The sequence below is a fragment of the Artemia sp. Qi Xiang Cuo genome, chromosome 6 (genome assembly GCF_049724085.1).
Source record: "Artemia sp. Qi Xiang Cuo chromosome 6, ASM4972408v1, whole genome shotgun sequence".
NCBI lineage: Eukaryota > Metazoa > Arthropoda > Branchiopoda > Anostraca > Artemiidae > Artemia > Artemia sp. Qi Xiang Cuo.
In genome coordinates, this window is record NC_142799.1 from 7,564,062 (window position 1) to 7,636,150 (window position 72,089).

A 72,089-nucleotide genomic window follows, 5' to 3' on the forward strand; every position below is an offset into this window, starting at 1 on the left:
AGAGATGTGGGTGAAAGAGATAAGTACTTCAAGATGAAAAATAGGTTTAGGAGGGACATCAAGAAAATAACTTGCTCTGAAATGGTCTTTGAAAAGTATTTCTTGGTGTTGAGGTATCCTGAAAGCAGTAAATTATAGTTTTGTCTGTAAAAAAATAAGTACTTAAATTTGTTAAATGGGTTTAGGAGGGACATTAAGAAAGTAACTTGATCTAAAATTGTCTTTGAAAAGTATTTCTTCGTATTGAGGTATCCATAAAGCTGTAAAGTATAGTTTTGGATGAAAGAGAAAATTACTTAAAGTTTAAAAATGGGCATAGGAGGGACAATAATAAAGAACCTAGATATGTAATTTTCATTTAAATTTTTTTATTTGTGTTGAGTTATCAAAAAATATGTACAATACAGTTGTGGGTGAAAGAGATAAGTACTTCAAGTTGCAAAATGGGTTTAGGAGGGACAATAAGAAAGTAACTTGCTCTCAAATGGTCATTGAAAAGTATGTCATGGTGTTGAAGTATCCAAAATTCTCTAACGTATATTTGTGTGTGAAAAAGATAATTACTTCAACTTGTAAAATAGGTTTAGGAAGGACATTAATAAATTAACTTTGTCTGAAATGATCTTTGAAATGTATTTATTGGTGTTGAGGTATCCAAAAAGCTGTATAGTATAGTTGTGGGTGAAAAAGATAAGTACTTCAAGTTGGAAAATGGGTTTAGAAGGGACATTAAGAAAGTAACTTGCTCTGAAATGGTCTTTGAAAGGTATTTCTTGGTGTTGAGGTATCCAAAAAGCTGTAAATTAGAGGTTCGGGTCAAAAATCGAAGGAAGTCAAGTGGGAACACTGGTTTAGGATGGAAATTGAGAAAGGAACTTGCGCTTAAATGGTCTTTGAGATGTGTTTATTGGTTTTGAGGTAACCGAAAAGCTGTAAAGTATAGTTGTGAAGGAAAATTATAAGTACTTCAAGTTGGAAAATGGGTTTAGGAGGGACATTAAGAAAAAAAGTTGCTCTGAAATGGTCTTTGAAAAGTATTTCTTGGTGTTGAGGTATCCAAAAAGCTGTAATGTATAGTTTTGGGTGAAATATATAAGTACTTCAAGTTGGAAATTGAGTCTAAGGGGGATATTAAGAAAATAACTTGCTCTGAAATGGTGTTTGAAAGGTATTTCTTGGTTTTGAGGTATCCAAAAAGCTGTAAAGTATAGTTGTGGATGAAAAAGATAAGTACTTCAACTTGTAAAATAGGTTTAGGAGGGATATTAAGAAAGTAACTTGCTCTGAAATGGTCTTTGAAAAGTATTTCTTTGGTGTTGAAGTATCCAAAAAGCTGTAAAGTATAGTTGTGAATGAAAAAGATTAGTACTTCAAGTTGTAAAATAGGTTTAGAAGGGATATTAAGAAAGTAACTTGCTCTGAGATGGTCTTTGAAAACTATCTCTTGTTGTTGAGGTATCCAAAAAGCTGTAATGTGCAGTTTTGTATGAAAAAGAAAAGTACTTAAAGTTGAAAAATGGGTTTAGAAGGGACATTAAGAAAGTAATTTGCTCTGAAATGGACTTTGAAAAGTACTTCTTGGTGTTGAGGTCTCCAAAAAGCTGTAAAGTATATTTGTGGATGAAAAATATAATTAATTCAACTTATAAAATAGGTTTATAATGGTAATTAAGAAAGTAACTTGCTCTAGAATTTTATTTGGAAATTATTTCTTTGTTATTGAGGTATCCAAAAACCTGCAAAGTATAGTTGTGAATGAAAAAGTTTAGTTCTTCAGGTTCTAAAATAGTTTTAGTATGGAGATTAAAAGAGCAACTTGGACTTCGATGTTTTTTGAATAGTGTTACTTTGTTTAGAGGCTTCCAAAAAGCTTTAATGTACAGGTGTGGATGACAAAGATAAGTACTTCAAGTTGGAAAATGGGATTATAAGTGAAATTAAGAAAGTAAATTTATATGAATTGGTATTTGAAAAGTAATTATTGCATGTTTGTTAACCAAAAGGCTTTAAAGTATAGTTGCGAATCAAAAAGATAATTAAATCAAGTTGGAACACTGTTTTATGATTGACATTGAGATAGTATCTTGCTCTTGAATGGTATTTGAAAAGTATTTCTTGGTGTTGAGTCTACCAAAAATATGTAAAGTATAGTTGTGAATGAAAAAGATAAGTACTTCAAGTTGAAAAATGGGTTTAGGAGGGACATTAAGAAAGGAACTTGTTCCCGTCAGGACCTTCTGATCGGGTTCTACCGATTATGTAATCAATTTCTCAGAAATCCAGCTGTCCTAGTCGATTACGTCATTCTATGCACATAAATGGATTCCCGTCACGAGCTCCTGATAGGGTTCTACCGATTATGTAATCAATTTCTCGGGAATTCTCTCCCTTCGATTACGCAATCAATATATCTCTTCCCCACCTTTCCCTTAGAAACAACAAATTAATCCCCTTATCTAAATCAATCATTCTTTTTGAGAACAACAAATTAATTCCCCTTTCGTGTCAAATCAATCAATCATGACATCATCTGTAACTTGTGATCTAAACTGTGTCTCGGAAACAATTCTGGTCGAACTCAAAAGATATTAATAAACTTGACATCATCTGTCAGACATTAAATAACTTCCCCGGAAACAATTTGATTAATGACTGACAGCACAGGTGTTCTCCCTAGGGAGGCTATGCCCATATTAGGACCATAAACCACGTGGTAATGTCACGAGTATAAGATAGCTTTCTATTTACGGTATATGGTTTACCGCGCAAAAACAGAGAAACAGAATGGTATATAGTTCATGGTGCAAGAGCAGAGAAAGAAAGAGTTTATTTGTCTAAAATTTCGGGAGCTTTTCGTCATTTTTACTGGCTTAAGATTTCGTATGAAAGAACCAATTGGGATTTGCGTTGACTTTACTCGCCCAAAATATAGCCACTGAAGTTGAAATACGCCTTCTAACAGGGAAGTCTACAACAGCCTTCTGTCACTTTTATTGGCTTAGTTTTTCTAAAAAAAACTTGATTAGTTCTGGATCGATAAAAAAAAACCACATTGTTTTTATGCCCTTATTGTCTGATACACGGTCTATCAATCCAACGTCTAAAGCTATCTTTAGACATTTCTTCTGAAAAACATTTAACAAATCTTTCTCAGCTCTTCGAAGCTTATACCGCCCTTTTCCGTATTGGCTATCAACACAGATGATCTTAAATTCTGTTTTCAAATAGTTCACCCCTTTGAATATTTATTTATTGTAAGACAAAATATGAGAGGCCAAAGGTACCACTCTTTGCCGTAAGAAGGATTTTTCTATTTTTTTTTTAAATGAAAATAAAAAAATGGTATTTTTCAAAATCTAATGGGAGACAGCTTAGTTTTTTTTCTGAGTCAATGAAAATACCAAAAACTATTTTCGAAAATCTAGGGGGGGAATATTTAGCCAAATTGCTGCCCCTATGACAGGATTCAAGATTAGATAATTGTATTATAAAGAGGATCGGAAAATAATTGCTTCTTTTTACTGGTTGAAAATCGTTCCATGGTTCGCTTCATTGCTTCATTTTCACTAAAAGCCATCCACATCAATTTTTGGGCTTTGAATAAAAAATTCACCCAGTACTGTAAATTTCTACAATCTGATATTAGAGCCAGCGTCAAAATATAAATATTTTCAGGGATTCATAGTACTCTTTTTCAAAACGCTATGTTATTTTCATTTTCACCAACTTTACCTCTGCATCTCCATGAAACATGATAGCTTACGTTCTGCATTAAAGAACTAAAACTAAGGTATTAGCCTTATTTAGGTGAAACCAGGGCTGTGTGTAGCCCTATTTAGGGGTGTGAGAGGGTTGTCATTCTCAAAGACCTAATTGCTGAACCTTTCAACTACGTTGAACAAAATGTCTATATCAAATTTTTTACTGAATGTGTTTGATCGGTTGGTGGGCATGAAAGGGGGGTTACTTGCCCTCCAATCACTTTCGATTATTAAAAAGGGCACTAGCAGTTTCAAATTCCAAACGACTGATTCCTTTTTGAAGTTTCTACGACAACGTTTTCAATAAAAAAAAAAGCTTATATGCCCCCAGGGCACAACTTACAACCCTTGCAATGAGGGCTATGGGGGGAGTGTCTTCCTCAAAAGCATAGTTTTTGGTCTTTTTAACTACGTCGAACAAAATTGCTATCTCGAAATTTTGATTGTATGTGTTTGTGGAAATGGTGGGTGCGAGAGGGGTATTAGTTATCCTCCAATCACTTTCTACTATTAAAAAGGGCACAAGCCCTTCTAATTTCCAATCGAATGAGCCATTTTTGAAGTTTCTACAACATTAATATCTATATAAACATTATATGCCCCCAAGGTATAACGTAAAACCCTTGCTCCGAGGGCTCTGAGGGGGCTATCATCCTCAAAGACCTAATTTCTAAAACTTTTAACTACATTGAACAAAATAACTATCTAAAAAATTTTATTGGATGTGTTTGGGGAAGAGGTCGGCGTGACAGAGGGGTTAGTTGCCCTCCAATCACTTTTGACTATTAAAAAGGGCACTAACCCTTTGAATTTCCATTCGAATGAGCCCTTTTTCAAGTTTCTACGACAAAGCTTTCTATAATAACGTTATATGCCCCAGGGCATAACTTACAAACCATACCTTGAGGGCTGTGGGGGGAGTTTCATCCTCAACGATATAATCTCCGGACCTTTCAACTACTTTGAACAAAATGGCTATCTCTAAATTTTGATTGGATGTGTATTGATAAATGGTGGGCGTGGAAGGGGTGTTAGTTGCCTTCCAATCACTTTCGACTATTAAAAAGGGCACTAGCCATTTCAATTTCCAGTCAAATGAGCTGTTTTTGATGCTTCTACGACAACGCTTTCTATAAAAAAAAACTTATTTGCCCCAGGGCACAACTTACAACCCTTGCCCTGAAGACTGTAAGGGGGGGGGTGTCATACTCAAAGACCTAATTTCCAAAATTTTCAACTATGTTGAACAAAATAGCTATCTAAAACATTTTATTGGATGTGTTTGGGGAAAAGGTTGGTGTAAGAGGAGGGCTAGTTGCCCTCCAATCACTTTCAATTATTAAAAATGGCACTAGCCCTTTTTGGCACTAGGAGGAGGAATGTCCTCCTCAAAAACATAATTTTTATTTGATAATTAACTACGCTGAACAAAAGGGCTATCTCAAAATTTTGATTGGATGTGTTCGGGGAAATGTTGGGCATGGAAGGGTGTTAGTTGCCTTCCAATCATTTTAGACTATTAAAAAGGGCACTAGCCATTCCAATTTCCAATTGAATGAGCCCTTTTCCAAGTTCCTACGAAACTCCTTCGAATACAAAGTGCCCTTGTCTAAAGAAACAAAAAAAATATTACATTGTGCCAACATCGTTCTTTACTTAGGCAGCGCGATTGCGCTGCCTATGATTATGCTGGTAATTTCAGCATCCTAGAGGAAATTTAGGAAGTTTTACGAGTTTTGGGTGCAAGAATAGTCTTGAAAATTAATGTCAAGAAGACTAAGTCGCTTAGACTAGGATAAAGTGAAGGAGAAAAGGTAAGGATGGGTAACAAAGAAGATTGATCAAGTAGACAGCTTAAGATACCTTGGCAGTATTATTAGTAAAGATAGTGGGTACAGTGAAGATGTTAAAAATAAAATAGCCATTGCCCAGAGTGTTTTTTTATAGTTGAAAAACTTTTGGAAGAATAAGAAGATGAGTTTGCAAACCAAAATTTGAATATTCGAAGCTAGAGTGATGACAGTGGTCCAGTATGGTTCTGAAGCTTGGACACTCCAAAAAGCGGAGGAGGGCTTGCTAGATGTTTACTAGAGAAATTGCCTCCGGATTTTGTTGGGTACCCGACTGACTGACCGTATTTCAGACAGTAAGCTGTGCGAAAAATATGATTCAATCCCGCTTTTTAGGGCTATAATGAGAGAAAAGTTGAAAGGGCTAGAACACATTCTGTGGATGAAGGATGACAGATTGGTGAAGATTGTTCTTGCTGGCCAAATGTCTAGGGCTAAACGAAAAGCAGGTCGTTCCCAAAAGGGATGGGAGGATGTTGTAAAGAAAGAATTAAGAGAAATGGAAACTCCATAGGAGGGTGTAAAGAGTGTGATAATAGATTGGCATGGAGGAGGAGCCTGCGTAGCAATTCTGGCCTCAGGTGGCTTGGCGCTGTAGTGAGTTTTTAGGAGTAGTAGTGGTAGATATATCCCTTATAGCCATAGACTGCTGTTGTATCAGTGCACAGACTAGTTTACCACTGTTGAGACTGTGTTCTGCTGCAGTCGTACTATTACTGATTGTAAACTACTTTTTTTTTTGGCACCACAGAGATTAGTTTAATATTGCAGAGACAGTACTGCGTCACTGCGGTACCACTATTGGCTACAGTGTCACTGCCGAAACTGTTGTGTGACTGCATATACTGTATTGTGCCGTTATTGATCTCAGACTACTATCGTGTCACTTTACAGACTATTGCGCTACCACTACGGCTGTATGGTACCGCTTCTTCACCATTACTGACTATACACTGATAATGTACAAGTACAGAGGGTAGACTCACAAGCAGTGCTGCCAATGCTTTGAAATAAACTGTAGCAGTTTTCCAACTGAAATTGTACCACAAGAGATTAATATGTACCACCTGAATAGCAATTTAAAAATTTGTCGAAACAAAAGGAAAATTTGCGATGAACTAAAACTTGAATATATATCCAAGTCAGAAAGGAGCAAAGAAAACCAATACATGAAATGATATATTTTGCCATAAAATTTCCAAATTTACCGACTTGTACCAGGACCTTTAAGTTGTACCAAAGAACGTATGATTGTACCCCGTTGGCAACGCTGATCACAGGATGACTACATTAAATAAAAACAAAAACTGACATAAGCTAATTTAAAAGCTTTTTTTCGGAATTCATCAGCTCAGATTTCATGCAAGCTAAAAAAAAACATTCACAGGGAGCTAAACGTGATTCTTTGGGGCCCAGATCTGCTTTGGGGTATCCGTTGAAAGTTGCTATTTAAAGCAAAGTTAATAAAATTATTTATTTTTATAACTGTTCAGTATTTTCACAATTAGTTATAAATTATTTATTTGTTAGCCCTTAAAAAATTAAAACAAAGATTGCTTTATTTTTATTCCGCGCGACCTTCTTTTTCCTCTTAAATCTGCTTCTGCTCTTTTAACTTTTTAAACACCTCTGATTTATTTCGTTACTCTGCATGATGCAGGCCCCATATACTAGGGCAGTGGTTCTCAAACTTATTCAGCCGATATAACCCTTTTTACCCACAAAACATTTTAGGTACCCCTTCTTAGTTAACGGCCTTAAGTAAACTATAGCTAAAATTTAAATAAAATTGCCAGTCCTGGAGTTAAAGCGTGGTTTTATTTTTTTATTGGCCGGCCGCGTACCCCCCCCCCCCAAAAAAAAAAGATGTTGCATACCCCAGGCGGTACGCATACCACAGTTTGAAAACCACTGTACTAGGGTATTGTAAAATTAAACTATAGAAATAATGTGAGCAAAAGGCCAAGAGAAATACAAAAATTAAACAAGGTATTACAATAAAAAGGAAAAAAAGATGTTGGGGGAATTACTGTGAATTAAATTAAAAATGGGCAAAACTATCACAGGAACGGCTTTAAAGAAAAAAAAATTGTCTAATACAAGTCAGAAGTATTATTAGGAAAAAAGGAATAAATTATGAAAAACAGATTCTAAAGAACAATTTGCTTTAAAAGCAAACAAATTGAAGTCTCTATAAACTAAGAACAATAAAAGTTAGGTAATTTTCAGGTTCAGAAAGACCAACCTGAAACTACAATTAATTTCTGGGTCGAATGTACCTTTTGGCTAATTTGAAGTGTTCCCATGGTAACTGGATCATCAATTCTTAAGCCATTGCACATTGGTATTGCCGTAAACTTTTGTTAATGAGATTATAACATTCTCACTAATAAAGTCAATCATAAGGACTATTGTATAAGCACATAAGTACAATCATAAGTGATCATAAGCAAGACACTTGGGGGAGAAACTACAAGGGATAAAGGAAATAAAGGGTATAAGGATCACCATACTCGTAGTCTTTTTACCGTACACCGTACAAGGGGTACCGAACTCGCTGTCTATTTTACTTAATTAGGGTCAATTACCTATTACCACATTTTTCAATTCATATCGTCCAAAAGCAATGGTGTCGACATGAATGTTTCTAGTGGGAGGCCTAAAAAGTATATTATTAAAGTGGAAAACTCTTGAATGAACTTGAATGAATGGTTTGATTTATTGACTCAGCTCAGTGCCTCCCTCCTCACAAATATACAAATTTGAGGCCATAAATTTATTCAAGTTATTTATAAAGTTGACTTTGCATGTAATTGTGTTCTTGGTCCTACATAGGGCCACCCATCGTCAATGGGCATAGCAGTGGCCACCCTTGGTCAAAGCTATTATTTTTACTATGATTTACTATATGATAAGTGTATGTTTACTATATGAATTACTATATGATTTTTGATATTTTTACTATGACTTTTACTATGATTTTTACTATTATTTTACTGTAATTACTATTTATCGTAGTAAACATTATTTTGCTGTTGAGCTTCCTTCAGTTGCTGGAAACTAAGTTTAGAAACTGTGCTTTCTAAATATTAGAAAACACACATAATGAGAACTCAACGCCCTTCTTCGGCTTTTTTTTACAAGGGGCACCAGGACCATTCCCCTTTCTTCCCTAAGACTCGAAATTTTGTGAAATATTTGTCAAAAACTGGACATAAAATTTTTTACAATATTGGTTGTACCCCCAGCAAATACACGGTCCCTTCAAAAAAATATGGCACTTTGCACTGAGCTAATATATATCTGATGAAAACACTTGATTTAAGCAGCTAAAACTTGATTTTTCCCTTCTCGTTTAATAATATGTTAAGTTCCATTCAATAGACTCTAATTTATTCCACTTGAGCAACTCTTCAGCCTTCCAAACACGATACCATCATCCTTTAATCCTTGACAATCTTTTAAAAACAGTTTTTCAAACTTCCATTGATTCTAATTACTGGTTGAGCGAAATAATAACCCATAAAGTGGGCTCCATTGTGGAGACACAATAGTGTTTTTCTATAGCCTCAGTTATAATAGTCGTCAATTGATAGGTTTATTAAAAAAGAATTCTCAAAACCATGTGCAATGATGCAAAAAAGCTAAAGAAATATGCTTGCAAAGATCAATATCTAATGCTAATAGTTGAGATATGAACTCACAATAAACTTCGAATTATGGCAAGGATTGTAGTGAACCAACATTCTTCAAATTTATTTTGTGTTAATAATATACTTTCTTTTAAACTTAAATGTGATAGATTGCCGTCGCTTATAAATGAATACCGTACTATACTTTGAATCAGGGAAAATTTAATAGGAGCTCTGTGTGGTTCTCCAACGCTACCAATCAAAATAGCAGGCTTGACGACCTTGTTTAATGTATTCAACTAAAAACTGGATAACTGATCCATAATAGTTTTTTGTTTTAAATGAAAGAAAATGATTTGTTTGGCATTTTCGTTGAAAAAAGTAAAAAAAAAAACAGACAAAAACTTGCTTTTATCTTTTAGAGGTGCTTACGAGGTGTTTATGAGGTATTTTATGATATAAATTCAAAATGATTCTAAAATATAATATTTATCATTTATAATATCATAATATAATTTTTATTATAATATAATATAAACGATTATAAATTCAAATGATGATAATTCAAATATATTTATAATATGAATTATAAATATAAATTATATCTATCTTTTTGAGGTGCTTATGAGGTGTTTTTGGAGCTAAATTATATTTATAATTAATAAATAGCAAACTGGGTTTGCTAGTAACCCCCGAAGTAAATCGGTTTTTGCAAGGTAGCAGCATAAACAATTTTTTTTCCAAGGGCAGGGGTCGGGGTTAAAATACGAGAAATATGCTTCTAAGAATATCCATTTGTGAGGGGGGGGGGGAGGGTAAATGCTTTAGACTAATACCAGGAAGATTTCACTACCAGGACCTGCAAGTCTTTTAACTATTATCCTTATTGAAACTAAAAATTTTTCAGGTCTAATTTCAATCCCATAACAACGAATTAGGTTGTATAGAACATGATGTCTGAATCATCTCGAAAGATTCACTTGTTTGGCCTCTTAAAAAATAAAATAAATACATTTTTTGGCTTCTCTCTTATTGTTGTACATATTTTTTTAGTATTAGGTTTAGATGTTTCTATGATTGATGCAAGTCTGTTTAGTTTTTGCTGATCAATTTTAGAGTTTATCTTTTTTCTCCGAGTTAGTTTTTTAAAGGACGCTCGTCTCTTCCTCCTACTTTACAGACCATGCATCCATCGTGGGAATTTGACCCGTGTATTTGATTTTATTGCAATACAATCTTATCATAGATAACGAATAAGTCTCTTCGAAAGAGTAAGAAAATAACCTTAAGCCAATTAAAAGCAGTTCTGAAAACCTACCAACTATTTATTCCAGAGGAGCTTTTATTCCATCAACTATTCATTCCACCAACTATTTACTCCACTAACTATTTATTCCACCAACTATCTATTCCACCAACTATTTATTCCACTAACTATTTATTCCCCCAACTTTTTATTCCCCCAACTTTTTATACCACCCACCAAATATTTATTCCACTAACCATTTATTCCAGAGGAAATTTCCACTCTTATACCATTTGTGAAAAAAGTTATTTTCACTTTCGAACACGACAATTACCTTCGATCATCAGCTTTGAGAATCCTACGAAATTGATTTCTAAGAGATTTATTAGAGAATTGATACACGATAGCGAGTATCATAATATGTGAAAAATGAAAGTGAAGAACAAAAAATAGTGCTGTTAGAAGACAAGCGACAGCGAGAATCAGAACGAGTCAAAATAGAAAGTGAAGAAGAAAAAAATATTACAATGGAAGAACCACGCCGTCGTAATCTTCGAGGCCAACAAACTATGGCGCAAAAGCCAGTACAAACCTAATATAAAGATTCAGTAAACTGCATAAGTATTAATTAAAAGTCACTGGGACCTTTCACGTTTGTAAGTACGTTGTGAGAAGTCCTCAGCGTGGAGGCGCAAAACCCAGTACAAAACACAAGCTTCGCAGAGCTGCAAAAAAGAATAAAAAACAGCGATATTTCTCTTCTTAAGGACATAATGAAAATCATAACGAGGTCGTAACAACTCCACTGTTCTTCTTTACTTGGTTATAGTAATAAAGATGAAACAAAGTAAAAAAACAAAAAAAAAAAAAATACAGGTATGACACAAGATGTCAGACATATAGGTCACTTAATTATACTGATAATTTTTTAATTGCTTTATCTCCTATTCAGATTATGTTAAATAAATACTAATGTCTTCTTACGACTTTAATCCATTTAAAAAGCTGTTGCGGAAGAAATAAAACGAGTAAAAATAATGGGCATCTCTGTAACTTCATATCCCATATTAGAATCGTAGACCTCTTAATAAAACAAAAATCACAACTTTGATTCAACTTCTAATCCCTTAATAAAGCTTCGTAGTGATAAATTATTTACAAACATTGCTTTACAACAAACAGAAACTCAAAAATCATAGTAAGCCAGGAAGAGATCTTATAGGACCTTTTTCCTTATCAGCACTTAGAAACACTGAGCTCCTTTCAGGGTATGGATTCGATGAGGAGTATATCGGTGAAAAGTTCATACTATGGGATAAACTACCAGAAGCCATGGGTAGACCTGAGCCATTTACAAGCCTTTCTGGTGAAGGTCGAGCTATAGGATGAGCCATGTTTGACGGATGTCTTGAAGTTGCTGCAGTTGTATCAAAGAGCATGGGCATGCGGACAATACGCTGTGAAGCGTGAGCGATATTAGCAGCTTCTAATTCAGCAGCAAGCTGCCTTTTCCACTTGTTACGCCGATTTTGAAACCAAATCTTTACCTATAAGTGAAATTATACTTTATTGTATGAGATTTGTGTAGCATATTCTAACATTATCTAAAGTATTACGACAGTAATGAATAAAAATATGTAGAGATTTGCTTCGGAAGCTCAATTTTATACGTTGAAATAACAGTTTCATTATTTTATTAGGCTAGAAATTCGAGAGTACGTCCACTGTTTTGCTGTCCGTCCGTTTTGTTGTTTCTTGTTACTGTGTAACAACCGGAAGCTTTAAAGGAAGCTGAGATTATTCATACATATGGAAGATTATAAAATCTATTGATGTTGAAACATTACAGTACGAACACAACAGTCGAGGAAAATTCCTTCAACCCACGAACAAAGTAGGAAGAGCGCCAACATTTTGGCAAAGATCTTTTCTAAGCCATATTCTGCGATCAAGAGGGCTTGAAAATAACGAAATACTAAATTGGTTGATCCCATGACGAATTTTAAATTCGTAGGTTGTCGAATTTGTTTAATAATCCAAGTTGTTTTGTTCCTTTTAAAACGCAGATCTAATTTTCTAGCAAAAAGATTACTCTAAGTAGGAATGCTGGTAGTATTTTACTAAGCTTTATTAAGGTGATGTGGTAGCCTAGTGCTAAATTTTCAGGCTCTCTTGTCGTTGAATTTGTCAAAGGACAAAGCTTCAATTAGCAACCTCTCCAGGGGGCTTAGTTATCAAGATCAATCAAGAATTTGGGGGTTGACAAGTAAAAAAATGTTGACACTTGCTAATGAATGAGTGAAAGCACGTTTGTTTTTTACGAATGCATCACATCTTGACGGAAGAAAAAAAAGTACAAGAGAAGGAATTTTGAATGAACGGGTAATTTTATCAAATGAGCGAAATTTTAAACACAGGGATAATTTTTCGAGATGTAACCATCTAAGGAGGGAATCATCCTGAAGGGGCCTTAGCCAGAGAAGTGTTAATGCACAAACAACTACGAAGAATCATTGAAAGTCGAATTCAAAGTATTTTCTTTGGGTTGGGGAGCAGGGAATTATTTGGAAACTATAAATACTTAAACAACTTAGAGATTTTCGTTTGATGTCAAATTTGAAACCCCGTTTTTTCTCTGGCTTTACCAGTCACAATCGTTCTAAAATTTTTAATTTGAAAAGTTAAGCTTACAAAATAGTTCGTTAAGATTTTTAAGTTTGAAAAATAGAGTAGGGCATTAGCTGGAACACAATAAATCTATAAATATACCAAATGGATGGTAATTTTTGAGAAACCAGGAGCGTAGTATGCTATGGGGAAGGTGGGAACTACCCCTCCCAGACCTTGGTTCCCCAGACCCCAGTTTGCCCATCCCCCAGCTGAAATTTAGGTACTTCCAAAATCTTGCCAAAACTAAGATGAACCTGCATAATTTAAGCATCAACAGAAACAGATCAGGTTTTAGTACGTATTTTCCTTTACAGTACTATAAGTTACCTTTATATAGTACTATAAAGTACCTTCATAGTACTTTTAAAGAACTAAATAGTACCTTTATGATACCAAACGGCTTATATTTTAGTTTTTACTGTTATTTTCACTTGGCTTGGGAAACTTGGCTTCAACGTTGCCCCCTCCCCCCAGGATTTTGACGAAATTATGCCCCTGACGAAAACCCTACCATGGTCTTAGCCTAACCTTAATTTTGATGACAAGGACCGCTAAGAAATGTTTATTTGGGTACAACATAGAGTAATTTCATGCATATATATATAAATACACAATACGCAAATTGTTCGGTAAGGCTGGTCTTCCCTGGGAAAAATATTTCTCCTTCAGACCATCACGGTGGACTTGACCACTCTTCAAGTTGAGCCCCAATCTGTTCCTTTTTCTGCTCATATTTAGCACTTCAACTATCTTAGAATTTAACTAAGTAACGACTTAGCAATAACCATAAATGATTGTAAAAATCAAACAATAATATCCATTCGAGTTCAGTAAATCAAAGCCAATTTATGCTTGTGGGTTGTAATTGCTTGTGGGTTGTAATTGGAAACTTAATAGGGGTATATAAAGTGCACAATATCACAGCAACTTGTCTTTCACTTGCCGAAGTTTACTTAATACTAAGAAAAAAATAAAAATAAATGTAAAAGAAAACATACATAAAACGCCTAACTATGGTATAACTTTGACCTAATTGCTTCTAGGAGACAACAAAGAAATTCCCAAAGCGGCAAGATCAGTCAAATGATAATTCCTTTGAACTGATTTTCATTATTTTTCGAGCAGGTAGACTAAAATATTTTTAGGGACGGACCTTTCCTGTACTTAAATTAGATAATTCTGGTCCGATCAATAGAAAAAAACAAATTCATACTTCCTGATAATGTAAGTCTCATCAAAAGAGAGGCCCTCTATATCAGGCCCACATTGAAAAAATTAAATGGTTTTTCTAAGATATCCGGGAAATTTTGTGTCGGCTTTTAGTTTTCTCTCGTTTATTTAAGTCTATTATCTATGCATGTTCTACAATTTATATCAAGACCGCCAACATAATTCTAAAAATTTTGACTACACAAACTAAAAATGTTTATAATGGACGAGATAGGGCAAGTTTTTATCGTACCCCATCTCCTTAATGACAAGCTTGTGTATAATGAACAGATGATGCAAGTTCGAGTATGTCAAGTAAACCAAAATCGAATAGAGATTAACCACGGAAAGCCACAGAAAGAATCAATTTGCAATTTTGCTATGCGTATTATTCCCTCCCCACCGTCTTATCTATTTTTTTCGTCGATTATTTATTTAAACCTTTTTTTTTCAAATTGTTGCTCTGCCATTATATACGAATATATTGTGTTAACTATAAATAAATTATCTGGTTTAAGTACAGAGAGTCTAGAGGAAAATAAGATTCCCTCAAAATCAGGGAGCACTAATAGGGGGAGGGGGTAATTGCCCCCTTTAGATTTTACTACTCCTCTTGCCTAGATTTTGAAAATGCTCTTTCTTGGTATACTCATTAACAAAAACCAAATAAAAAATAAATTGCCCACCATCCCTTAGATTTTAAAAACTACTTTTTTATTTCTTAATTTAAAAAATTGTAAGTACCCCCCCCCCCTCCCCCAAAAAAATATGTGAATTGGCACCCATACTAAAGTAGGTTGGGCATCTTTTAGCAAAGTTTCAGTTCAAAGAAACAATTATACAAAAATTAAACTCCAAATGTTCCCCTCCCAGGGCACCTTCCAAGGGTCACAAGTTCCTTGTGATTTTCTAGTTGCTTTAAAAGCTAATAAGTAACTAATTATCACCTAAAGGATAGATGTCCATATTCAAACACCTTCACTTCTTGAGCTGTTTTTAGGTTATTCAAGCTGCATTGAAATTTGCTTGTTAAAAATAAGCTTACTCAGAACCATTGACCTTTATAAACGAAATTGAAGAGAATTACTGTGAAATAATTGTAAATTTACTTATAATCACTTATCAGTCATAATCCTATGATCATCTAATAATATTGTTTAACAAATATGGATTTATCATTTGAATCATATATGATTGTTTATCATTGGATGAAATATATTGTTCAATAAACATGACAACACTGTCTTCAAACATTCTCTACCATCATCATAAATAACTTCAAGGCATGCGTAATACCCAACCTATTTTTTTTGTTGCAGTATAGTCTAGGCCATTTGGATATCTGTATTAGCCTATATACCTTTTGTCCATGATTAAAATTGGTTATTTGAAAGAACTCTAAGCGCCATCGCGTTGCCTTATAAAACACAAGCTGAGTGTCCAAAAAAATTTCAACACCCATATAGATTTCTTTAGTGCATTGAAAAGATAAAAATAATATCAAAATATATCCATGCAAGTGGGTCAAAATTAGACTACAATATTTCTTATGCTCGACTTAAGTTTGTGAAAACAAATAAATCTGCCCATTGAAAAAGTCTTGAATTACCAACTTCTTTTAAAACAAGAAAACAGGTATTCGCTTCTAAAGAGTTCATTTTGTTTTTGTGTACCTTATCGTTCTTGGAACAATAGCTAAGTCATCCAATTTCTTTTCTTATCTCTAAATCTTTATTTCGCAATGTTCACAAGTCCAACATCGAGCATTTCGACGAACTATCAATTTTCCAGAATATGTGTTTGTTAAATCAATAGTAAAAATCGTTGAAAAATTATTAAACTAAGATAATGAAGAAGAAAAAAGAAATAAGCAGTAACATTAAAGCCTCCAATTTATAACTGTCCATTCGAAAGAACGTTCTAACAACAGAAGAAGTCTAATACCATTTTCTTCCAGTGTTTTAAGGGCGTGCACACGTGAACAATAAGGCTCATTTTTTAATAGAAAAAGCAACCTTCTTGCAAATATTTCACATTTGTAAGGCACGGATAAGCAACTAAACAAAAAATTGAAAGTGAGCTTGAAAAAGTGCCTTCGGATGAACTTATACGTCTATAGCAAGATTTTTCAGAAATCCACTAAATATTCACTTTTACTGAGCGGAACCATCAAATTTAAATTAGCCAGGGCATAAAAGCCTAAAATATGCGCTAGTCTATGAAGATATTAATTAAAAAAAAAAGAAAAGTTGTTTTAACTGAAAGTAACGAGCGACATTAAAACTTAAAACGAACAGAAATTATTCCGTATATGCAAGGGGCTGTCCCCTTATCAAAGCCCCGCTCTTTAAGCTAAAATTTTGTATTGTTTAATAAAGTAGAGTTGTGAGACAGAGTCAAACTTTAGCGTAAAGACCGGGGCGTTGAGGAGGCGTCAGGCCCTTTCATATACAGAATAATTTCTGTTTGTTTTAAGTTTTAAGGTTGCCCCTTACTTTTAATTCAAAAAAAATTTTTTTTTAATTTAATTTCCGAAAGTTTTTGAATTAATGCAGATTTTAAATTCGTTTCACCGTATATGAACAATTAAAACGAAATTTGCATATTAATTTTTTTTAACTAATAATAAGCTTACAATAACCTAAGTTTGATCTTTGTTCCAGTTATTCAAGAATGAATCGTCAATCACAAAGGCTGTTTAATTAGAATAAAAACCTCTTTTAAAAGTTAAAAAAACAAACTTTAGCGTAAGAGCGAGCTATTGAAGAGAGGCAACCGTCCTCAAATACATAATATTTTCTGTTCGTATTAAGTTTATTACCGCGTATTAAGCTGCTTGAGATAAAATTAAAGGCTAAGATTGGCCGAAAAATAACAAACCAATTATCATTTATATCGGCCATTATTTAACAAAATTCGAACTTTAGCGTAAAGAGCGAGGTATTGACGAGGGGATGAACTGCCTCATATAGGTAATATAATGGGGTTCACCCCCTCGTCAATACCTCACTCTTTACGCTAAAGTTTAAATTTTGTTCCAATTTTTCAAGAATGACCCTGAATCATAAAGGCCGTTTAATTAGAATAAATAGCTCTTTTGAAGTTACTCAAACTACTTTAGAGTAAAGAGTGAGGTATTTAGAAGGGGACGAACCCCCTCATATATGTAAAAATTTCTGTTCGTTTTAAGTTTCAATGTTACTCCTTACTTTCAATTGAAGAATAACTTGTTTTTTATTTAATTTCTGATTGTTTTTTCAAATAATTCTGGCAAATCCAGCGCCCCGTTCATGCAAATTCTCTTCCCCCATGGAAAATTCCTCGATGGAAAGATCTTCTGACGTAACCCCCCCGACACCCCTCCCCCCACCAGAAATGAAAAATCTGAAAACGTTTGTATACTTCCCAATAACCAATACTGTTATGTAAACAATGGGAAGTTCATAACTTGCAGCCCTTCCCCCTGGTACGGTGGGGGCTTAAGTCATCCTCAAAGACATTGCTGTTAGGTTTTTCGACTATTCTGAACAAAATTGCTATCTCAAAATTTTTATCAAGTGACTTTGGGAAAAAATGGGCGTGGGAGGGGGCCTAGTTGTCCTCCAATTTTTTTTGGTAATTTAAAAAGGGCACTAGAACTTTTAATTCTCGTTCGAATGAGCCCTCTTGTGACATTCGAGGACCACTTGGTCGATACGATCACCCCAGGGAAACAGAAAAAAACAACAACAAATAAACACAAATCCGTGATCTTTCTTCTGGCAAAAAAAATACAAAATTCACATTTTTGCAGATAGGAGCTTGAAACCTCTACAGTAGGGTTCTCTGATACGCTGAATTTAATTGCGTGATTTTCATTAAAATTCTCCTTTTTGTGGGTGTTTCTCCCTTTCTTCCCAAATGAGGCAAATTTGAAGGAAGAAAGTTTCATGGGGGAAGGGACATTGCTATGAAAGGGGCGCCGGACGAAATTTGCACTTTACTGAAAAAATATAAGTGTTTTTACTTTTATAACTTTAATAAATCAAATTACCATCAATATTAACATTTTGATTACTAAATTTCAGTATATGTATATTAAACAGACAATGCACATTCATTTGCATTTTTTCAGTAAAGTACAAATTTTGTTCTGGCCATGGGAAGGCATAGGGGTTTTGCACCCAACTTATGTTAATTTCTGCTCGTTTTGAGTTTGACTCGGTTAATTATTGTAATTTCTGTTCGTTTTGGGTTTCATTTATACATCGATGCTGATTTGTGGTAGATTCACGTTTGGTAGATTATTTGATTATATTTTTGCTCATTTTTTGTTAAATGGAGTTCTTTACTTTTCTTTGAAAAACTTATTTTGTGGAAAAAGTTTTTTTTTAATTAATTTCTGTTCGTGTTATATTGACATAGAATTTTCAGGGAAAAAGAAAATTGTACTTTAATCCTTTTCGTTTTTTAAGACTTTATAGCTTGGCCTGCTATGTGTATGCTGGAGAAAAATTTTCAGCAATTTTTAGCAGCATACACCCTTTAAAAATCTGGACAGAAAAAATACTGTCTAATTTAGTTTCATACCTCCTCTAGTTGACCTGAAATGGAAAACTTGATACCATTCGCAAAAAAATCTGTTTACTTTCTTTGATATCTTGGATATACTTACGCTATTTTTATTTGGTTAAATTTTAAGAGCAGAAGTAGCCCCAAAATCTGGAACATAATACCCTCAGTCGTTCTTGGGATACTGCTGAAATGCCTTATTGGGAATTAGCATTATCACAGTGCATTTTGATTTAATCTTAGGGCAGCATTTAGTTTTTAAACATAATGGGCAAATGGAGGGGTGGGCGTGGGAGGGTGAGAGTGGAAGGGTGATTAGTTGCTCTCCAATCACTTTCGACTATTAAAAAGGGCATCAGCCCTTTATATTTTCAATTGAATAATCGATCTACGTCTTCAAAAAGGTCACAGTGAAAATTTGAATTTTCAGTTTAATTCCCTTTACAGCCATTTGTAAATCGCAAAAACAAGCCAAGTCCTTGGATCCGGCGGTAACTGGATTTGATATGTTTTTGCTTTTTGTCTGTGGCCGCAAGATTTGACTTTTACTGGTTTGATTCATCACCTTGATCAGTGTTTAAAAAGCAAATAGAATTTCTGAAAGGAGAAAAGGATTAAACGATTAAACTAATAAAGTATTTTGCTAAATTTTGATTTTCTTGCATTTATTAGTTTAAAGGTTAATATTAAGGTATTTAAACAATGTTTAATTCTCTTCTTTTCATCTTGAGACTGGTAGCGTTGAATTGCTATTTTTTTGGTGTTTCATATAGTGCTTGGCAAGCCATTAGGAATGTCTGACCCTCTTGACTTAGGATGTTCAGCTACATCTTCTGTTATATCAGACCAGTATCATTACTATGAGTAAAAATCATAAGAGTATGGTTAACAAGCAACTGTCATCGTGGTCCCCTTAATGCCACTCTGGGAATAATCATGAGAGCAATTGTGCTTTTGAGAAAGCAGACTAAAGAGTTCCAAAAGGACTCAATATTGGTAGGGTCAATCAACGGTGTTGACTGTGAAGGTCAAGAATCAATATGTGTCCAATAAGGTCTGGTGACAAGGAAGCTAGATTTGGCTGATGATCAAATGTTAAAATTTTCCTGTGATAAGGATTACCCTGTCCCATGTCCACAAGGATTGCAGGAAAATCCTCCCAAGGGCTACCTGCCTGAGGGGTTTGTTTTTTTGATAATACACCCTCAGTAAAATTTGTTTTGTACGCAGATGACTTAGCCATTTGGACCGAGGGCACTTGTCCTCAAACTTGCAAACCCAAGCTTCAGGGAGCTATTGATAAACTGTCAATATGGCTTAATCCAAAAAGTCTGATTTTTTCTTTTCCAAAAACTACTGGCACAGTTTTCTATAGGAAAAGTGACCATAGGCAAGATTGTCGCTCAACCAGTTTCACTCTGTATAATCAGTTCATTCACTTTGACAGGAATGTAAAGTTCCTTGGAGTTTGGCTCGATAAGAAGTTAAATTGGAATGTTCAGATTTCATATCTGACTAATGCACTTGAAAAATGGCTGAATTTTATGCGTGCTGTTGCAGGGCAAAAGTGGGGTACCAGCCAAGATGGGCTTTGAAAACTACTCATTTCCATAATATATGGAAAGATTAAATATTGTCTTCCTGTGTACTTCTCAGCTTCAAGAGAGTACTTTCTAAAATAGAATAATAGTACATTAGAGTCAGAGACTTATCACTGGTGCTCTTAAAAGTACACCCACTGTAGCACTGTACAAGAAGGTGAATATCCCTTCTTTAGAAGAAAGGTTCTTGAAATTATCCTCTAATTACTTTATGAAAGTTAACAAAAATCATAACCACCCCGTTTTTCAAGGATTGTTCTGCAAATTTATCATTCTCATGTGAAAATTGGAAGAAATATAGTAGTCCACCCATTGTCAAGTTGAGCTCCTTACTGGATAGTATTGGTGTTCCTGAAAATCTTAATATTTTGTTGCAAGACTCAGACCTCCTCCAACCCTCCTAATAGTATTGATAATGTCATAGACACTAATATCCCTGGAATGGATTGTCCTAAGACTAAGATGAACACTCAAATCCTTCGTCAACTAACATTAGCTAAAATGACAGAATTTTGCAGTTGGAAAAAGATTTTTACTAATCGATTAGTTTCCAATGATGGAAGGGCTTCCATAGGTATTTTTTCTGAATGGAATGGTTCATCAATTGGGATTAGAGTTTCAGATGGATCCTCGATTTTCCATACGGAATGCCTTGCTCTCCAAAAAACTCTGGATGCCATGCTGGAAGCTGGATCAGGTTCCTTTGTTATCTTCTGTGATTCTAAAAGTGTTCTTTCTGATATCAAAAATAGGCAAGGAAATATTATTCCATTCGTTGCTCGTCTAGGGGAAAAGAATAAAAAAATCATATCTTCCCAGGCTCTTCAACTGAAAAGGGTTTGGGTTCCTTCTCACACAATAATTAAGGGAAACGAAATTGCTGATAGTCTTGCTAAACAGGCTATTCGTCACCCAATTGCTCAGAAGGTCACTCTCACTGTAAATAAATCCTCAAAGTTAATAACCTCTGCTGCAAATGTTTTTAGAATTAATAAAACCAGAATTGCAGCTACAAATACATATGTTTTGTCTTTTGCCGGGCAATGTATCCCCAATTCACATTATCCACCCAAATACAAAACCAAAAAATAGCGTATTCTCTCTACAAAAACAGGAGAAAAAGCTAGTTTTACGTTTATTTAAGTCTTTGTGGGCTCATTGGCCAAATTGGAGAATTGATTACACGGATGTTAAAGTGTACATTTAAGGTCATTTGGTTAAGAGAGTGTTGTGACAGAACTGAAAGATGCTTGATACTCTTAAAAGGCTTTAAAATAGTTTTCAACGCTACCTTTTTTCCAGGCAATATGGATCGCAGAACCAGGCGAAAACTTGATCTTTCGAAACCTTCTGATCTAAATGCAATTGACGAAATTCTGATGGAGAGTGACCTAGAGGAGGATCTTTCTTCTATAGAATCGATGATTTCTGAGTTTGTTCCTTCCAGTAGTAGCACCGACAAAGAAGACTCTGTTGCTCTTGTTCTCAATCACCCAAAGGTATACACAAGACTTCAGCCAGCTGAGGAAGCGGACTATGATGGCGAGACAACCCAGTCAGTTAGTGTTTTACAAACACAAGAGAGTCTTAGTGAAATTAATAATAATACAAGCCAACAAGAACAGAATGTCCCATCCCGTGGGTCAGGGAATGTTGTTGAAGACCCGGTGACAGATTCTTTGCCTGACCAAGACAGTGAAGTTACTGCGGAAGAAGCACATTCTGGACGAAAGCGTGTCCGAAGTGCGAATTACATGAGACGGAGAGAACGGACTGAAAGAAAATACAAAGGCGAAGAATATGTGAGTGCCAAAAATATTGTTCACCCTGCTAGAAAACAGAATGAAGCTTTTAGAAGTTGCAGGCTGAGCTGTTCTGAAAAACTTGGTAGTGAAACGAAACCCAGTCTGTTTGAATCGTACTGGGCTATAGGTGAAAAGAAACAGCAGCAGCAATTTCTTCTCAACTGCATGAACAGAACTCGACCGAAACGAACCAGGAAGAGAAAAGATGATAGTAACAAGGAGCGCTATGCCTGGTACTATTATGTGACTGTTGAATCGGACAAAGTTACAATATACAAGTCTTGTTTTATGTCTGTCTTTGCTCTAACCAAAGCAGAGCTTGCAACGGTTCAAGGAAAACAGGGGAAGTTCTCTATTATTAGCACTCCTGAGAGACGCCAAGCTTTCAACAGATCAGTCCCGGCTGACATTGAGCTCATAAAGCAGCACATTGAATCACTTCCTGCTTATAAATACCACTATGGAAGGTCACAAACTTCCAGGAAATATCTTTCTTCTAATCTTAGCCTTCAGAAGATGTACGATCCTTACAAAGATTTTGCTGCAGAAAAGGGGTTGCCAGCAAAATCTATTGCAATGTACAAGAAAGTTTTCTATCAAGAATACAATCTTGGATTTAAACCTCCTGTCAGGGACTCCTGTGGAACGTGTGAGAAGCTTAAGCAGCAGATTAATTGTGCTGATCCTGAAGATTCCAAAAGAGTCTTACAAGCTCAGCTTGAGGCCCATGAGACAACCTATAGATCGGCGTACGAGTCTAAACAGAAAGACAAAGAGTTTGTAAAGAGCGACCATTCCACTCAGTTGTGGGTTTTTGATCTTCAGCAGTGTCTTCCTATGCCCTTTGTACAGACTAAAATAGCTTTCTAAAAAAGGCAACTGTGTACCTACAACCTTACCATTCACGTAATAAGCAATTTGAAAGAGAGAAAGTCATACAATTACCTTTGGCATGAAGGAATGGGTGACAAGGGAGCCTCTGAGGTAGCCTCTTGTCTGATCAAGCTTCTGAAGGCACTGCCTTCAAGAATAACACAGCTAGTCTTGTAGTCAGACATATGGGATTCTCAGAATCAAAATATGTATATGAACTGAATGTTTTCATATTACATTTCTAAAATTGCTTCAGAGGATTTTGAATTGATAGATCAAAAGTTTCTCGAACCTGGACATACTCACCTCGAGTGCGACAGCGATCATGCCAGGATTGAGAAGGCCAAAAAGTATACAGACTTTGAAATCCGAGTTCCAGCTGACTGGACGAACTTAATACGTCTTGCGAGGGGAAAAATTCCCATGACCGCCACTGAGATGCCGAAGTCAGAAATGTTTGACTTTAACTAATTTTTCAGGAAAAGATGTGTCAAAAGGACAGTGGAGACCGAAAATCAGCCATTCTCTTGGTTAGCTGTCCGTTGGTTCAGGTACGAAAAATAATTTAGCATCATCAAGCTAAAAAATTGTCTAGATGAAGATGCACCGTTCAGAATAATGAATTTTATAAAAAGAGGATCCAACAAAATCTCATTTGCAGGTATGAAGACAAATTATCCCAATGGGAAGACGATTTCCAAAGCGAAATACGACGACTTGATGTCACTTCTGCTGTTTGTGCCTGAGGACTATCATGCCTTTTACTAAAATTTGCTTTATGACAATACAGCGGTGGACTACCTCGAAAATGAAAATGAAGAAGAATGAGCTAATATTCTCATGTTTTACAATTTTTTTTACCATTTCTTGCATAAACAAAGTTGACTTAGCTTGAATTTGCAATTTGTTTTTTTGAAAGATCTTGAGAAAATTAAATTTGCAAAAACCGATTAAGTCCATTATCTCAAAATATACTCCATTTTAGAGAAATCTAATGGCAAATTTCAATTCCTCGATGTTTTTTTTTGCATATATCATTTTTCCCCAGTAGTTTTCGTTCATAATCGGATTCAGGAGACGCTTTCAACCAGAAAAATCGCTCTCCTGTAAAATTTGGAAAATGTGACTTAGACAGTTTTTGCATAACGCTAGTGAAAAGGCGAATGGATTAAGAAAAAGAAATTGAAGCAAATAGTTTATACATCTAAGACTCTAAGTTGATCTTATTTTGTTTTTCCAAATGAACAGGTGAAGTAGAGGGTTAGTTGGTTAAGAGAGATAGGGATATTCTATAACAATATCAAAGATAATTATATCTTCAACATAAATGTGCAGCTCCTTTTAAGTGCTCGCCAGCGATGTCTGTCTGGGTCTATTGTCATAACGCTTAGAGATCCGTACCGTAAGTTAAAAATACAAACAAAATTCCCCGGCGGATCTAATCTGATGAATGGAACTGCAGTTTTGATTCCTGTATATGACGTTAGTCAAAAGTCGAAATTACGTCACTGAATGAAAAGTCAAAAGTCATGAAGTCGAAATTACGTCACTGAATTATGCTGATGATATCCTGTGTCAAAGAAGATCGTTTTCGTGGGTTGAGGAAAATTTTTCTCAACTGGCAATTGCGTTTTCATGAGATTAGTCTTTCGTTTAATGAAAGTAAAACGTTAGTCTGGTATCAAAAGGTCTTATCTCCATAATTGTAATTTTTCATAAGAGCAAATAAAAAACCTCACAACTTTTTTATTTCCCCTTCGATAACCATAAAACAAAAAAGGATTGAAATGTAAAATCAACGTATGTAAATCTGTTTTAGTTTTATAGTTAACAGAGGAGAAATAAAAATTTGTATTGCTTCTATTTCTTGTATTTATCTGAGCTTTTGATTGTGTCTAATTGAACTGATTCAATTAGAGCTTGAGATGATTCTTTCCATTTGCTTATGGCTTTTTGGCCTTTCATGTCCAAGGCTACACTTTTGGCATCATGTACTAATGGAGTTACCGCTGCTTGGAGATTCGACATGGCTCCACGTATCTTTTGAATGTACTGAGGATCTTCGGAGTTTTCAGTCTCTTGCGCCTGTTAGCTAGCCTTGCCATGATGGATATTCCTTCGACCAAATTTAAGGCTTGCTTACCGTTGATAGAATCTTCACACATATTAGACTAAGCTTTTATCGCTTCCTCAGATTGTTTCATAAAAGCGGCCACATCATTGGCTTCATCACAGAGTTCTCTCAGTCGATGTAGGCATTCGGCATACTGACGTCGGAGATTTTCAAAGTGCTCGTCGGCAGCCTTCTCTTTCATTTTCCCTCTTTTTTCTTTCTTCATTATTAATATGTTTTTTAACTCTGTAATTTTTTTAAATTTTAGAATCTGTTTGTTAACAGATGTTTCAAAATAAGAAATAAATGTCATTCATTTATTCATTCATTTATTCATTCATTTATTCATTCCATTTGTGCACCAATTAACTAGTGGCTACCATACAAGGGATTTTAATTCAAAAAATATTTCACTCAAGGGGTGTATTTTGATTTTAGATTGTCGATTAAAAGAAAATTTTGCAAAAAATGTTTTTGTTACTGAGAACTTTCAAGGAAAAGGATCGAGATTTTTCAATATGCCTCTAATTAAAAAAAAAAATAATCCCTATAAGGTGTTTCCAAGGACTTGCATTTTCCTTTTTAATAAGAAATCCAGACAATTTGTCTGGATTACTTCAGGGCAATAATAGACCCTGAAGCCCCCCCTGTCTGGAAGACCACAAATAGACCCAGTGTATTCAATATTTGGAAAATAAAATTTATTTGGCAATTTTGGGTCCTCCCATGTCCTAGAATCAGGTCAGTGCTTAAATCCAATGTGCTCTTCAGACAACAATATCAAACTGTTCGTGGTAACCCGGCTCAATGGTAACCGAAACTGTAGAAAACGTAATTTTGATACCAATAGATACATTAAAAGAATCAAATTTTAATGCTGATTTCAAATATAAAAGTTTCATTAAGTTTAGTCCTACCTATAAAAATTACGCGCCTGAGAAAATTTGCCTGCGCCTGAGCCTGATTTTCGAAAAAAGGGGGAAAGACCCCCTAAAAGTTATAGAACCTTAATGAAAATCACACCATCTTATTCAGCGTATTAGAGAAACCTACTGCGGAGGTTTCAAGCTCCTATCTACAAAAATGTGGAATTTTGCATTTTTTGCCAGAAGAAAGATCACAGATGCGTGTTTATTTGTTTGTTTATTTGGTTTTTTTTTTCCCAGAGGTGATCGTATTGACCCAGTGGTCCTAGAATATGGTGGGAGGGCTCATTCGAACGAAAATTAAAATTTCTAGTACTCTTTTTAAGTGAACAAAAAAATGGAGGGCAACTAGGCCCCCTTCCACGTTCATTTTTCCCAAAGTCACCCGATCGAAATTTTGAGATAGCCATTTTGTTCAAAATGGTCGAAAATATGATAACTATGTCTTTGAGGATGACTTAATCCCCAGAGTCCCCAGGGGAAGGGCTGTAAGTTATGAACTTTACCCAATGTTTACATACAGTACTGGTTATGGGGAAGTATACAGACGTTTTCAGAGGGGATTTTTTCTGCTAGTGGAGGGGGGGAGTGGGTCGGGGGTTATGTCGGAGGATCTTACTACGAAGGAAGTTTTCACGGGAGAAGGGACATTGCTATTAAGGGGGCGCCGGATTTCCCAGCATTATTTAAATAAAGATCAGAAATTATATATAAAAAAACAAGTTTTTTAACTGAAAGTAAGGAGCAACATCAAAACTTAAAACGACAGAAAATATTACGTATACGATTGGGTTCATCCCCTAGTCAATACCTCGCTCTTTAAGCCAAAGATTATTTAGTACTTTCATGAGAGCTATTTATTCTAATTAACGGCATTTGTGATTAAGAGGTCATTTTTAAAGAATTGGAACAAAATTCGAACTTTAGCTTAAAGAGCAAGGAATTGACTAAGGGCCGAACCCTCTAATATACGTATTAAAAATATAAGAATATAAAGGTTCGTTACGTAAGTTAATTCGTAAGTTACGTATATTTAATACTAATAAAAACGTTCGTAAATAAAATTAAACAGGTTTCGAGAAAGCCATTTAACCAAATAAAAGTAAAATTAATATTCAATTTTTTTTTTATTATTCATGTACGGTGAGCCAAAATCAAAACCTGAATTAATTGAAAAAAGTTCAAAAATTAAATAGAAAAAAAAGTTTTTTTAACTGAAAGTAAGGAACGACGTTAAAACTTATAATGAACAGAAAATATTCCGTATATGAAAGGGGCTGTCCCCTCCTGAACGCCTCGCTCTTTACGCTAAAGTTTGACTTTCTCACAACTCTATTTTTGTTTTAAACAATGAAAAACTTTAGCGTAAAGAGCGAGGCGTTGAGGAGGGGACAGCCCCTTTCATATACGGAATAATTTCTGTTCGTTTTAAGTTTCAACCTCGTTCCTTACTTTCAGTTAAAAAAACTTGGTTTTTTTAATTTAATTTTTACTTAAAGTGAAATTGAAGTAAAAAGAATTGTAGAATTGCAAAGTTGCAAATAGAGAATTGAAGTAAAGAAAATGGAAAGAAAAATTGCAAAATTTTTATGATAATTATTTTGTGAAATTCAAAAAGCAGAAATTCAGATTTGACTGAATTTATTTAAAAAGTAGGTATTTATAAATATTAAAAAAAAACTTGCCTGTGTTTCAGTGAGACTTAGAGATGCAGCCAATCCAGCTCTCTCTGAGCTCGATAAGTATCTTTTGACGTCAAAAGTTGATTCGAGTTGGAAAACTTGACTCCGAGAAAATACTGTTCTCGTCTTTTTCTTCCTCTTACAAAGTGATTCATCGTCTAAGTTGCGTCTGTCACAAGCATCTTCTTTATCACTGCAGACGGACAAATCATCACTTTCATCAGCTGAAGAATGTGGTCTTTTCTCTCCTGTCGGGGATACTCTGATAGGAGAGATGGGTGAACTTGTGCCATTTAAACGATCACCTAAAACGATTAGTAAAATAAAACAGTCTTAGGCATGAGAAAAGCTTAGCTGCAGACATAAATCTGAATTACCATCGGCTTGGGAATTCTGCTTTCAGAATGTGTCCTATGATCACAAATAGACAAAAAATAAGAAAAACCCAAATATACTGGAGTAGTATCTCCACTTATTCTTTCAACTTTTGTTATTTTTTTTATTCTTCTTTTTTATACAATGTCCTTAATTTGATTTTTAGCTTTTCACGAGGCTTTAAAGAAACTTGAAAGAAACAAAAAAAGTCATGCACCATGAAATAGTCTGTGTCGATCGCAATAACTAGCATAAGAAAGCAACATAAGAAAGTGACTCCTGTTAGGCAAATGGACTATACAGACTACCAAAAAATTATAATAAATAGAACCGACATCATGACGTAAAGCAAAACCTATAATTTGACCAAATCTGAAGAATTCTTTTCAAAACTATTCAAATTTTTGATTGAGCTAGTAGCATTTTCCTTTTTAAGACCTGTCCTTATATATTCATTTTAAAACAAATTAACACTGAAAACAAAGAGGTTAAACAGATTAAAGTTGCCTAGGACAGAAATTCCACCAAGAGACTTGGGCACGTTTATGGTTTCTGGTCTATATCCGACTGATACGAACTAAGCTTTAAATAACCTACAAAATAAAATGTAAGGTTTCCATCGTGAATTTCGCAAGTGAAACCTTTTCTAAACGTTTAAAGTGTTTTTCTTACAAAATTCCATATAACAATTAATTTCATAGTTGAAATATAAGGTACTAAAATTTTAATCCGGTTCAAACCTTTGTTTTCTTTTTATATAAACACATTTACACAACTTTCAAACAAAATGGCACAAACCAGATAGTGTAGTAAGGATCTTTGTAGTATAGCTACCGAAACCTATATTATATAAATATATTATGTAAATATATATATATATATATATATATATATATATATATATATATATATATATATATATATATATATATATATATATATATATATATATATATATATATATATATATATATATATATATATATATATATATATATATATATATATATATATATATATATATATATATATATATATATATATATATATATATATATATATATATATATATATATATATATATCTGCATTACACAATTTTCAGTTATAGGTACCAAATATGGTTGGTTAAGGAGCCTATGGGTACGGAATGATAAATTCTGATAATTGTTAGATCGAAACTTGGAGGGCTCAAAATGCCAGAAGAAAATGAATTTTTAACGATTGCATCCATAAGTTTTATTTATTTCCTCTGCTTTTTAATCTATTGACGAATTTAAGGCCAATCCCAAAAGTTGACCCTCCCCCCCCCAAAAAAAAAAAAATTGTAGTGTGTACCTGTCACCACAAGTGCTTCGAGTTCTCTCTTGAAAAGTCTGGGCAAAGGTCCCTCTATTACAAGTGGATTTTTGATGTTTCAAAAGAAGTATTGGTAGAAAAGTCAAAATATTTTTTGCAGGTGTTCTTGACTGTGTTTCCAGAACCAAATGAAACGTTTTTCTCGTCAACTTTAATACATGGAATTGGGTGTCGTCTCCCATTTTTGACATACTCGCAACCCCCTTGATTATTGATATCAAACATTTTTCAACAAAACGCAGCAAAATCTATTGCGCCCTTATCTTTCAACACAAAGAGGGCAGTTTTTTTATTTTTATTAAATTTTTTTTATTTCTAGGAATGAAATAGGATATGTCTGATCAGAAATTTAGGATTTGTGTTGCTTGTATTCCCTTGCCTGCTCTTGACACGCTGATGTAACCTCACAAGCACAATTGCTGAATAAGAGAAAATGAACTAAAAAAGTGTTCCCAGTTCAGAAAACTTGCCGTGCACCTCAGTCACACTTACCGTAGCATAACTCTAGGATAAAGAGTGAGGGGCTAAGAAGATAGCGGCCCACCTTGTATACAGGATAATTTCCGTTCCTCTTAAAATAAAATGTCACTCTACTTTCTTTTGATATTTTTTTTTAATTAAATGTGATCCAAGTGCTGAAATTTGAGCTTTATGAGCTTGAGCTATATTTTTTTCACATACAAATTAAGAATACTGTGATATTTTATGGATTTTATTAACTATAAATTTTCTTGAATTTATTATATTCGCAGCATCAATATTAGTAGAACATGAAATATGGTTTTTAATGCTGATTTTTTTTTAAATCTTGTGACATTTAACTATACGTCGGTAGATATAGAAGCAATTATCAATAGATGTCTTTTTTTAAGTTCTACCGATCCAAATCGACATATTTTCAACCAGTAACATAAACCGAGACTGATCTTTCCTGAAACCCTTATCTCTTAAGATATTATTAAGTTTAAAAACAGCAGAAAAAATTTGACTAAAAGAAGACAAATCTCATAATTTAGCATAATTTTACAATCGAAGGAATTACAAGAAATAAATAAAATTGGAATGAAGAGTTTGTGATTGGTCTGAATTATTTGCGAGTCATTCTTAATAGCGTCGGCAGATGACCAGTCTTGCTAAATACAAGTCTTGATGGCCTATCTTGCTGGTAAGTTGTTACTTACCGTAATTGGTACTGTATAAATTCCTAAAGAGGCCAGCGGATAATAAAAGCTATCAGAAAAAAATAAGCTTTTTCAGCTAATTAATTGTTTTAAAATGTTTCTTTATATTTCATTATTTCACTTTTCCTTATTACTTATAGTCTCTTTTATACAAGTTATAACTGCTTAGGCAGTCTCACAAAGCCATTAAAAATAATAATAATAAAGCACAACAGTTACAGTATAACAGTACAAAAGTACAGTATAGTTAACCTACCTTCTTGGAAAGATGGTGAAAACGTCCTCTCTGGGGGCCCGTCCCTTTGTCGATGATTATTCCATAAGTTTGCTAAACCATGCAATCCATACCATGATTTGTCAGATGAGGCGTACTCTGGAATCGGGTGGTGCATTTGAGCAGCCGAATGGAGTATTTCAGGGTTGTAAAACTGGGAAAGAAGATGAGGACGAAAGAAACCCAGTGCGTTGAGATGACTCATCAGACCCATTCTAAAATATGTTTTACTTTTATTTTAAAGCAGCAAGGCATCTCAAGTAAGGCTCCTGTACGTCTAAATTTTTAACTCAGTTTCAAAGATGATAGCAAGGGTAAGCAATTGCTCTCCAGGCAAATTATTCAAAAAACTAGTCGAAAATCACTTTCCGGACAAATATTGTGATAATGAGCTTTTCATCCAGGCCAGTGAAACTTACCGAGTTTACGAAGATTTAATATATGAACTAACTTCTGAAGTATTTCCTAACTCAACTCTACAATTTTCTTTAAAGGCATCAAAGTTCTGTCCGGAGCGCAACGGTTTTTCTAAAATTATACTGTTTAGTATTGCTACAAAGCCAGGTGAAATCATGGGTGAAATCACAATATTCAAGGTGAGTACATATAAGCTGAGTAATTTGCAAAAAGGAAACACAAATTCAAAATAACTTAATAATTTAATTATCCGTTTCGAAGTGCTGCAATATTTTGAAAGATCTGCACAATATTGCAATCTAAGTAAATAGTAATATGGCTTCAATGTCATAATTATATTTTTTTTTTCACTAGGTCGCTTTGTATGGAACGAATTATCGTAGAAACTTTTGAGGGGACTCATTCGCTTAGAAATTGAAAGATCTAATACCTTCTTCAGAGTTGAAGATAATTGGATGGCATCCAGTCCTCCTTCCACGCCATTCTTAGCTGCCCTCCCCCAGTCTCGACCCCCTCAAAACACTCGACCAAAATTTTGAGATAGCTATTTTGTTCAAAATAGTTGAAAGATCCAAAAGTTATTCCTGCAGAGATGACGTAGCCCCCATAGCCCCTGGCACAAGGGCAGTAAATTATGCAAGTTGCTCATTGTTTACATGTAGGTTTAATAATTGGAAAACGGGAGAATGTTCATCCTTGGTACTTCCAAAAATGCCAAGGGTAATAAGGTGAAACCTCATGGAATATAGATAGGGATGCTGAGCTAAACCAAAGATGCTATTTTTATCATAGCTTCAAAAGGGGCGCATCTTCTGCACCTCAAGAACAGCTAATGGCTTTGAATTTAAACTTACAGGGAATGTTGATGGGGATGTTGAACTAAATAAATAAGTAATATTTACATCAAGGTGGTCAAAAGGGCGTAACTACAATATCTTAGGAAAATATAAGAGTTTTTATTTGAAACTTTCAAGGAATACATAGAAATGTTGAACTAAATGAAAATACACCCTATGCAGCAAGTTGTCAAAAAGGGCTTGTCTGGGATATCTGAAGAGTGGCTAAGGGTATTAAATTGAAACATTTGGGTGATGTTGAAATCAGCACTACCAGTATCTAGACTTTCAAAAAGGTATATCTGCTATATCTCAGGCACCGCTAAGGTTACAAACTTACAGATTATGGGACCAATCTGAAATTTCGATGGGATATTGAGCGGGAGATCAAGTAAATTTTAAATTTCGCTACAGGGTGACCAAGAGGAGATTATCAAAGACAATGAATGTTAGGAGAAAAAGGTAGCAGTATTTATTCGTAGTGCGATTCTCTTTGTATGTATTTTTCCCTTCTTTATGTTGATCTGCTTAAAAATTGAGGCAATGAAGATACCTCAATTAATGTTTCAGAACCATGGGAACTTCTACAGGAAAATTATTCTTGATGTTCTATTTTTTCTTCTTCTTTTTCTCATTACTATTATTATTATTATTATTATTATTATTATTATCATTATTATCATTATTATTATTATTATTATTATTATTATTATTATTATTATTATTATTATTATTATTATTATTATTATTATTATTATTATTATTATTATTATTATTATTATTTTCATTCTTATTATTATTAGTATTTTTATTTTCATTCTTTAAACAACAAATCACAACTCTTTTTAATAGATTAATCCAAAATGCCTTTATCTAAGCAAACAAGGTGTTAAACAAACTATAACACAACAAGATTCTTATAATAATGTGGTCGATCAACACTTTATATTTACAGGCTATTGAAAACACAAAATATTTCGAACTTTCTCTCTTTTACGTTAGAACCTATAGCGTTATAAAACCCGAAATTATTTTGTCTTCAAGAATGAATATCCCTATATTTAATAGTCAGTCAACTTTTATTAGTCCTATTTCAGTTATCTTGGATATAGATTTTCTTTCGTTTTTCTTGTTAATGTTATGACAAATAATAGACCCTTCTCAAAATAAAAATTGTTTTCAGTAAAGCAAAATTAAAGCTCAGATCTTTAAAAGCCTTAGAGACGTCAGCCCAACTCTTATTTTTGGTAAATTCCGTTCGATTCAGGTTTGACTTCAGGATTATTCATTGTTGGTTTTGGTCATTCATTCACTGATAGTGATTTCTGTTTGTTTTAAGTTTTAATAATTATTTTACTCTATTTATTTTCTTCTTTGGTTAATGTTGCTCTTTACTGTTCATTGAAAAACTTCTTTTTGAAACTGGCAATTGTTCAAAAACCAGCCATAGTGGCTTATGGCTTTTCAGTGGCTGAAAAGGGGTTTTGAACCTATTTATATTGATGAAGTTTTATTTCCTGGCAAGCTGAAGTGTACCAGGTCACTAATTGAAGTAGATGTTTTACATTTTTTGGTAGTTTCGTTAAATATTTAGTCCAGTAGGTACTTGTAAAGTCTCTTGAGGTCTGGAATAAGTTTAGTTTTCGTTCACAGATGAAATTTTCCCATTAGCATGACCTTGGAAACAGTCCCTTGTTCATTCTTACCCAAAATCAGTTTAAAAATTTTTTTTCCACAAAACAAGTTTTTCAAAGAAAAGTAAAAAGACAAAAATTAACAGAAATTAAGCCAAATAATCTTCCAAAGATAAGACTGCCACAAATCACTATCAGTAAATAAATGAAACTGAAAACGAAAAAATTTTACGATAAATAGCCGAGTAAAACTCAAAATGAGCAAAACTTAACATGAGCAGGGCAGATAACTCCCATGCCTTCTCAAGACCATAATATAGTTTGCACTTTACTGAAAAAATAAAATGACCGTGAATTTCAGTTTAATTGGCATATAAGGATATTTATTCCTTAAGTTTTTAATATTTTTTTTTATTTATTAAAGTAAAAAAGTGAAAACATTTAAATACATTCTATCTGGCTAGTTCAAAATCCCCCAAAACTTACCCTTAAAGGTCTGACTGAATAATCTAAAATGTTCTTCAGATTTTGCTTTGTCTAATTTTTGAAAGTCCATATGCTCATAGTTTGTTTTGACTTTGTTCAACATCCGCCTAAATATTCCTTAAAAGTTTCACCTTAATGCTCTTTGATTGCGTAGTAGCAATAGTTGTACCAGCATTAGTTGCAGTATGCGCATAGCACCTTTGGTTTCTTCAACATCCCCATCAACAAACGCTGAAAGTTTCACCTTAATACCATCAACGTTCCTGAAGTATTTCTGATGCGTTCACTTGACAACCTGTGTGGGCATAGTGTGTTTCGAATAATTGCCATACAGTTTCTATGCATCTCAAAGTTTTTGCCTTAATACCCTTAGTTTTAATAGCATTAGTAATAGTAGTAGCAGTAGAATTAATAGTAGCAGCCTAAGCTTTAGTTGCAGTAGTGGTAATAGAAGTAGTAATGATTGTAACGGTTGTAGTAGTATGAGTAGAAGCAGTAGCATTAAGATGCAAATATTTTCTTCTGGTTAGTTCAACATCCCTCACAACAAGCACTGTTAGTTTCAACTTCACACACGAAGCTGTTCCTAAGATATTGCTGTTACACTCTTTGGCAACCTGCATACATACAGCGTTTGTGATTCAGTTCACCTCCCCCCCCCAAAAAAAAACCCTGAAAATGTCACCTTTATACCCTTAGGCATAGTTGCAATAGTAGTCACAGTAGTAATATTGACATTACTAGTAATAGTATTGAATAGCGGTAGTACTACTAGCAGCAGTAGTATTAACATATTGTCTTTTGGTCAGTAGAACATCCCTCTCATCAAGTACTGGAAATTTCAACTTAATAAGATTAATATACTCAGTTATTACTGTGTTACATCGTTTTGACAATCCGTATACACAATATGTTTTGATTTAGTTCAACACTCCCCTCAACATTCTCTGAAAGGCTCATCTGAATGCTCTTTGTCTTCTTAGAAAGTAAAGTTCAATCATGCATACCTTTCTCAATAATATATACTACGTGTAAACAATGAACGAATTGCCTAGTTTACAGCCCTTGTCCCAATGACTGTGAGGAGGTTGACGATCCCGAATGACGTAATTGCTGGACCTTTCAACAATGTTGAACAAAATAGCTCTCTTAAAAATTTTTTTCGGATGTGTTTTGGGTTATGGTAGCTTGGGGGGGGGGGCTGATTGCCCTCCATTCACTTTTGACTCTCAAAAAGGGCACTGAAACTTCGGACTTCCAATCAAATAAGCTCCATCCGATCCAGAGTTTATATGACCATCCGTTCCATAAAAAAAAACTTTTATGCCCCGGGGCATAGCTTACAACCCTTGCCCAAGGGCTCTGGGGGATTGTGTCCACCCTAAATACATTGTTGTATGATTTTTGGACTATTTGTTAAAAAAATAGCTATCTCACAATTCCAATTGAATGCGTTTTGGGAAAAGAGTATGTTAGGGGGGAGGGGCTAGTTGCCCTCTATCATGTATGATTCTTGAAAGGAAACTAGAGCTGCGCATTAACAATCAAATGAGCCTCTTCTAAAGTTCACATGACCACCCCTTCCATAAAAACCTTATATGCTCCTGGGGCATAACTTACAACCCTTACCTCCAGACTCAGGGGTTTTGTCAAACCCAAAAGGCCTTGTCATACGAACTTTGGACGATTTTTGAACAAATAACTATCTCTAAATCTCTATAGGATGCATTTGGGGAAAATACGACAAGGAGGGGGTGGGGGGTGAGGCTGCCCTCGATTACATTGACTCTTGAAAAGGGCACAGGAACTTCTGATTTTGCAATCCAATGAGCCCCCCAGGAGTTAACACTACCACCCTTTCCATAAGAACCCTATATGCCCTCGGGGCATAGCTCACAACCCTTGCACTGAGGGCCGTGGGGGGTTGTCATCCTCAAAGACATAATTTCTGGACCTTGCAGCTACGCTAAACAAAATGGTCCTCTCAAATTTCTGATAAGATGCGTTTTTGGAATTTATGGGCAGGGGTGGGGGGGGGTTGCCCTCCAGTCACTTTTGATTATTAAAAAGGCACTAGCCCTTTCAATTAAAAATCGAATGAGCCTTTTTCTAAGTTTCTACGACAACAACTGGCCATCTCAATTTCCATCAGATACATTTCGGGAAAACATGAGGTGTGGGGAAGAGGTATCCACCCTCCGATCACTTTGAATCTTAAACAGGGCACTAGAACTTCTGACTACCAAATCAATGAGCCCCCTCTGAAGTTTATACGACCACCCTTTCTATAAAAAAATTATAAGCTACCAGGGCATAACTTACAACCCATGTCCTCAGGGTTGTGAGGGGGGGAGGCTGTCATCCAAGACATACTTTCCGGACCCTGACAAAAAGGGTTAAATGAAAATTTCGACTTGATGTGTTTGGGGGAAATTGTGGGCGTGGGTTGCCCTCCATTCACTTTCAACAATTAAAAAGGGCACTAGCCCTTTAAATTTTCAATTGAAAGTGCCCTTTTCGAAGCTTCTATGACAATTCCTTCAATACGAAGTGTCCTGATCTAAAAAAAAAAAATCAAGAAAAAATAAAATATGTAATACATTATGTCCACATGGCTCTTTACATAGGCAGCGCTATTGTCCTGATCATGTTATTTGTCTCCTAAGCTCCAGGACTTATTATTATTTTAATAAGTTTGCTCTGAGGGCAGGACTTAACGGCCACTTCTTGCATTCGAATCTTTCGTCCATGCCACTAATGCAATGGTTTCAGAAAAGAAGCATTTTTTCCCACTTTCAAAACGTGGTCTAAGGGTAAGCTAGGATCGCAGCATTAGTTTGGAGTTTGGCCGGAAAGAAAGGCATTTACTCCCTAGATTCCCTCCACTAGATTTAAAGAAAAATTATATTTTGGGCAATTTCATTGGAAAATGCCTTTTTTAGTTTTTTTTTAATAAAACAGAAATTAAAAAATTCACAAAATTGGCCATCCCGCTAAAAAATAAAAGTAAATTTAAAATTTATTTTTAAGAAAAATAAGTTTTCCCCAAACTCTTCTTTTTTCTGAATTGCCGCCGCTACATAGGCCGTCTAATGTAGGCTAGTTATATTCATGAATTCTGTGCTTGTAATTCGCATGTTTTATTGAAATTTCTCCCTTCAATGCACATATGAAGGGAAATTTACTTTCGCCATCCACCCCATCATATTCATTATCTCTTTCCAGGCAGGTAAGTAGTAATTTATTTCGCAATTGGGGGCTAATTAGGAAGCAAGTAATTAAAAAGAAACGGTGTTATAAAATACAAACAAAACAATACGATTCTATGTGCAATAAACCAAATGCAGAAAAAAATTTAACTGGATCACACAATATTTATAGATTTTTAAATCGTTTTCCTCAACTCACCGACCTTTTTATTTTTTGTCACAACTACTTTTTAAATTTTTAAAGCATTTTTCAACTACTTTTGAATTTCCAATTACTTACAAATTATACAAAACACAACAAGAAAATTCCCCTCTTGTATACTTACCCTCCCCACCCCCGTAATATAGTCCTAAATCCTCTGCTGACTGAAATCAGATACTCCTGAAGGTTGAAAACCTTAAGCATAAGTAGGAGGAGCTTCAAAGCGCATGACTAAGCATGTTTTACCACCAAATTAAGACGAAATATCAGACTGGTAATAACTCGTAAGTAAAATAGATTATGTTTCTATAATTGCTTCGCTTTGCGGTAGAAAAATCACAAAAGTAATTTGTATTTTCTTTGTTTCTATATTTGTCACATAAATTTGTTTAAACACGATTTTTTTTAAACACGAGCCATTTTTCGAAAAATTCCGAATGTTCAATTAGTTTCAAATTTTATCTGACTAAGGACAAATTTTTACCTTAGAGTAATTTTTTTCTCGAGAATGTATAAATATAAATGAAACAAAGGGAGCAAAACGGATTGGGCTTAATATAGCTTAATCTTTCCAACTTCAATTCCTTAACTTGCCAACTTTTTTTTTATTTATGCATTTATGGCTTAAATCAATTTGATGTCTATGTTTTGTAAAACCCCATCCGTTTTGCGTCCCTTCTTTTCACTTATTTTCACATACTCTACAGAATAAACACATTTTCTACTAAGTTATTTATTTCATTTTGAAAACAACTTTAAATTCTTTTTTTATATTTATTATTTCTTATTTAAATCCTGAAAGGAAAAATTTATTTTTACTTTTCTATACAGAAATAGAATCCCAAAATACGCCCTTTGTTGTTGGGCACGATGCGTGTTACCATTCCAGCCCGTTTCAGTATTTTAGGATCTTGATAGCGCTTCCATGATTTATGGGTAGTTTTTGCACCAAGTCAAAAAGCCAACATTTATCAATGCAACGGAAAAGGATACTAAGTATCTCTTTTACGATATTGGGTGGCAAATTAAATTGTATAACCATATGACCATCAAGGGAAAACTTTCTAATTATTGTTATCGCCTCAAATTGTTTTTCCCCAGTTCTTTCATTGTTTTCATGACCACTAGTAACTCACAAGGGACTTAAAACTCTTTCAGGGAATTAAGTGATCGAGAGATTATAGTTGACATTTCATGGCTTCATCAAAATAAGGTTAAATATAATTTTTTTTACAAGCTATGGAAATAAGCTCTATGCAACATTAAATTCTGAAATGGATAAATTGCATCACATTCAACGCAAAACCCTTTGCTTTGTAAACACATATCCCATGTGTTATTTACTTATCCCCAATGGCAGATTCAGGGGAGGGGCAAGGGGGCACATCTCCCCTAACTTAGTCTAAATTAGTGTAATTTACTTAATTAGCGCACGTTCCCGTTAATTAAACTTGATCCTAACGCAGGTTTATCGGATCAACCTTTTTTGCCCCCCCCCCTAAAAAAAATCCTGGATCTACCCTTACTTACCCCCCCCCCCCTCTAACGGGTTGTCATATAAAATGGATAGTCATAGACAGGGGTGTAGCTCCAGCATTTTTATTTAGGGGGCAAGAGTGGTTCACATCCAGAGAGTCAAGGGGCATGGGCTATATAATATTCTCTTTTCTTCAAATTATTGCCCCCTAGCCCTTCCAGAAAACGCCACTGGTCATTTGAAGTTGAGGAAAGACTCATTCAATTGCGAATTCCGAGTTCAAGCATCCAATTTAAGGCTTAAAACAACAAGATTCAACCTGTCACCCCCTCAACCTTCTATTTACCCCCAAAGATCCCCACATCCGATTTGGCATAATGTAGCAATTTTATATTGATTTCGATCAGAACACTCAGGAGTTTAACCCTTGACAGGCCACTATATGAACGAATACCAGGAAAAATCTCCAACGCTTCCCATGTAATCTCTAGGTCAGACTATTGACGAAAAATTTTATTTTTGCATGATTTATTCAAAATTGTCAAGTAAAAATACGACATTAGCCTCTCGAGTATATAAAAATGGGGCATTTTCACTTGGTGTGGAAGGCTTTAAAACAATTGTTTTTGGCAGTAAGGCACAGTGGAAGGTCACATTTTTCGCATTCAAAAGTGGTATATCCTGATTTGCACTCTTTGCAGTGGCTCTGCTTTTCAGTCTTTTTTGGCCAGTGATCAAGTCCATCGGCTTGAGCAGATATTGCCGGTCGGATTAGATTGCGACTTCGAATGGGGCTGGGACATGCTTCAACATCTGTGGATGGTCTAGCACGTTTACGTTGGGGCATCACACGTGCCGAGGCTTACAACCCTGCAGCAAATTCAGACTTGAAGGCTCTCAAGATCATCGGTTTGTCTGTCTTTGAAATCAGTACTTTGTCGTCTGACCTGAAAAGAAGCCAGCTATTGCAGACTGCTCTGTCAATAAGCCACCAGAAGAGTCTCATATACCATTTTCGTGTCCGAATATGAGTTCGGCACATCTCCGCCAGCATGTCTGCTAAATCTACGCCAACCATATGAAGGTTGTACTCATAAACAATGGCTGGCCTTGAAACTTCAACCCTGGATTTATCCTTAACGTTCCAGCGTCTGCACGTATCCTGTGGCGTTATTCCTGCATACGTTGAAGCCAAGCAAACCGTGTTGTTATCTAACCATTTCACTACAATAACGCCAGAATGAATGTCAGTCCTGTAATCTGACTTTCCTCTCTCTCGTTTCTTCATTTCTCCATCTGTGAGAAGCGGGCAGCCCTTTAGTCGCGCTTTGTTTAACGTACCGATTAAAGAAAATCCTTTAATTTTTAGCAAACTCATTAGTTTCAAGCTCAAAAACTAGTTGTCAAAGAAAATCTTGTAGCTAATTTTCTCTGTTAAGGTACTCATCAGAAGTAAAACTATGTTGCCTCCGACTCGAAGATCTGGCTCTATGTCATCTTCTACAAGAGTGCCCTTCCCTTGGTAAACTTCAAAATCATATACAAAACCTGACACACCGGCTCTTGTGAACACTTTTATTCCCCACTTCGTCGGCTTTTTTGGTAGATATTGTCTCAAGTTGCTTCGCCCCTTGAAAGGAATCATTTGCTCGTCAATTGAATGGTGTTCTTCGGAGCTGACTTCAAGAAACTTGGAACGGATATGACTCAGGACGGGTCGAATCTTGTATCCACCATTCCTGAGGGGTGGTTTGAGCTACTATGTAGGAGGGACTCCTCCTACATAATAGCTGATGTAAAATTATATTGTTTTCTTCACCCTTTTTATTTTCTTATTTAGTTGTTTGTTTCATAATTTTGAGCCACGATCGTCCGATGTTGTATTTTTACAACAGGAGGAAGTTTATCTTGCTACTGATCCAAATTCTTGCACATTTCGTGAATTTCAACTACAGTAATTCAAAACGGTAGATATTTTATGCGCATATGACATGAAAGGAATCTCCCAACTTTTCGTTTTGTTTCCAGTTTCTAGCTTAGAAATTACCAAGCTTTTCATTTTTTTTTCTTACTCCATGGTGTTGTGACTCGCTTTTTAGACCACAATCATGTCAAACAGCAGCCCTACGAAGGTATCAATCGACTGTTATCATTCAGCTCCATTAAAAGATGTTAATAAAAACAGTATTTTTTTTTACAGCAAGATGGCAGTCCAAGCTCGAAAAGTACAGTGTTGTTTTTTTACAACAATTGCCTCTGTAGGGTTAAAATATATGGGGTGACATAATAAGCGCGGAAACACCTGAGATTATACTAATGGCTCATATGTACCAGCGATTTCATAGATACATTTAAATCAAATGGTGGACATCACAGTTTAAGAATACATTCTCCTTACTGTGGTAGATATGCTACGCCTTGTTAAACTTAAAGTCATGCAGTAATTTTCAATTTTTATGATCAGTAGGCTTGAATTGAGGTCTCCAATCCCCCCACCGCCAAAAAGTCACACGTGTTGATAAACAATCACCAAAACTTTAAACATCTTACGGCTTGTTGAAAGCAGTCAAACAACGATCTGTAGTCTAAATGACACATTTTTAAGATATTTTTATTCAAAAATACGTTTTTTGGTATTCTAAATTAGAAAAATTGCCTTACCCTAGGTTTAGAAAGATCTACCTTTCCCCCCTGTATTTTCATGAACCGACGCCACTGGAAATGTTGTAACTCTCATGGTTCAAAATCAAGGGCGGATCCAGGATTTTTTTTGGGGGGGGCAACATAGGTTGATCCGATAAAAAAAATTAGGGGGGGGGGGCGCAAAATTGGTTGGTCCGATAAAATTGCGTTAGGAGCAAGTTAAATTAGCGCAAACTTGAGTCAATTAAGTAAACTACACTACTTTAGACTATGCTAGGGGGGTGCGCGCCCCCTCACCTCCCTGGATCCACCACTGCTCACAATAGTCGAAAATTATTTAATTTATTTCCCAAAATATCAAATTTCAGCCATAAGAATTATTAGTATTGAAGCAGACAAGATTTTTTTCGGGGCCCAACAATAAAAATTAGATTTTATGTGATGATTGAGCAGGAAGCGTCCAGAATTCTGAAAAAGTTTGGGTTCAATGAGGGTTCTGAGCCTTGAGTTTCCCTCCCCTGCGTATTTCCCTGAATTGAAGTGTAACTGTCAACAATCAAAAAACGCTAAGTATGCCTACATGTTACGCTTCTAGTGTTTGATTTTTATAAAAATGGTAATAGAGTAAAGATTCTAATTACAATCTTGTACCTTTTTGACTCGCAATCATTTGGAGACATCCTGGTCAATGATGCGAAGGCTCTGTTTCCGGTCCTCTTCGGTCAACAGTGTGCCTGACTTCTCTTCGGCTCCTTTTAGTTAACAGTGCCTGTGCTTAGACTCCATACCCTTTTGGCAAACAATGTGTACAGTCTTTATCCCATTCTATTGGGTCAAAAGGGTGTAAGCTCCACTTCCAAGACTTCTAGTCAACAGCATGTACACTGTCTTTGACTCTATTTCATAAGTAATCCATTTCTGAACTCTCTTTGGTCAATAGTGTGTGTGATCCATCTCTGATATTCTTTGGTCAAAACTGCTATGGTCGATAGATGACCCTCTTACGTCCAAAGTGAATATGACCCTTCGAACCCCTTTCATCAATGACGTGAAGCTCCACCTCTAAAACCCTTTCCTCAAAGTTTGCTCAACCCTCTTTGTCAATTGTCATACATTACTAACTGGGTTTGATTTCAGCAAAGATGGTACTGAAGTATTTCTGCGCTTGTTAATTGCAAAATTAAGGCTTATTTCACAAAAAGTGTTTGATTTCCCCCAAAAATGAAATTCAATGATTTCTCATGTTTTCGGGCATAAATCTGTTGCTAACTACAAATTAAAATGTAAGAAAATATGCGTCTTGGGATGATATGAAAAGTACGGCCCCATTGATTAGGTCCCATTTTATACAAGTGGCCCATTCTTCATAAATCAATTGCAATGGATAAAACTTGTTGAAGTCAGGGCCATGCAAAAAATTTCGTGCATTATATGAGAAGTACTCGAAAAGTGAAGTTAACATTCCTAGTTTTACACTTCCAAAAATGTTGCTTTTCGTAAGAGTACAAAGTCATGGTGTGTTTTGTTTTGGGTAACAACCCCATATTCTGTCTTCGGTCCTTGGTAAATCCCAAATCTTAATTTGAACATCCAATGTGAGACACTATATTCCATCACTATGTATTGCAAACTAACCGGTTGTTGTCCTATCTGACCTTCGTAATCCCAATTCTCGAGTGTTTATCTGATCTTTGCAATCCAAATTCTCGAGTGTTTCTCGTATAATACATAAATACCAAATTTTTCAGCAAACAAAGTTGACCCTTGGCTCCCCCTCCCTTTTCACGATCAGCTCTTCACATAGAGGTTTACTCCACTTTTCAAACAGTTCGTAACAACGAACTATAAGTAAGGAACGATGCGGCTCAATAGTACCCGAAACTGTAACAAATATAGTCTTGATAATAATAGATGCATCAACAGAATGTAATGTTGCTGCTTATTCAAAAAATATAAAATCCATGAAGTTAAATGTTACTTATCAAAAGTTACGAGCCTGAGAAACTTTGCCTAATTTTGAAAAACGGGGAAACTCCCCTAAAATATCAAGTGATCTTAATGAAAATCACACCATCAGATTCAGCATATCAGTGAACTTTACTGTAGAGGTTTCAAGCTCTTATATATAAAAAAATGTGGAATTTTGAATTTTTTGCCAGAATCAAGATCACGGATGCGTGTTTATTTGTTTTTCCCCCAGGGGTGATAGTATCGAGCCAATTATCCTAGAAGATCGGGAGAGGGCTTAATGATAGTAAATTAGAAGTTCTAGTGCTCTTTCTAAGTAACCAAAAATATTGAAGGGCAGCTAGTCCCCCCCACCCCCTTTTTTCCCAAAATTGACCGATCAACATTTTTAGATAGCCATTTTGTTCACTACAGTCGAAAGATCTAATAACCATGTCTTTGAGAATGACTTGACCCCCCCCCCCAAGCCTCCGGGGAATGGCTGCAAGTAATGAACTTTACCCATTGATTACATATAGTATTGGCTATTGGGATATACAAAGGCATTTTCGGAGGGGGAGGTAGGATCTTTCTGGTGGGATTGCTTAAACGGGAGGGTCTTTCCATGGAGGAGTTTTTGCGGGGAAGGGAATTGTTCATGGGAAGGGGAGCTGGATTTCCCGACATTAATCAAAAAATTATCAGAAATTAAATAAAAAAAAACAAGTTTTTTCAACTGAAAGTAAGGACCAACATTGAAACTTAAAACGAACAGAATTTATTACGTATATTAGAGGGGTTGTCCTCTCCTCAATAGCTTGCTCTTTACGCTAAAGTTTTGATGTTGCTGCTTACTTTTAGCTGAATAGACCTTTTTTTTTTCATTTAATCTTGACTAATGACTAAGGAATGACTTATGGGACCGTCGTAAATTATTGAACATTAAACGATTCAATAACAGTAATGTCGCAGTATGAATCTTCCCAATTAGGAAACACTCTTCCCATTTAGGTGAGCTGTAATACAAGTTGTGATTCACGTAAAGCAATCTGTGAGTATTACAGAGTTTGTGACCCAAGAATACAACGCACAAGAAGTCTTAATTCTAAAGTCTTTAAGCACCCACTTAGTAAATAATGTTTCATTTATCTCAAATTTGGCATTTAAGAGTTTTTAAATCGTTTGATTAAAAATCGTTTAAATCAAGTGATTTAAACAATCTGGTTTAAAATTTAGTTTAAAATCAAACGGTTTAAAACTAAACTTTTTGATTAAAAATTGTCTAAATCGAGTAAAAAATCGGTTAAATTTTGGAATAAATGGAAAATTACCCTCACATAATCCTCAAATGGAGGACATTTCAAACCTTGTTGAAATAGTATTCTGGTGTAGATTTGAATCTTTGTGATTGGATACCCAAAGTGAGACCCTCGGGCCTTACCCTTAAATCTCCCTACCCTCTCTAGCTTTACATGGTATACCTCTTGACTCGCAATCTTTCAGCAATTACTTAGAAAATATTTCTATAACTGACTAATTTCTTCACCAGTAAAAAGTGATTAAAGCTCGTAGGATGACCGTCCTAGATCAAAATACAATAAGTACATGTTTCTCAGGTTACCTGCAGTTATTCGAAACCTAGTATGATCCATTACATGAACTGTAAAAGAAAGTACACAAACTAGACAGTGTGTTTCCCTTTAGAGTACTATAATTAGGTACCAGTTTGAGGGATAAAGATGTAGGGATAGAGAGTTGTAGGGATTCCTTTCAACATTTAAGGTACGGCAAAAGCCATTTTAATTCCGTGTTTTCCATTTTCTAGCCGTTTCTTTGAGTGAGGACAGAGAGTAAAATATACTTTGAAATTTGTAAAATTGAAAACTACACAAACCACTGGAGAAACCGAACCAATCAATTGAAATTGCCTATTTTTACTTTTTACAAATAATGTCATTTAGCACCCTTTGAACTGCCACTGCCAAAACGGTATTGTTTTTCTTTCAAAATATTCGTTTGTAGGCTTCTAGGCTTGTTGATCAAACAGTTCGTGATAACGAACTGTAAGAGCGACCCGGCTCAGTAGTAACCGAAACTCTAAAAAACGAAATTTTGAAACCAATAGATACATCAAAAGAATCAGATTTTTATGCCAATTTCAAATATATAAGTTTCATCAAGTTTCGTTTTACCATCAAAAGTTAAGAGCCTGAGAAAATTTGCCTTTTTTCGAAAAAAGGGGGAACATCCCCTGAAAGATATAGAGTTTTAATGAAAATCACACCATCAGATTCAGCGTATCGGTGAGCCCTACTGAAGAAGTTTCAAGGTACTATCTTCACAAGTAGGGAATTTTACATTTTTCGCCAAATGAAAGGTCACGGATGCGTGTTTATTTGTTTTTTTTACTGGGGTGATTGTATCCACCCAGTGGTCCTAGAATATCGCAAGAGGGCTCATTAGAACGAAAATTAAAAATTCTAGTGCCCATTTTAAGTGACCAAAAAATGGAGGGCAACTAGGCCCCCTCCCACGGTCATTTTTTCCCAAAGTCACACAAAAACAATTTTGAGACAGCAATTTTATTCAGCATGGTCGAAAATATATTAACTATGTCTTTTAGGATGACTTAATCCCCCAAAGTCCCCGGGGGAAGGGATGAAAGTTATGAACTTTACCCAATATTTACATATCGTATTGGTTATTGGGAAGTATACAGACATTTTCATTAGGGATTTTTTTCTGGTAGTGGGGGGGTGCATTGTGGGTTACTAGGGAGGATATTTTCATGGAGAAAGTTTTCATGGGGGAAGGGACATTGCTATGAATTGGGTGCCGGATTTCCCAGCATTTAAAAAAAAACGATCAGAAATTAAATTAAAAAAACAAGTTCTTCAACTGAAAGTAATGAGCAGCATCAAAACTTAAAACGAACAGAAATTATTACGTATATGATCTGGGTTCGCCCCTTAGTCATTACCTCACTCTTTACGCCACAGATTTCTTAGTACTTTCATAAGAGCTATTTATTCTAATTAACGGCCTTTGTCATTAAGGGTCATTTTTAAAGAATTGGAACGAAATTCGAACTTTAGCGTAAAGAGAGAGGTATTGACGCGGGGGGCAAACCCCTTAATGCACGTATTAAAAATATATGAAAATAGAAGTTCGTTACGTAAGTTAATTCGTAAGTTACGTATATTTATTACGTAAGTTTCGTAATAAAAACGTTCGTAAATAAAATTAAACAACTTTCGAGGAAGTCATTTAACCAAATAAAAGTAAAATTAATATGCAAATGTTGTTTTAATTATTCATGCACGGTGAGCCAAAATCAAAACCTGCATTAATTTAAAAACGTTCAAAAATTAAATAAAAAAAAAAGTTTTTTTTAACTGAAAGTAAGGAGCGACATTAAAAATTAAAACGAACAGAAATTATTCCCTATATGAAAGGGGCTCTCCCCTCCTCAACGCCTCACTCTTTACGCTAAAGTTAGGCTCTTTCTCACAACTCTATTTTTTAAAACAATAAAAGAAAACTTTAGCGCAAAGAGCGAGGCGTTGATGAGGGGACAGCCCCTTTCATATACGGAATAATGTCTGTTCGTTTTAGGTTTTAATGTCGCTCCTATATATATATATATATATATATATATATATATATATATATATATATATATATATATATATATATATATATATATATATATATATATATATATATATATGTAATAAATTGTAACTGTAACTGTAGCTTTATAAATAGTAACTGTAGCTTTCTTTATTTTATTTTTTAAATAAAGAAGTTTCTAATTGCGGTAACTCTTCTGGTATTCCATTATTATGCGTCTTCATTATGTCTTTTTTTTTGTAATATTAGGTTTTTGAGTTTAGAAAGTTTAGAATATTTGAGTTATATATATATATATATATATATATATATAATATATATATATATATATATATATATATATATATATATATATATATATATATATATATATATATATATATATATATATATATATATATATATATATATATATATATATATATATATATATATATATATATATATATATATATATATATATATATATATATATATATATATATATATATATATATATATATATATATATATATATATATATATATATATATATATATATATATATATATATATATATATATATATATATATATATATATATATATATATATATATATATAAAACGACGGTATTTTGACACTTGCAATCATTATTCAGGTTTAACCGAAGAATAGTTTGTAATTATGAGAAGTAGGTTTTGAGAATTTCGAGAATTTTGAGAAATCAAAATAAAAAGTATACCATTAAAACCCCCTCAGTCAGGAAACCTCATAATAGAGTATTATAGTCCCTCGCCTTGGACAACTAGGATAATTACATTTTTCATAGGCAGAATTGATGCGTGTCGTTTTTTTTCAGTTTTTTTTTTCCAGGGTTAATCTTATCGAAAAAGTGGCCGTGGAGCATTGAAAGAAAGATCACTTGAACGGAAATGGAGAGCCTAGTGGTCTTTTTAATTAACGAAAAAGGCTGTAACCACTGCAAACTGACGTTTTCTCCCATTTTTGCTGCAGATGTCTCAAAGGGTCTAAGTTTCGAAATATTAAATCAATTTGTAATGGTCTAAGGCTTAAATGTGCTATTTTTGTTAAATCTTACTAACACAGAGAAATACTATCAATTGGTTTATTTGCGCCAGTTTTATACATGTATGCCGGAAAGGCTGTAAAGCAATAATTTTTGCTCATTTTAAGTGTCATTGACGCTTTTTACTTCCAGCGGAAACATTTTTTAAGTTTTAGAATCAAATGCCATAACAAAAATTATAAATATCAGCTATAATAATTTACAGCCAGGGCCGCTAAAAAAAAACTTAAAAATTTACCTTCAAAATTTCCTTAAAATCAACCTTAAAAATTTACAGCCAGGGCCGCTAAAAGACAAAACTTATACTTTTCTTATACTGACTCGCTGGCCCTGTATTGAAGGTGGGCCAGTTTTCTGGCCTGAACGAATCCACTTTCTTTCTATTAAAAAAGAATTAGATATAGCTTAAAGTAAGCCTTAGGCCACAGTCTAGTCACCGACTTGAAAAGCTCAATCGGTCAGCCAGATTTATGATTAATCCTAATACTAAATAGGCTAAGCTTACCTTGCTAGAACTTGAGGGTCAGATTCGTATCCCGACGGTAAGGTAACTGACTGAAGTAGGTGTGCAGCTGCTGAAGATTGTTGAAGCATCGCTACCCAAGGATTGGCATCTGAGTCAGCTTTCTTTTTCTCCTTTTGAGCATCACTTCCGAGAAGGCTAGAAATGGAAAATGACGAAGATTTAGACTTCTCTGTCGCTTCTGTCTGAATTTTTTCAGAATTGGACTCAGTTTCTAACTCTTTTTCCGTTTCAGTCAGAATCTTTGCCATCATATTGTCAATCACTAATAACAATACCAACTTTATTCAAGCGATCCTCACAATCAAATGACAATCAGAACTAATAGAGGTGGGGTCTTCTTCAGAAGCGGTACAACTTTCCATAAGTAGAAAGCAACTCGTTGTGAAATCGATCTAAACAGACATCGCGCAGCACCTCTTCCATTGGCTTAAGAGAATAATGGTAGGAGGGAAGTAGGACAATAAAAATCTTTTGCGCGGCTCTGATTGTTATTTTTGAAAGACTAATTGGCTCCCAGTTTTGTCGATAATTAAATATAATTTAGAAATATTATCAGATTTGCCCCCTCTGGAAAAGATAGGACTAATTACTAAAAGGGGATTATTTAGTAAAGAATCTGTGTACTGGTATCGATTTCAAAATAGAAAATGATTGACGGAAACAAGTATTTTCGTGACATATAAGAGGATCAGCGTTAATTAAAAAATAGTACCCGATCTGAATACATTCTACTAAACTCGTCAACATGTTAGTTCTAAACCGACTCATTTCAGGTAAAAAAAAATAAAAAAATTAACCTGCAAACTTTTATTCAGGGAGAAGCCCAAGACTCTCGTAGGGGATGGAAAGGAAGAATTACGAAAAAAGCGGTACTATCCCATTATCCGGGCCTCTCTAAAAAGTCAAGATTGGTTAATGCTAATAAAATAAAATAAATAGGATGAATATATTATAGTTTAGAAACAAACTTGGGCTATATATTTGCACATTAGGGGGGTGGGGTGGGGGTAAAGCATTGCATATATTAAATACGTAACCTAACCTAGGTACCTTTTTCCCTCCTAAACCCCAAAAAAACACAGTTTAATATCGTATACGGAATGAAAACCTTGCTATCATTGCCTGCTCTATAACAGTTAAGACGTCAAAAACGGGTTTTATCATTGCCTAGTCTAAAGTGATTAAGCCGAGAGGTCCGGATAATGGGATAGTACCAAAGAAGCCAATTTATTAAAAAAAAAAAAATATTAAGAATACATGGGACGATATTCAAAACTTTGATATTTTGCAGAAGCACGGACCCAATAATTTAAGAAGAACAACACAAGACCTTATTTTTATAAGCTTCAAATGCGAAACGGATATCGGCAAAGGGCCTGGGACAAGACCCATTCACTCTGTAGCCCCTGTGAATCTCAAAATACTTACGTTTTGCTTTGTAATTTGAATTTACTTTTTTGGTCTTTTGGGTGTTTTCTTGGGTATTTAAACTTTTTTGTGTTTCTTCACAGCTATAAAAACCCTATAAATTTTGACCCTTAAATTTTGTTAAACACGATTTCTTTGCAAAAAAAAAGAACATATAAAAATACCGTCAAGGGTATCCGTGATTGATTTTCACGGGGAGATAAGTCAATAAATTGTTTCCTGGAAACAGTGTTGAAAATATTTCCTCTTAAAAAAACTACATTTGGATATCCGATAAATTTGCAATCTTTATCCATTTTAGCGCTTAGGGGGCAGTTACCCCCTTCCTCGTCTTTGTACACTCTTGTCCTTTTTTTTAGTAAGCCAGAATGAGTAGCAAGAAAAGGAATTGGATGAGAAACAACTACCGTTATCGATCGTGTTCTGTCTGGAAACAAAACTTTTTACCAAAATACTACCCCATGAATATTACTAGATAGCTAATCAATTCATAGTTATTTAAATATCTTACGCTGTAAAAAATGAATTGTATTTCCAACTAAACTTGTTGCTGGAATTTAAATTGGAATTTTAATTGGAATTAATTTTTTTTTTAATGTGATTCGTATTTGAAGCCAACAAATTATTGAAATTATTAAGATTTATTTACTTTTCAGTAGAAAAATGTAATTCTCCACATAAATAGGTTTAATTAATCAACATGGTTTGAATTTCAACAGTAGATTGAAATTTCTTGAGTATCATATTGAACTTGACTATTGTGCCGTTTAGAGTAACATGTTAAACGAAAATTCAAATCAAATATTGGAATCATGAGGGAAAAAAGGCAGAAGCTGATTGTATTTTTGAGGTGAAAAAGATAATATAAAATTAAAGGGAATATATTTTGACTTGGATGTGAGTTGAATTTACGTGTATACGAAGTGCATTTTCAACCTTGTATTTCACAAACGTTGCATTTTCATAAAGCTTTTATGGGTGATCTTCAATGCCTTTTTTTTTGCGTCTGTAGTTAAAAAACGTGTGAAGCTGCTACCCTTATTTTAACGATACTAATGCTTAATCACAACCTTAATCACAATCAAACCGTCTGAATATGAGCGATGCTTAAAATATGATACCGTCTGAATTAAATTTCTTCTAATTAATAAAGACAATCTTTACGTGAGAGCAGCTCCCATTTTTTCACCGAAAGCCGTTTTTACAATGATAACCACAAAGCGTCCAAACATTTTTTTTCTTTTTTTTTTATCTCAAATTTGCTGCAAACGATAAATATCAAAATAAGCAAACTTATCAAACAGTTCATGGTAACGGACTGTAAGTAAGGAGCGATGTGACCCAAACTCTATGAAACAGAGTCTTTATAACAATAGATACATCAAAAGAATAAAATTTTGATGCTTATTCAAAATATGTAAAGATCATCAAATTTAATGTTCCCAATCATAGGGTACGGGCCTGAGAAAATTTGCTAAATTTTGGAAAAAGAAGGAAATTACCCCCAAAACATAAAGTGATCTTAATGAAAATTCACACCAACAACTTGAGAATACCAGAGAAGCTTACTATAGAGGCTTCAAGTTCATATGTACAAAATGTGGAATTTTGCATTTTTTGCCAGAACAAAGATCACGGATGCGTGTTTATTTGTTTATTTTTTTTTGTGTGTGTTTTTTTGTTTGTTTTCCCCAGGGGTGATCGTGCTAAACCAGTGATCGTACGCGATCGGGAGGGTTCTCATTTCGTCGGAAGCCAAAAGTTCTAGTGTTTTTTTAAGTGACAAAAAATATTGGAGGGCAGCTAGCCCTCCTCCCACGCTCTTTCTCCCCCAAAGTCTCCAGATCAGAATTTTGAGATAGCCATTTTTTCAGCATAGTTGAGGAATCTAACAATCATGCCTTTTAGTATGACTTGACCCCCACAGTCCCTGGGGGGAAGGGCTGCAAGCTATGAACTTCGCCCATTATTTACATATACTATTGGTTATTGAGAAGTATATAGACGATGTTAAGGGGGGATTTTTTGTTGTAGGGGGGGGAGGGGGCTATGCGGGAGGATCTTTCCATGGAGGAATTTTTCGAGGGGGAAGGGAATTTTCCATGGAGGGAGGGGGAGCCAGATTTCCCAGCTTTGTTTAAAAATAATCGGATAAAAAAACAAGTTTTGTCTACTGAAAGTAAGGAGCAAGATTAAAAATTAAAACGAACAGAAATTATTACGCATTTGAAAGGACTCACCCCTCCTCAATACCTTGCTCTTTATGCTAAAGTTTTCTTAGAAATTTTAAAAGAGCTTATTATTCTAATTAATTAAAAAAACTTTTTCCACAAAATAATTTTTTCAAAGAAAACTAAGGAACTCCATTAAACCAAAAATGAGCAAAAATAAAATAAAATAATCTACCAAGCGTGAAACTACAACAAATAAGCATCGATAAATAAATGGAACCCAAAACGTACAGAAATTACAATAAATAACCGAGTCAAACTTAAAACGAGTAGAAATTAACACCAAAGCCAGGACATAATTTGCACTTTACTGAAAAAAAATATAAATGTTTTTACTTTTATAACTTGAATAAATCAAATAATATTAACATTTTGAGTACTAAATATCAGTATGTGTACATTAAACTGACAATGCACATTCATTTTATTTTTGATTTGATTTGATTTTTATTTTCATTTTATTTTATTTTTGATTTTTTTTTTGTTTGTTTTTGGTTTAATGGAGTTCTTTACTTTTCTTTGAAAAGCTTATCTTGTGGAAAAAGCTTTTTTTAATTAATTTCTGTTCGTTTTATATTGACATAGTCTTTTGAGGGAAAAAGAAAATAATAGTTTAGATCTTTTCGTTTTTTTAAGACTTTATAGTTTGGCCTGCTATTTGTATGCTGGAGAAAAATTTTCAGCAATTTTTAACAACATAAGCCCTATTAAAAATCTGGACGCAAATAGTACTGTTTAATTTAGTTTTTTACCTCCTCTAGTTGACCTGAAATGGAAAACTTGATACCATTGGCAAAAAAATCTGTTTAGTTTCTTTGATAGTTTGGATACACTTACGCTATTTTGATTTGGCTAAATTCTAAGAGCAGAAGTAGCCCCGAGAGTTTGAACATAATACCCTCAGTCATTCCTGCGATACTGCTGAGATGCCATATTGGGAATTAGCATTAACACAGTGCATTTTGATTTAATCTTAAGGCAACATCTAGTTTTTAAACATAATAGGCAAATGGGAGGGGGGGTGGGGGTGGGGGATCAGTTTCCCTTCAATCACTTTCGACTATTAAAAAGGGCATCAGCCCTTTCTATTTTCAATTGAATAAGCCCTTTTCGAAGTTCCCACAACAACTCCTTCGATACGAAGTGCCCTGATCTAAACAACAACAAAAAATAATACATTATACCCACATCGATCTTTACTATAAAATAAGCCTTCCAATCACTTTTGTCTATTAAAAAGGACACTAGGCCTTTCGATTTCCAATCGAATGAGACCTTTTGAAACGACAACGCTTTCTATAAACACCTTATATGCCACCTGGGCATAAATTACAACCCTTACTCTAAGGGCTGTTAGGGTGATTGTCATCCTCTAAGACCTAATATCCAGAACTTTCAACTACGTTAAACAAAATGGCTATCTCAAAATTTTGATTGGATGTGTTTGGGGAAAAGGCTGGCCTGAGACGCGGGTTAGTTGCCCTCAAATCACTTTTGACTATTAAAAAGGGCACTAGCCCTTTGAATTTCTAATCGAATTAGCCCTTTTTCCAGTTTTTTCGACAATGCTTTTAATAAAAACCTTTTATAGGGCATAACTTATAACGCTTGCCCTGAAGACTGTGGGGGGAGTGTCCTGCTCAAAGGTATAATTTCCTGAACTTTGAACAGCGTAGAAGAAAATAGCTATCTCAAAATTTTTATTGGATGTGTTTGGCGAAATGGTGGGCGCAGAAGGGGGTTAGTTGCCGTCCAATCACTTTTGACTATTAAAAAGGGCACTAGGCATTTCGATTTCCAACCGAATGAGCCCTTTTTAAAGTTTCTACGACAACGCGTTCTATAAAAACATTATATGTCCCCAGGGCACAACTTACAACCCTTGCCCTGAGGGCTGTGGGGGAGTTTCCTCTTCAAAAACATAATTTCTATCTGGAAATCAACTACGCTGAACAAAATGGCTATCTAAAAATTTTGATTTGATTATTTCGGGAAATGGTGGGCTTGGAAGGGGTGTTAGTTGCCTTCCAATCACTTTCAACTATTAAAAAGGGCACAAGCCACTCCAATATCCAATTGAATGAGCCCTTTTTGAAATTTTTTTATGAAAACATCTTCGATACGAAGTGCCCTGTTCTAAAGGAAAAAAATAATAAATAATACATTGTGCCAACATCGTTCTTATATGCCCTCAGGGCATAACCTAAAACCCTTGCCCTGAGTGTTTTGGGGGAGTGTGTCCTCCTCAATACATATTTTTATCTGGAAATCAACTACGCTGAACAAAATGGCTGTCTCAAAATTTTGATTGGATGTGTTTGGGGAAATGATGAACCTGGGGGGCTTGTTGCCCCCCAATCACTCTCGACTATTAAAAATTGCACTAGCCACTCCAATTTCCGATCAAATGAGCCCTTTTCGAAGTTTCTACAGCAACTCCTTCAATACGAAGTGCCCTGGTATGGAAAAAAAAAATAGACAATACATTGTGCCAACATCGTTCTTTACTTAGGCAGCGTGATTGCGCTGCCTATGATGAAACGGCCTTTGTGAGTCAGCAGTCATTCTTAAATATTTGGAACAAAAAGTCAAACTTTAGCGCAAAGAGTGAGGTATTGAGGAGGGGCGACCCCCTTGTATACGTAATAATATTTGTTCGTTTTAAGTTTTAATGCTGTTCCTTACTTTCAGTTAATTTTTTTTTATTTAAACAGAAGGAAGAAGACGCCTGTAAATTTCTTTAAAAATTTTATGTGCACGCAAAGGAACCGAGAGTTTTTCAAAAATAGGAGATTTTCCAAAATGCCCCAGATAACAATTGGGATTTAAACTACAACACTTTAAATGGACGGTTAATGCTTCGAAAACTTACTAAAATGTAGCTCCAGTTTGCTACAGGGCTTATTGAAAAAGGGGACATGTAGCCAAAACAGCTTTATCAAAAAGTTCATAGTATCAAACTGTAATTAAGGAGTGACTCAGCTCAATAGTAACCGAAACCCAAAAATGGAATTTTAATAGCAATTTGGTTTGAATGGGGATTCCCAATATATAAATTTCATCAAATTTAACGTTAGCCATTAAAAGCTAATATCCTGAGAAAAAAAAAATGGATTTTGATGGATTGAAGAATTTTGTATAAAGGGAGCCAGATTTTTAAAACTGAAGAGACATCCCCAAATAGTCAATGGGTCTTAATGTAAATGACACCTTCAGATTCAGCATATGAGTAAACGTTTCTGTAAAGGCTTGAATCTCCTATCTGCACAAATGTGGAATTTTGTGTTTTTGCCAGAAGATAGATGACGGATGCACGTTTATTTGTTATTATTATGTTTTTGTTCTAGTCCTTTTCTAAGGGACCGTAAATATTAGACGGCAACTAAACCCACTCCCAAAGCTCAATCTATCTCTTATTTTGCTTTCAAATGTCATGATTTGAGATAAATTTGATAAAAAAAAAATTCATCAACTATCACGGCATCAACTGCAAACACATAACATTCAACCTAGGTGGGCTAAACAGATATAAATTGATAACCCTCCCCCAAAAATGCTTAACAATAGGGGCCAAACTATATACTCTCCACGAAACTCTGATGTAACAAAAAATAAAGAATCAAATGGCACTGTTTTATTTCCATATCATGTTTCAGTAAATACATGAACATATATAATTTGGGCTATTATTAGGTAAGGGATCAATTAATTAAAGTTCTTTTATGAATTATATACGTAAGTATTTGTTTTAGAATTTTGTATGGTAGTTTTCAGATTTTTTTTTGTATTCCCTTCTGGGATGAGTTTTTTATTGTTTTAAAAAGTAGAGTTGTGAGAAAGAGTCAAACTTCAGCGTCAAGAGCAAGGCGTTGAGGAGGAGACAGCCCCTTTCATATACGAAATATTTTCTGTTCGTTTTAAGTTTTCATATCGCTTCTTAGTTTCAGTTAAAAAAAACTTGTTTTTTATTTAAAAAACAAAATTTGCATATTAGTTTTACTTTTTTAACTAATAATGATCCTTTTTTTAGCTAACTAATAATAATAATTTTTTTTTGACAACAAGGTTTTTCTCTGACAACAACTCCTGAGTCACAAAGGCTGTTTAATTAGAATAATAACATCTTTTAAAAGTTGAAAAAAAATTTAGCGTAAGAGCAAGCTATTGAGGAGAGGCAGCCGCCCTATATATACGTAATATTTTCTGTTTGTTTTAAGTTTTAAATCTGCTCCTTACTTTCAGTTGAAAAACTTGTTTTTTTATTTAATTTCTGATTGTTTTTTAAATAATGCTGGGAAATTCAGCGCCCCCTTCATGGAAATTCTGTTCCCCCATGAAACATTCCTCCATGGAAAGATTCTCCTACGTAACCCCCTCCCCCACGACACCCCACCAGAAAAAATCCCCCCTGAAAACGTCTGTACTTCCCAATACTATATGTAAACAATGGGCAAAGTTCCTAACTTTTAGCCCTTCCCTCGGGGATTGTGGGGGATTGAGTCGTCCTCAAAGACATAGTCACTAGATTTTTCGACTATGCTGAACAAAATGGCCATCTCAACATTTTTATCCGGAGACTTTGGGAAAAAGGAGCTTGGGAGGGGGCCTAGTTGCCCTCCAATTTTTTTGGTCCCTTAAAAACGACACTAGAAATTTTAATTTCTGTTTTAGCGAACCCTCTTGCGACATTCTAGGACCACTTCGTCGATACGATCATCCCTGGGAAAAAAAAAACAACAAAAAAACAAATAAACACGCATCCGTGATCTTTCCTCTGGCAAAAAATTCAAAATTCCACATTTTTGCAGATATGAGATTGAAACCTCACAGTAGGATTCTCTGACACGTTGATTCTGTTGGTGTAATTTTCATAGAGATTCAGTCACTTTAGGGGGCGTTTACCCCTTTTTTCAAAACTAAGGCAAATATTCTCAGGCTCGTAACTTTTGATGGGTGAAACGAAACTTGATGAAAATTATATATTTAAAATCATAAAAATACGATTCTTTTGATGTATCTATTGGTATCAAAATCCCGTTTTTTAGAGTTTTGGTTACTATTGATCCGGGTCACTCCTTACTTACAGTTCGTTACCACAAACTGTTTGAAAATGTGGAAGTTTGTATTTTTTTTTACAGAAGAAAGATCACAAATGTGTGTTTATTTTTATTATTATCAGTTTGTTTTTTAATTCTTCCAAGGGGTGATCGCATTGATTCAATAGTCCTAGAAGATTGGGAAATAGCTCATTCGAACGAAACTCAAAAGTTTTAGTTCCCTTATAAATGACCAAAGAGATTGGAGGGTACCTAGCCTCCCTCCCACGACCATTTTTTCCCCAAAGACATCACATCAAAATGCTAAGATAGTCATTTAAGTCAGTATAGTCGAGATGTCTAATCATGGTGATTATGGCATATGGTGATGACATGTCCCTCCAGAGGCCCTGGGAAAAGGGCTGTAAGTAGCGCAATTTGCCCACATTGTTCACTATATAGTATTTGTTATTGAAAAATATTCGGAAATTTTACGGGATAGTATTCTGTGGAGACGGGAGATTTTTCACAGAGAGAATTTTTCGTGGGAGGAAAGTTTTTCGGTGGAATTTTCCAGAAGAAATGTTACACGGGAGGGGGAGGGAAGGGGATTTCCGGATATAATTTGAAAAACAGTCAGAAATTACACATATAGCAGTTTTTTCAACTGAAAGTAAGGAACAGCATAAGAAACCACAACAACCATAAATAATTCTGTATATGAAGGTGGCTACCCCTTCCTCAGCCCTAGCTCTTTACGCTAAAGTTCGACCTTTTGTCCTGATCTTTTAAGAAAGGCTGCTCAAATACAAGGATTCTTGATTTTGAATGAGAAATGTTTTTAAACATCATTAAGACTTTAGCGTAAAGAGCGAAAGTTCAGGAAGGGATACAGAATAATTTCTGCTCGTTTTAAATTTTAATGTTGCTCCTTACTTTCAGTTGAAGAAACTTTTTTGTCATTCAGCCGGGACTGAAGATAAAACAACACGGAATGAGGCAATAAATTCAAGTAAATACAAATGAAGAACATGTTTTTTAATGCTATTCTTACATATTTGACGGCTAACCTAAACTGTCTTTTAGTAACAAGTTCATTGGTTTTAGCTATTGTTTTTTTAATGTAATTTGCTAAATTATGTTTAGTTACATTTGCGTACAATGCGTTGAGTGAATACTCCTCCAAATCTCTGTTTGAAAAAATATTATCATTTAGCGTAAGTTTAATTTATATTGCCTCATGAACAACTTGTTTTTTACCCAAATTATTGCTAATGAGGTTGTTGTTGTCAAAAAGTGTTGAAAGCTTGATGTTTTCAAAAATATGACTGCTTGGACCAACATCGAAAGAACTGTAAACACTATTAGAATTTAAAGCTCTGATTAAACCCTTGCTGTTGTAGGCGTTTTTCTAAATTTTGGTGGATTCTACCCACACGATAATGGCCGCAGTCACATGGTATTTTGCAAACCTCTCTGTGTAAAATATAAGTTTTCTAAAATCTGGAAAATATAAGACAGCAGTTAATCGTCAAGTATGCGAGAAGAACCCATCAAAAAGAAACCTACAACAACCTAAGGATAATATGGTTCTAAACGTTCCCCCCCCCCGACGATTACCATCCCCCGGAAAATACCCCGGAAAAACAACCCCCAAGGAAAATAACCCCCCGGAAAATACCCCCCCCCCGACAATTACCATCCCCCGGAAAATAACCCCCACGGAAAATACCCACGTGGAGAACACCCCCCGCGGAAAATACCCCCGCGGAAAAAAACCCAACTGGGAAAAAAACAGTAAAATACCCCCCCCCCTCCTCCCCAAGAAAATACCCCCACCCCCGGAAAATACCCCCACCGCCCCACCTTTGGAAAATAAGGCTTTTCAAATTTGAGAATTTATTTTAGTGTTATTTTTTTAGTTCCCGTAGGGGGGAAGAATTTTGGTACTTGTGTATTATGCGCCAGTCACTCAAGTTTACGCTGTGTAAAATTCGAGAACACACCGTTTTTTTCGTTAGTTTCTTCGTTACTTTAGAAATAAATTTGGGCTATAGATTTGCACATTAGGGGGGTGGGGGTAAAGTAGGCTACAGCGGGTCTGCATGCAAAATGTATTTAGTACAATTATTCTGCATATTAGATAGATAGAAAGATAAGTGTATTTTAAAGCCAAATATACGGCCATGAACACAGTAAAATAACATATTTGAAAGGCACAAATAACACAAACTTTGATCAGCGATCATCATAAAATACTTAAATGAAACACTACATTAACCAAACAATAGTACTAAATACTTGGAAAAGACGGTCATTGAAATAAAATACTAAACACTTGTAAAAAACACTTAAATGAAATAGTATATTTACTTTATAGCCTACTTTTTTTTCTTTTTTTTTTAGTTCACAAAATTTTCAGATACAATGCTATTCTTCTGTAATTTTTTAGTGGCCATATACATAGAAAGAATTGTTTTCTGACTTCAAACTGTCCAAATATTTTACACCCTCCACCCTTTATGTTAAAAAAAAGGTAAAGAATACGGCATTGGACTTTACAGTGCCTACCGGCGGTACTGATCTCCGTTTTTTGGCGTTTCAGCCAGGAAGTGCAATCGGGTGGTTGGAACCCCCCTCTTATGTGCAGATATACAGCCCAAATTATATGTTTCCCATATATTCTGTCACTTGTCTTTGTCTTGTCTCACGCAGTGTTGAAAAAAACAAACGAAGAAACCAGTTTGTTCTCAAGTTATACACAGCGTAAACTTGAGAAAGTGGCCCAAAATACACAAGTACCAAAATCCTTCCCCTTTCGGAAATAAAAAAAACGAAAAAAGACTAAAATAAAATTCTTAAATTTAGTAAGCCTTATTTTCCGCGGGTATTATTTTCCAGGGGGGGTATTTACCGGGTAGTATTTTCCGTGGGGGGTATTTTCCATGGGTTGTATTTTCCAGGGGAGTATTTTCCAGGGGAGGTTATTTTCCGCAGGGGGCATTTTACGTTGGGGGGGGTATTTTCCGGAGGGTAATTGCCGAGGGGGGAAACGCCGGCCAATGGAAAATATAACGACGGCATAAATTCTAATAGTATCCCTTGTTATTTTGGTTTTGCTCTAAACAGCGCTATTTTTGTAAACCCTTGCCATGTAATATTTTTTGCTAACACAGTGATTTGGGCATTCAACATATTGCTCGTGAGGCAATAGAAATTAAACTTAAGCTTAAACTATTTAGCTTAAGTTTAATTAAAAATTATTTTAAAAATTACATAAACGAAACCTACAGATAATAGCAAAGAACCTGTAACAAAAAGACCTTTTTAGTTAGCTTCTAAAAAGGCGAAAATAGCATTAAAACATACTCTTGATTTGTATTTACTTGAATGAATTGCCTCCTTTTGTGTTGGTTTCCCTTCCGTCCCGGTTGAAATTCCTTAATATAATGATTCTGGGACTGTTTTAATTTTAGTTTTAATGATCCTATTTTTCTGTAATTCTTATTTCGTTTTTAAATGTGCTGTACTGAGTACAGCCCTTGGATATAGAGCCCGAATATTAATTTCAGGTAACTTGGATTAATTCTCACTGACTTAGATTAATTCTCCATTGTTTCACTTTTTGTTGTTTGTATGATCGACAGGCAGTGTGGCCTTCGTCGTCATTTAGAGCTTCCACCCCTTTCCTGAGGGGCTGTGGGGGGAATGTCAACCCCAGAGGCATATTTATTGGACCTTTCAAATATCCTGAACCAAATGGCTCTGTAAAATTTTCGATTGGATGTGTTAGGGGAAAAATAGGATGAGGGAGAGGAGCTAGTTGCCTTCCAATTTTTTTGGTTACTAGAAAAAAAAAGAACCTACAATTCCCGTTTGAGTGAGCTCTCTCCCCATCCTCTAGGACCATTAGTTCAATGCGATAACCCCAGGAAATAAAAAGTAACAAATAAAAACTCATTTGTGGTCTTTCTTCTGGCAAAAAATCACAAAATTATATATTTTTAATATAGGGGCTTGAAACCTGTGCGGTAGTGTTATTCTGAATTGGATGTCGTGATTTTCATTAAGATCACTTGAGTTTTAAAAGGGGAGGGGTCCTCTTTTTTTGAAAATCAGGCAAATTACTTGAACTGATGATGTAGAGGATATTGTTGCTAGTGGTTCCAATAACTCATAAACATCTAGAAAGTTCAAAATTATCAACTCAAAATTTACACATTTAGTGATTCAGACCCCCTTCTCGCCAAGTTGTTTAGGGCATAACTTTTGAGGGATGATTGTAAGAGACTAATTTCACAGGAAATTGAGAAACGGTTCATTAAAATTAAATATATTTAAAATGAAATTAGTGCATTCAAATGAAATGAAACTATTTCATGAAATCGCAACTCAATCAATTATCAGTTTCAGCCATTTTGTCTAAAATGCAAAATATTCATTATCAGAAAAATTTAATTTCCAGATAGATAGTTCGAGATAGTTTGGTTCAAGTATCGAACAGCCTGATATCACCAATTACTTTCCGAAGGCATACCAGAGGTGTTTATTATCCCTAAGCATGCTGTTTGTTACGTAGTCACTAATTTGCTAATGATTATAATTGACCGTATAACCATACTAAATAGAAATTGGAAAGAAACTAAATAAAAAAGATGTTTTGTCATAAAAAATGGTTAGGAGCTTTAAAACTGAAAATGAATGCAACTAATACAGGCTCTTAATGGTTGTAAATTTTCCATTTACCTATTGGCTTTAGCAAACCACTCGTATGTTCCGTATGTTCCATGTTACAGCTAATTTTCCTAATAGATTACTTTCATACTCGAAGTATTATAATAAAAAGAAAAAATCAAATCTGAAAATATTTCATTTCGTGGAATCCCCTTCTTCTAGCTCCATATTTAAAATTATATCTATTAGTTTTATTTTTAACTTAACTCTTTTCCCTCATTTAAGAAATGATTCAATCTAATTAATTTAGTTTAGAAAAATAATGAATTTTATTAATTTTAAAAGAAGTGACCAAAATGGCGCCATAAAAAAGTTAGAATATACAGTTCAAGCTCAAGAGAACTTTTAAAGTGGTAAAAAATATAATGGCATGGGAAAGTGGGCAAAGTGGCTATTATGTGGCTCCAAACTATGATTTTACCCCATGGAAGACCGAGTTGCTATCAATCGAAAATTCTGAGAGAGCCAATCAATTCAAAAGTGTAAAACTATACAAGTACCTTCCCAGTTGCAGAGGAAGTACTGCCTCACGGTTGCACATTGCACATTCGGTTGTAAGGTTGCATATTCACGATTGGCGCACGGTTGATCTCATAGCTAATACAAGTATCGATATTTCAGACTGGAAAACCTTTTGATGTACGCCTAGTCGACGTTACCTAATACTTTTTTTTGTGAACATCACGCAATGACTTTTGAAAACTTTCTATATTTAAATCATTCGTGTTTGTTTGAAATAATAAACTCTGTTAATTTCAAACTTTCTCGGTGTTGACTTACACTTTGACTCATTTTTATTCAAATTAAATTAGAAAAAAATGCCCTCTAAAGGTACTTCAGAAGGCCAAACCTTGTGATATGTGCCTAGTGAACGCGTTCTGAATCGCAAGGGAAGGATATGCCTCTTCCCTAATTTTTTCAGCCAGTCAAAAAAAAAAAAAAAAAAAATTAAGTCGGTAAAATAGTGGTGTGTAGCACCTTTATTTTACTGGATCATTTGATTTATTAGGGAATTGGGCTGATGGAACTGTATGACGTAAAATCAATGAAAGAAGATCAATGTCAGTCGGCAAAAATAAAAATAAAGTAATTCGAATAGCAATATCACCCAAATCATGCTGTAAAAAAGACCATCCAGTCAGTAACCCCCCCCCCCCCGCAATTGTGGCTAGTGACGTCTCTGGTCAGGATCAGACCAATTCTGCGGGAAGTAATTACTCATACTTCTTAGTCCCGGCCTGTTATCTCTGCGCACTTCCATCATGTGGTAAATCCTCTACGGTTGCCACTAATTCCATATTTTCAAATAATTTTCTTTAACCTTTATCTTACCCTACTATAAAATAAAACAAGAAAAATAATTATAAAATAAAAATCTAAAAATAAATACTGTAGGGTGTTCTAAGCCTTCTCTATAGGGTATTCTATCTTCTCTTCTTCATCATTCCCATTTGTCATAATTTATCTTTGTCTGTTCAATTTTGTTTGTGGGGGGAATTTTCTCCAGGGTATATATTCGTCATACTTTCTCTTTGGCTGCTCAATTCTGGATTAGGGGAAAAAATTTCCGCGGGAGAACTTTCCATGGGCGGAAATTTTACGGAGGGGGGGATTTTCGCCGAGGAACAATTTTTCTGAGCGGAATGTTCCGTAAAAAATTCTTTGGGGAAAATTTTCTGGGAAGGGAGACTTTTTGGGGGCGGGGGTAATACGCCTAGCACCAAAATAAAAACCGATATTAAAACTCAAACCACACACAAATTATTCTGTATATGATGGGAGTAGTAATGATATAATAGAGGTGGCCGCTACCCTCCGTAATGATGTAACAGGGCCGGTCACTGCCCTCCGTAATAATATAACAGGGACGGCTACTGTGTCCCATAATGATGTAACAGGGCTGGCCCGCCGCGCCCCCCTAATGGCATCAATACTGCAACAGCCTCAATATATTTGCACCTGCAGCCTTTTTACGTCCGGTTTGAATAAAACTGGTTTCCTCGAACCTCTATGCCCCCAAGTTTTGGCCCCCTCCATGAACCCCCTCCAAACTTTTTGCATCTCCCCCCAAATTGTTTGCCCTCCAATGTTTTTTCTAACATGGAAATTTTTTCCGATTTTTTTCCAGTCTTTAAATGACATTGCATATACTTATAACAAAAAATCGGTTAATATTTTTTGGAATATGAAATGATAGTAAAATCATTTCTAGTACTGTCAAAATCTTATCAAGTATTGCAACAGTACATTGATCCGTGATATGTTTTCGATCAATATTAATTGTGCACTGGAAGCATAAACACTTACATCTTATTATAAAAAATGTTAGGATGAAATATTTTAAGAAAATGTGAGTAAATGATAGAGTTGTCGCATCATTGAAGGCTGAAAAGACAAATATTTGAACCACAAAGCAAGTACTAGTTGTGACACTATTGAAAACGTATACTTACATTGTCATAACAGTGAGAGATTAAATTTCTTTGGAGTAACGAAAAAAATTCAACTCTTATGATGGTGAATATGCGAGAGTAACATTTTCAGGGACGATAGCATCTGAAGAGAATGCAATCATAAGAATAATAGATGATGATGAGGGGCAAATTCTTGCTTATGGTTATGATAACACATTACCCGTTGATAAATTCTATCGCACTCTTTCTGATATTAGTATTTAAATAAAATCAAAGGGAAAAAGAAAGGCATACTGTTCTACCAATATCATAACCAGATCTTGTCTACACTTCGAAACTGTTACTTATGTAAAAATAGTATAGTAATAGACAGTGAAGTCACAAGTAAAATAAGAATGGCATTATCAGATAATATCACTCGAGAATGTAAAGACAACCCGAAGAATAGCAAAGCGGCTGAAAAGGTTCCTAGTACTATCGGTAGTTAACCAACAGATACTGTCATAGAACTGAATAATAGCAATGATGAAGTGCGAGATGAGCTTGTAGGTGGAACCGTGGAAAAAAGTCGTATATGACCCCAAAATTCAACAAGTGACATGTCAAGAAAAAACATGATAAATTACTTTATGGAACGGATTTGAAACGTTCAAATTTTTTTTGGATGATATCAACAACATGTGATATTTTCATGCCATTATTCCAAGAAAATGTTTCAATGCATTACTTTGTTAAATTTCCATTATTTTTAGGACTCCCTTGCAACTCCATCGTTTAGAATGTTTATTCAAAAGTTAGAGATATAAGAACATGATTTTTCAGAGACATGGGCATTACTACCGGGCTCACATGGAGTGTACTAGAGTATCTAATAGGTGAATAGAGTTTTTGCCAAAGTCTGAGATGGATGAAGCGGATTTTATTCTAAGATCATACACACATAAAATATTTTTTTCAAAATTCAGAGACACGTCAATTGGAATTTTCAGGGGTTATAACCAAAGTCTGAGACGTATGTATATGAGTATTGTTTCTTGTAATATCATTGGAAACAAGCAAGTGTATGATTCAAAATATCAAGGGTTTTCATTAAAATGTTTTACTGCTTGAAATAAGATGAGAAAACATACAATGGTGTTGCTCGAAATTTATTTTTTCTTAAAATAAAATGGAAATAAGCATATTCGATATTTTGAATAATATATTTGCTTATTTCCATCTTATAATAAGAAAGGATATATTTTGAGCAACATCATCGCACATTTCCCCATCTTATTTCAAGCAGCAGAACATTTTGAAGAAAACATTTGGTGTTTTTTTAATAATACATTTGCTTACTTCCATCCTATTTCAAGAAAAAATAGATTTTGAACAACGCCATCGAATATTTCCTCATCTTGTTTAAAGCAGCAAAAACATTTTGAAGAAAATATATATACTATTTTGAATATTGCATTTGCTTATTTCCCTTTTATCCCAAGAAATGAAAACATTTTGAACAACATTATCACATATTTTCTCATCTTATCTCAAGCAGCAAAACATTTGATGAAAATATTTGAAATTTTTTAATTAGACATTTGCTTATTTAAATCTTATTTCAAGAAACAATACATTTTGAACAACACAGTCGAATATTTTTCTCATCTTATTTCAAGAAGCGGAACATTTTGAAGAAAATATATGATATTTTGGATAATTCATTTTCTTATTTCCATCCTATTTTAAGAGACTAAACATTTTGAAAAACGCCAATGTGCATTACCTCATCATAAGAAAGCAGCAACAAATTTTGATTAAAATATTTGATATTTTGAATAGTGAATTTGCTTATTTCCTTCTTATTTCAAGAAACAATAAATTTTGAGCAGCACCACCGAATATTTCTCATCTTATTTCAAGGAACAGAACATTTTGATGAAAATATTTGGTATTTTGAATAATAAATTTACCTATTTCAAATCTTTTTGCAAGTAACAATAGATTTTGAGTAACATCATCGCATATTTTTCTATCTTATTTCAAGCCGAAAAAAAATTTTATGAACATATTGGATATTTTTAAATAATGTATTTCCTTATTTTCCTCTTATTTCCAGAAGCAATACATTTTGGATAACATCATCGCATATTTCCTCATCTACTTTCAAGCAGCAAAATATTTTCATGAAAATATTTGAAATTTCCGAATAATAAATTGGCATTTTTTAATCTCTTTTCAAGAGACAACACCTTTTGAGCAACACCTTCACATTTTGTCCTCATCTTAATTCAATAAGCACAACGTTCTGATGAAAATATTATGTATTTTGAATAAAGTATTTGCTTATTTCAATCTTACTTCAAAGAGCAATACATTTTGAACAACAGTATCACATATTTCCTCATCTTATGTTCAAGCAACAAAATATTTTGACGGAAATATTTGGTATTGTGAATAATGCATTTGCTTATTTCCAATCTTATTTCAAGAAATAATAGATTTCGAGGAACACCATTGCATATTTACTCATCTCATTTGAAGTAGTAAAATATTCTTATGAAAAGATTTGATAATTTGACTAATGCATTTGCTTATATCTAATCTCATATCAAGAAACAATATTCCTATTCATACGTCTCAGTCATTGCTAAGACCCCCTGAAAATTCTTAGGAAACACGTCTCTGAATTTAAAAAATAATACATTATGCGGGTGTCATCTTGGATTACATCCCGATTCACTTCTCTCAGAATTTGGTAAAAACTCTATTCACCTATTTCATACTCTAGTACACTCCCTGTGTGCCTGGTAGTTGTTCTCATGTCTCTGAAAACTCCCGTTCTTACATCTCTGACTTTTGTAAGCATTCTAAACGGTGGAGTCGGTAGCGTATCCTAAAAATAAAGGAAACTTAACAAAGTAATGCAATGAAACATTTTTAATTGGAATAATGACACGCAAAACATTACATGTTATTAATATCATCATAAGAAAAATTTGAACGTTTCGAATCCGTTCCATAAAATAATTAATCATGTTTTCTTTTCACGTGTCACTTATCCTATTTCGAGGTCATATACGAATTTTTCAAATGCTTTCATCTACCAGCTCATCACACAGTTCATTGTTTCTATTATTGTGTTCAATGAGTGTATCTGTTGGTTAACCACCGGTGGTACTAGTAACATTTGCAGGCGCTTTGCTATTCATGGGGTTGTCTTTATAATCCTTAATGATATTATCTGCTAGTTCCGTTTTTATTTTACTTGCGATTTAATTTCTATTGCCACACTATTTTTACATAAGCAACAGCTTTGACACGTAGACAAGATATGGTTTATGATATTAGCAGAGCAATAGGCCTTAGTTTTTCTTTGCTTTCATTTGAATACTAATACCAGAAAGATTGGGATAGGATTTATCAATCGGTAACGTGTTACCAGAAACATAAGCAAGAAGTTTTCCCTCATCATCAACTATTATTTTTATGCTTGCATTCTCTTTGAGTGCTATCGTCAGTGGAAATGTAACCTTTCGCATATCCACCATCATAACAGTTGAGTTTTTTTCGGTACTCCAAAGAAATTTAATCTCTCAGTCATGGCAATACGCGAATTTATTTCCAATAGTGTCATCGCTAGTACTTGTTTCATCGCTCAAATATTTGTCTTTGTCAGCATCTAATTCTGCACTATCTCTATCCTGTACACATAATTTTTTTCTCATCTTCGCATACTTGCTCATCATACATACTTTCTCTTCTTCGCTTTTTCAAAATAAGATTTATGTGTTTATACTTCCAGTGCACAATTAATATTGATCGAAAACAAACAATAAACTAACTACTGTCGATGATTAGCCTCAGAATACCGCGGGGGCTGCCACAGAGAAAAAGAATACAAAAAACCATGTGTACCAAAGACTACGTAATAATATCCGTCAAATGCGCACGTATTGCACAGGTGATTTCACTACCCGGCAATTTCGTATGACAATCCTGAGGATCAATATATTACATGATTTTACAATTATTTCATATTCCAAAAAATATCAACCTTTTTTCCGTAAGTATATGCAATGACATGTAAAGACTTGAAAAAAATTTGAAAAATTCCCATGTTCAAATAAAAAGTTAGGACGGGGGGGGGGCAAAAAAGTCAAATTGGTTTATGGAGGGCTCAAACAATTAGGGGGCTAAAAAAGTCGGGAAGTGGTGGAATTCGGGGAGGGTTTCATGGAGGGGCCAAAAATTGGTGTGTGGAGGTGCGAGGAGGGCCAGGAGTTCCCTCTGAAATTTCCATACTAACTGGCTCGTTAGGGGAGGCAACTTTCCTTAACATAAAACCTTTTGCTTAGAATGTATTTTTAGGTGCATCATGAAAGTTATGATAACGTAAACCGGTTTTATTCAACCCGGACATCCACTCAGTGAAGGAAACTTATAATAATGTAAACCGGTGTTATTGAACACGGATGTATCAAGGCAGCAGATGCAAAGAGAAAAAAGCTGTTGCAGCATTAAGCCCACTACGCATTGTACTCCCGGCCGACGGCAGCAAATCAGGAGATCAGTACCTGCGCTACGCAGACCATTGGTCAGCATGCAAAAAGTATAGTTTAAGTCATACGTGTGTGTAAAAAGCACAGTAGACAGAATATACCAGTAAGCTTATCGCAGATCATTTCTGGTCTTCGTGAACAAAAAACTCCTCCCACTTATTTCTGCCTTATTTCTGCATTAGCTTGTTTCTGCATTAGCTTTATTTCCGTTTGTTTCAATGCACTTTGATGGAAACAGTCGGAAACAGACTAACCTTCATTCCCGCTAATCTGACTTCGCCTATGTTTATATCTGCCAAAACGGAAATAAAGCTAATGCAGAAACAAGCTAACCCCGGTCCGGGTTTTTATAATGGGTGAGATAGAGAATGATCATACTGCTAATTATATAAACTGTGGTAAAAAGACAGAAAACACTAACGCTCATCTTTATAGTTAGGTACATAAGCGTCAGTTTTGTGCTTTTTATGGTAAAAGCATGAAATTAGGCAGACTTGTACAGAAAAATATGGAAATCTGACTGGCAGCAGAACGACATTTTCCGACACGATTAACATGCCGTTTTGCGTTTTTCCGCGGGGGAAAAAATAGCTGACTTTCAGAGTGGGAAATTTTTCCGATCAGAGGGCCGTTTCTGACTAATTTGTCTCTCCTGATCCCAAAACTGCGTTTACTTTTTTTTCCAACTCCTGGTTACTGAGGTATCATTCTTTTCATCACTAAGCTCCATGCACTTCTGAGTATTTTCCGCTTTCTAACTTTGTATTTTTCATCGTAATCGCATAGAAACTGGTGAACATGTTACGGAAAATGTGAAGATACGACTATGTCGCAAGTTCAAATTTGTCTCCGCGGTTCCGCGCTACTTTGCGTTTTTCGGCGCGAAGAAAAAAACGCGAATTTTAAGAATGAGCGATGACCGAGTCTAAGATCTCTTTTTTGACCATTTCGAGTCTCTTGATTCCAAAAATGTTGTTATTTTTACAACCGGATTCTTGTTTCAGGATTTACCAGTTTCATAACCACGGTCTCTATGCCATACTCTAAAGGGAACTCATACCCTTCCTATAACATTCCCAAGGAGATTATTCGTTTTTGACTGTATGTAATTAATTACCGTTTCAGATCTCCTCAATAAGCTTTCAGTGAAATAGAATCATTTATTCAACCCAAACAGCTTGACTTATGGAACGTCGGGCTTAAGAATTATACTATTATGATGATAAAATGTAGAATACTAAACTACTTCAGGTATTTTGAAATAGTTAAACAATCACATGAATCATAAGAATGAAATAGCCGATTTCGACTTGTTTCATCATAAAGACTGCTAAAAAAGAAAAGAAGGTTCTCGTGGACAGGATACAGGTCGTATCCGTTTCTGACAATTAAAGCTAAAAAAAAGTGCACTACTGATAGTACTGATTATCACAATCTTCGCACGAACAGAGATCTGTGCATTTAAGGGAAGCTTGTGCACATTTGCACCTGTTTTTGCACTTTGTTTTACAGCCACGTTTCAGCAGTTCTTTGCAAATTGTCGCTGCCTCAGGAAGATTAGTCCAGAAAGGCTCCCAGCTTCCGTCATGCTTGACCCAGCCGTATAGACCAGTGAGGAAAGTTCCAGACAACACGATGATGCCCATCTCTGGAACTGCAAGTAAGCACGTTTGGTATGCTGCTCAAGAGCAGCCGCTGTTAGGGGCAGCCTTTCCATTCTGGTTGTTTTTCGTGTGAAAAGCTCCTTCTGCAGACTGTTCACTTCAGACAAGCCACTTGATTTTTCACAAGGGACGACGAAGAATCGCTGGGTGTCTGTAAAGTAACAATCTAGGAGCGGGGTTCCTGATATACTCAGAGTAACAAATGTCGGAAGAATGGATTCCTTAGCTTTCCAGGTCTTCGAAACACCATGCCTACCATGAAAAGAAAATAACAAGTCATATCGCATCCAGAGAAGGCATGCAAAAAGAGAAGGCTGCGAGACCTGTCAGGTCCTAAACGATAATTAATATCCTGAATGGGCAGTATTTTCGTCTTTGCATCATGCCCATTGATGAAAAACAGGTTTTCAATCTGAAGCTGCTGGAACAAAGCTGTTGCAATCACAACTACATCAGAATCCACAATTCTGATGGCTATGAAGTTATTGTCACACTAGGCATGATGGAAGGCATTGAGAAGCACACAAGTGTCATCTTTTTCGTGGTTAGTAAGTGTGAAGCCTTCGGAAAATGCGATATCACGCGTTGAAATCGATGTGTCTCCAAGAGTGGTCACTACAAAGATGTCCTGCAATTCCTGGACTAACATAGTCGCCAAAAAAAATGGAAGAGTCGACTCTTTTTCTCAGTTGATTTCAAAAAGTCACGCCACTTTTTCCGAGGAACGGGGGTTCGGTCTAAGATTTAACGGCAAGAGACGAAGTTCCTCTGTGTTCACGCGCTCCGTTTTTTAGCCTGTCGTCTGTGTATATGTCAAAGACGAGATCAATCCTTTGTGCGTTGGTTTTGACTGTTG

The 72,089-nt window shown here is 34.9% G+C and overlaps 1 protein-coding gene across 1 annotated transcript; it reads right to left on the reverse strand.

The window, feature by feature from the left end:
- Positions 1 to 11,493: 11,493 nt before the first annotated feature.
- Positions 11,494 to 49,462, reverse strand: LOC148950825 (uncharacterized). The gene is made up of 4 exons (XM_089090026.1): positions 49,165 to 49,462; positions 31,090 to 31,322; positions 27,923 to 28,224; positions 11,494 to 12,036 (listed from the first exon to the last, which is right to left on the reverse strand). Exons 1-4 carry the CDS (start codon positions 49,434 to 49,436, stop codon positions 11,683 to 11,685), a joined length of 1,161 nt encoding a protein of 386 aa, XP_088946152.1. The 5' UTR covers positions 49,437 to 49,462; the 3' UTR covers positions 11,494 to 11,682.
- Positions 49,463 to 72,089: the final 22,627 nt, after the last annotated feature.

Excerpts from the sequence above, each read along its gene's own strand:
- LOC148950825 (XM_089090026.1), bottom strand. The coding sequence starts at position 49,436 with ATGATGGCAAAGATTCTGACTGAAACGGAAAAAGAGTTAGAAACTGAG. Across the intron at positions 31,323-49,164 it reads GACCCTCAAGTTCTAGCAAG|AATGGGTCTGATGAGTCATC; the intron begins GTAAGCTTAGCC and ends AACATATTTTAG. Across the intron at positions 12,037-27,922 it reads TAAGTCTCACTGAAACACAG|GTAAAGATTTGGTTTCAAAA; the intron begins GCAAGTTTTTTT and ends TTTCACTTATAG.